The sequence below is a fragment of the Saccopteryx bilineata genome, chromosome 11 (genome assembly GCF_036850765.1).
Source record: "Saccopteryx bilineata isolate mSacBil1 chromosome 11, mSacBil1_pri_phased_curated, whole genome shotgun sequence".
Taxonomy (NCBI): Eukaryota; Metazoa; Chordata; class Mammalia; order Chiroptera; family Emballonuridae; genus Saccopteryx; species Saccopteryx bilineata.
Genome location: NC_089500.1, coordinates 51,445,356 through 51,507,865, shown reverse-complemented (window position 1 = coordinate 51,507,865; position 62,510 = coordinate 51,445,356). Strand labels below are relative to the sequence as shown.

Below are 62,510 nucleotides of genomic sequence, written 5' to 3'. Positions count from 1 at the left end.
CTGGCCAGGGCACATGTGAGAGTTGATACTTCCTGTTCCTTCCCCTTCCTCTCTCTTTCTCTCTCAATCCTCTCTAAAAATAAATAAATCAAATCTTAAATATATATATATATGATACAGATATATATATGATATATATATATATACATATATATACAGTGTCTTGACTGGCCTGAGAAACTTGGTACACTATTCTGAGAAAAGTCATTCTGACAGAACAGGGTCACCAAATAATCCCTATGAAAAAGAGAAAGTCCTCTGTGGCTGGCTCTTAGTCTTTAAATTTGTTTTTTAGATAATACATACAGAAGAGACAGGTCTATACATATGGTAGTTCATGCACATATGTGCATGCACACACATAAACACACACCATGATCCCTGTTGGCTTCAGCCCAAAGTGAAGTATTAAAATCCCAGCAGATTTCTGTCAGTGACTCCAGATCCATGAGCAGAGAGGATCCAGCTGGGAGAAAACCAAGACAAAGGAGAAAGTCCCTGCACATTCCAACAGAAACACCCTTGTGTCATTTTGATTGTAATATCCTAACTTGGGGTTAGGTAGGAGAGCATTGCCAAACTCTTACCAAGACATCTACAAATATTGTTAACATTTCTCTTAGAAACTGGGCTGACTCTGTCATCAGCCTCAAAACTGTGCCATGAATGGCCTGACCTTGTCTGCCCAGCAGGGTGGGAAAGAACTCAGGTTACAAAGCCAGACTGCCTGTGTTTGAATCTCAGCTTTACCATTTACCAGCTGTGTCTTTTTGGACAATTTACTTAACCATTCTGTACCTCAGCTTTCTTGTCTGTACAATGAGGATGAAAATAATATTTATAAAGTTGTTCTAAGAGTTTAATGAATATATATATTAACATTAAACATTATATATATAAATATATATATAAACTTCTTAATATAGTCAGTGCCTGACACATGATGAGCACTTAAGTAAATTTCAATGTCATCATCATTATCATTACTATTACATATTTACATTTACTAAGAAAGTATCTTGTGTCTTGGCTGCGCTATTTTATATGCATTCTGTAACCCTGTGAGACAGTCACTACAGGTAAGTAACCGAGAGATTAAGGAGCATCCCAAGGTCACTTGGTAAGTGACAGAGCTAATATTTGAATCCAATTTAACTCTAGATCCTTTATTCTTATGTGTGTGATTTGTGCAAGACAAAGCAATTTATGTCATTTTTTTCACCATTTAAAAAAACTTTAATTGAATTTATTGGGGTGACATTGATTAATAAAATCATACAGGATATTAACAATTTTTTAAATTTAGTAATAACTTTTATATCAGAACATTATCAGCGGTAGAGCGTCGGCCTGGCATGCGGGGGACCCGGGTTCGATTCCCGGCCAGGGCATATAGGAGAGGCGCCCATTTGCTTCTCCACCCCCCCCCCCTTCCTCTCTGTCTCTCTCTTCCCCTCCCGCAGCCAAGGCTCCATTGGAGCAAAGATGGCCCGGGCGCTGGGGATGACTCCTTGGCCGCTGCCCCAGGTGCTAGAGTGGCTCTGGTCGCCGCAGAGCGACGCCCCGGAGGGGCAGAACATCGCCCCCTGGTGGGCAGAGCATCGCCCCTGGTGGGCGTGCCGGGTGGATCCCGGTCGGGCGCATGCGGGAGTCTGTCTGACTGTTTCTCCCCGTTTCCAGCTTCAGAAAAATACAAAAAAAAAAAAAAAAAGAACATTATGACCCCCTGTTCTCTCTAGTGGCTCTATATCGTTCCATCTCATGGATGAACCATTACACACTATTTAGTTACCCTGTTGATGGACATTTAGACTACTAACTATCAAGCAGTGCTATGACAGAATCTGTAGTGAAAATCATTTTACAGTGTATTTTCAGCATATGGAATTAATCTATAGGTTATGTTTCTAGATAAATGGACACATACTTTTGTTTGCAAATACTGCCAATTGACTTTTCAAAGAGACTTCCTTGATTTTCACCTCACCAAACATGTATGAGTTTTAGCACTGACCTTTACAAAGGAAACAAGTCATTCATAAAGTAAATTCAGAGACACCTGCTTAAAAATACAACAACAAAAAATTCAGGCATCTTCTTAGTTGGCTTTCAACAAGGAAGGGGACAAAAGGTCTTTCGAAATGTGGTAGTGGTTTTAATGCAGTCTTTTATGTAAATCCCAGGAAAAAGATGCTAAAATTGAAGGAAGAAATAAGCATATGTCTAGGGTGTGAACTCATACGTAAATTGGATCTGTCATACACCTTAGAGGACAGCTTCCTGCAGCAGGTCCAGGCTCACCGGGAGGGTCCAACCCAGGACTGGGAACGGAGCCTAAGTGCTTTGATGTTTGTAGGTTTACATGACAGGACACTAATTCCTATGCTTCATAGTTCTTTTGCTTCTTACTAGTCTTTTGTTTTGTTTTGTTTTAGTAAAACTCCATTTCTTAAAAGTTTTTAAGACAATTTACAGAATTAAAACATAAAACACTGAACAGTTTTTAAATGAAAAAATAGAAAATTGGTGGATAAATAACTTCACCAACATCCCAGGCCCCCAGGATCCTAAGTTGTGGCAAATGAATTCTCACATTCTTCCTAGTCTTCCTGATAGCCAGGGAAAAGTGGTCAGCTTTTTTTTAAAAAAATTTTTATTTATTCATTTTAGAGAGGAGGGAGAGAGAGAGAGAAAGAGGGAGGAGCTGGAAGCATCAACTTCCATATGTGCCTTGACCAGGCAAGCCCAGGGTTTTGAACCGGTGACCTCAGCATTTCCAAGTCGACTCTTTATCCACTGCGCCACCACAGGTCAGGCCATGGTCAGCATTTTTTAGTTTGTCTTCATTTTGGTTTGGAGACACCAAAACTTTGAAAAACTCCTTCTATGTTCAAAGAACTACCAACATTGCAAACTTAATGTATGAGCTCACAGAACAGGACTGCCTTGCGAATCAGAGCACTGACAAATGACAGATAATAAAGTACGACTACTGTGTCTTTAAAATCAACCCGACCTTATTTAACTGGTTCAATTGATTTTTGGTTCTTGGCAAACAAATAAATGGTCTCAGATTAAGACAGAGTTAGTCTAACATCCTTGTTGAGTTCAACATCCTTTGGAGTTCAGTCCAAGAATGTGTCCTTCCTTCTAGGAAGTAAGCAATATTTCAGCGGGTTCGTTTTGATTTTTTATTTTTTATTTTCAAGCAGATGCCTTGACAAAGAAGTCCTCGTTTTCCTGTTCAGACAGACCCATATCAGAACCTGTGACTTTCTGGATGGATTCGTCTGTAAGCGGGAAAACTTCATTTGCCAATGCTACGCTAAAGGTTACAACTCTTTCCACCCAGCCGTCTCTTGCTGCTCCTGTAGGGGCTGGAAGACTGAAGACGCTGCTTTCCCTCAGGGCTGTCACCGCCTAGCATTGGTGTTTGTGTTATGACCTGGAGGGCAGTTCCAGATCATTAAGGCAAACTTCCCTGTGCCTTTTAACACACAGAAGGACAGAAGATTCTTCTTCAGTGTGGGAAAGCACACAGAGGATTTGCACAGAGCAGCTTTGGTTCTGAGGTGTCTGGTTAATATTTCATCCCCAGATCTGGAAAGACTACGCTTTGACATGGAATTTAAGCTACCATTTTTTTTCATTAATGTAAAACACTGGGCTGAGCTCTTCCAAAAAGCCACATTCCACGGTTTGACAGGTGGGGGAAAATGAAGAGAAAAGGACTGATATTGCAAATTCCCAAAAAGCAAACCAGATAAAAACTTGAAATTAGCCGAAAGATTCTGGCTTTTACAAAATAAAGTGATTAATTGGAGAGAGGAAGGCAAAGATTTATGGAAGGTGGGGTTTGAGTTGCAGGCTTTTGACAGCCCTGAGAACAATGGTTCACAAACTTTAGTGTTCCTAAGGATCACTTAGCTGTTCCCCAAGTCCCCCCACCCAGCAGATCCTGACTCAGTGAGTCTGGTCAAAGAGTCTGGTCTGAATTTCTAACAAATTTACCCCAGTGAGGTCAGAGTTCACGAGTTACCCTCTGAAAACTGCTGTCTGTCCAGCAGTGGTCTTCAATCTGGGAAGCTTTCAGAAATTAGCACAGCATATTAATGTCATTAAAATGTTTCAGTGCAGTGGAGGTTGAGCATCCCTCTCTGTAGAGGTACTTTTTAGCTGCACAACCATGGGCAAATCACTTACTGTCTTATAGTCCGTTTGGGTTGTTCTAACAAAAATATCAAAGACTGAGTGGCTTAAACTACATTTATTTCTCACAGTTCTGGAGGCTGACAAGTCCCAGATCAAGGCACCAGCAGAGCCGGTGTCTGGTGTGGACCTCGTCCTGGTTTGTAGTTGGCCATCTTTATACTGTATGTACCCTCACATGGCCTGGAGAGAGGCTTGGTCCCTTCCTCTTCTAATAAGAACATTAATTCCATCATGAGGGCTACACCCTCATGACCTCATCTAAAGCTAATTACTTTCCAGAGGCTTTACCTCCAAATATCATCACAATGAGGACTGGGGCTTCAACATATGAATGGGGTAGGGGGACACAAACAGTCCATATTCTATGGCCTATAACACAAATAGAATTAGTGGTAGCTTTATTATTAATATAGTGCTTAGCAAGAAACAATTTAAAAAGAACATTTTATACTTTTTAAAAGTGGGTATAACAGCTTTGCATCTTTTGCATAACCAAGTGGGGTGTACACCCCACAAAGTGTGTGTGTGTGTGTATGTGTGTGTGCATGCAATAATGCATATAACACTATTTTCCTTATTTCATGGTCTCACTACCTCCTTCTTGAAACAAAAATCCTATTTTCTTTTATTTATTTTTTATTTTTTTGTATTTTTCCGAAGCTGGAAATGGGGAGGCAGTTAGACAGACTCCTGCACGCACCCGACCGGGATCCACCTGGCACACACACCAGGGGGCGATGCTCTGCCCATCTGAGGCGTTGCTCTGTTGCAACCAGAGCCATTCTAGTGCCTGAGGCAGAGGCCATAGAGCCATCTCCAGTGCCCGGGCCAACTTTGCTCCATTGGAGCCTTGGCTGCTGGAGGGGAAGAGAGAGACGGAGAGGGGGAGGGGTGGAGAAGCAGATGGGCGCGTCTCCTGTGTGCCCTGGCCGGGAATCAAACCCAGGACTCTTGCACGCCAGGCCGACGCTCTACCACTGAGCCAACCGGCCAGGGCTGAAAATCCTATTTTCATTAAAAGTGAACATGGGCCTGACCTGTGGTGGTGCAGTGGATAAAACATCAACCTCAATCACTGAGGTCGCCAGTTTGAAACCTTGGGCTTGCCTGGTCAAAACACATATGGGAGTTGATACTTCCTGCTCCTTCCCCACTTCTTTCTATCTTTCTGTCTCTTTCATTCCTCTCTGTAAAATGAATAAATAAAATTTTTTTAAAAAGTGAACAGATAAATCCCTGATGTGAAAAATATTGATTTGGGAAAGTATTTATTTTTTTTTAGTTATAAAGTTTTCAATAAAACTTTTAAAACTCATTAACCAAAGCAATAAGTACTTTAAAATGTAATGCATAGACCTCAAACTGAAAGGAACTAAGATTTCTCAGAAAAACAGCAGATTTCCAAGGCTGCAGCAATAATGTATCAAATAAACCCAGATCATCTTACTCAGATAGCAGTAACATTATAGATGATTATGTCATTTTATCCTAACCACTAGACCACCAGGGAACGCCGATGATTATGTCATTTTAAAAGAACCAAGGAGCCTACTTGAAGAAGCTCTCCTGGCCAAAAATAGGACAATCAGAGCATCAGAGCACACAGGAGAAATGACCATCTGCCTCTCAACCCCTACCCTTCCTCCTCTATCTCTCTCTTCTCCTCCCGCAGCCATGGCTTCGTTGGAGCAAGTTGGCCCCAGGTACTGAGGATGGCTCCACTGCTTTACCTCAGGCACTAAAATAGCTCAGTTGCATAGCAATGGTCCCAGATGGGCAGAGCATCACCTGGTAAGGGGGTGTGCCAGTGAATCCCAGTCAGGGCACATGCGGGAGTCTGTCTCTCTATCTCCCTGCTTCTCACTTAAGAAAAAAAAAATAACTGTAAATCAAATATGTGGAATCCATAGGTTCATAATAATACTTTACATTTTATATTCTTCGCCCACCACTAACAGAACTTTCTGCAATGACAGAAGTATCTATGTCTACACTGCAGCATTCTACCCACAGATCATCCTTCCTCAGGTCTTCAGTTGAAAGTCTCCTTCTAAATGAGTCCTTGCCTATCACATCCTGTTTAAAATTGCATCACTTGACACACAGGTATTTCCTCTCCCCTCCCTCATTGTTTTTCTCCATACCTCTTACCGTTATCTAACCTATAATAGACAACCAGCCAGATGCATAAATAAATGTGTCTTCTTTCCTCTTCCAACTAGAACATAAACCCCTGGAGAGTAGGGATTCATTTTTTGTCTGTTTTATTCACTTCTATATTTCCAGAACCAGAACCATGTCTGGAATGTAGAAGGCACTCAATAAATATTAGTGGTTGACATTTGAAGTTATTTCTTGCACATTCTGTAATAATCGTCTAGTCTCATTTTTTCTGTAAAAAGTTTCTGCAGTTGTTAATGGTCTCCTGGTAGTTTAGATATAGAGGAATTAAATCAAAAAGGGCGTGGGATGACTCAGGATGAAGAAAGAACATTAAGTTTAGGAGGTGAGGTTGCAGTTAGGTAAAATCAGTAATTCAGAGTAAAAGATGCTAATGAGAATGTAAGCCTCTAGCTACCTTCTCCTGAAACTCTAAAAAACATTGGTGGTAGAGGGTGGTGGTGGTGGGGGGATGATACTAAAATCCTCCCATTTGATGAGATATGGGCTAGAGTACTTCTAGAAAGATTTTAAAAGAAAGGATGACTGAGCACAAGAAACAGGAAGACTTGGCATTTAAGGTTACTAAAAAGGGGAACACACTTCAGTAACTCAGAGCTGATGAACTGGGAATTCACAGGGTAATAGAAATAGTGTAAGCCAGGAAGCAAAATTTTCCACATATTTGAAAAGTTACTAAGTGTTCTATGGAGCAATTTGCCTAGAGTTGAATTTGAATGAACATTTTATAATCCAGGGAATGCCTGTATTGAGTTAAACTTGCTAATACTTTAGAAATGATAAAACATTTATTTCCCCATAGGTTCGTCTTATTTGATTCTTCCAATAAGATACATCACAGGTGTAGGTTTTATCATTGATCGACCTTACCCTGCCTTAGGAGCTGGAGAATTTGCTTCTACCCCACCGATGAGCCTGCCCTGCTTGGGGGTATTCACACAGATCATAGTTTGTTTGGGTCTTTATCCGCAAAGTAAGACATGAGCACTGTGCCAGCAGCTGAAGGAACAGCTTCCTGACACCTCAGTAGCACAGGAGGGTGACTCTCTCTAAAATGGAGCTTGCTGGTGAGGTGTGCACAGCACCTGGCAGGGGTTTGACGTGAAGGTTTCCATCTACCTTTCTCTTCCTCTTGAACCCCAGCACCCCTCATCACCAGCCCCCACCACCTTCAAGACCAAGAAGCCTCAGCTCCTTTCCCCTCCCTACTGCCGCCCTGGTGACTGTTACCTCATCGCCTCCTCTCACTTCCCCTCCTTGCTGAAGCTGGAAACGGGGAGAGACAGTCAGACAGACTCCCGCATGCGCCCGACCGGGATCCACCCCGCACGCCCACCAGGGGCGAAGCTCTGCCCACCAGGGAGCGATGCTCTGCCCCTCCCGGGCGTCGCTCTGCCGGGACCAGAGCCACTCTAGCGCCTGGGGCAAAGGCCAAAGAGCCATCCCCAGCGCCCGGGCCATCTTTGCTCCAATGGAGCCCTAACTGCGGGAGGGGAAGAGAGAGACAGAGAGGAAGGAGGGAGGGGGGTGGAGAAGCAAATGGGCGCTTCTCCTATGTGCCCTGGCCGGGAATCGAACCGGGGTCCCCCGCACGCCAGGCCGACACTCTACCGCTGAGCCAACCGGCCAGGGCCTGGGTCCTAGGCTTTGCTATTCCTTCCTCACTTTTGATTCTGAAAAGTGTACCTTCAGAATAAATCCAATGAACCAAAAGACTGTATCTTTCTCTTTGCATTGTTGCCATCAGTCTCCTCAAGGTACTCAAGGCCTGAGGTTGCCCCAGGCTAAACACCCAAGAGGCTGCCCAAAGTGTGAAGAAAGACAGCACAGAAAGTCCTATGCTTTCCCCACACAGGTAAGTTTTGTTGTCTCTATTTACATATGAAGAGACTGAGCTGCGGAATGATAAGTGACCTGTGCAAGATCACAGCCAAACCATTATACACAGCTGAACAAGGAGCAGGCCTCTCAACCTCCGTCAGTGTCTGCTCAGAGGCTTACCAGCTAATAAATTGTGTGTGTATAAACCTAACTTTCTTGTCAACTTTATGACAAAATATCAGTCAGAGTGAGGTAGCAACAGAGCAGAGTGAAATCCTGGGTAAGGGCTGTGTGGGAGACCACTCAGCCCAGAATTCAAATCCCGACTCTGTCAGTTACCAATTCCATCTTGGACGATCTTATTTATTCAGACTGCTGAGCCTCAGTTTCCTTGTCTGTCAAAGACAAGTACTAAGTCTATTGACTTACATCATAGATTGTTGTGAGGCTTCAACTGAATAACATATTTCTTAGAAAAATTTGGACAGGTCCTGCCATTTATTAAGCACTCAATAATTACTGCTTACAATTTTTTCAATAGCAGAAGTCTTGAACTTTTGCTTCTTAAGATGAAACCCTTTAGTTACATCTTAGATTAGCTATTAAATCTAACAGCTTTTAACCAGTTGAACAGGTTTACTTCATGGTGCTGTTCATTTTTTCCACATTAGTCATAAAGACTGAATGCCAAAACACTCATTTTTTCCCTACATTTTTAAATGTAAAATTTCAAACATATCGCCAAGTTAAAAAACTTTTAAGTGAGCAGCCTAATTTTTACCTACTTTACAGATCCTACTATTAAATTTCACTGAATTTGCCATATAACCTATCCATTATCTATCCCTCTGTCCAACCATCAATCTACCTTTTTTAACATCAACTTTTTAAAGAAAGTTGCAGACATTTCCCTCTGAATACTTCACTATATTTATCATAACTAGATTTAATATTTGTTTAATTTTTTAATCACTGAATTTTGAGTTGAGGTACATTGAAAATCATTCTGTCTCACTCCCTTCATTTCACAAATGTGGAAACTCAGCCAATATACTTTTTCTAGAACTGGCATTAGTTTTGAGAGTGATGATCCCAAGCAACAACATTCATAGCTATGTTTTTGTTTTGGGGTTTTTTTTTTTTTGTATTTTTCTGAAGCTGGAAACAGGGAGGCAGTCAGACAGACTCCCGCATGCGCCCGACAGGGATTCACCCGGCATGCCCACCAGGGGGCGATGCTCTGCCCATCTGGGGCATTGCTCTGTTGCAACCAGAGCCATTCTAGCGCCTGAGGCAGAAGCCACAGAGCCATCCTCAGCGCCCGGGGAAACTGCTCCAGTGGAGCCCTGGCTGCAGGAGGGGAAGAGAGAGACAGAGAGGAAGGAGAGGGGGAGGGGTGGAGAAGCAGGTGGGCGCTTCTCCTGTGTGCCCTGGCCACAGGACTCCTGCACTCCAGGCCGACGCTCTACCACTGAGCCAACCGGCCAGGGCCCATAGCTATGTTTTAAGATTTATTTTCCATTTAAATTTTTTATATTATTTTTTTCTTTTTCTTAAAGATTTTTTATTTTGCCCTGGCCAGTTGGCTCAGCAGTAGAGCATTAACCCGGCATGTGGAACTCCTGGTTCAATCCCCGATCAGGACACACAGGAGAACTGAGCGTCTGCTTCTCTACCCCTCCCTTCCTTTTCTCTCTCTCTCTTCCCCTCCCACAGCCCTGGCTTGATTTGTTCAAGTGCTTAGGCCCTGGGCACTGAGGATGGCTTTGTGGAGCCTCTGCCTTAGGTGCTAAAAATAGCTCTATTGTAAGCATGGCCCCAGATGGGCAGAGCATCAGCCCCAGGGAAGGTGTTGCCAGGTGGATGCTGGTCAGGGCACATGCAGGAGTCTGTCTTTCTGTCTCCCCTCCTCTCAAATAAATAAAAAGTTTTTTTTATTTTTTTAGAGCAGTTTTAGGTTTACAACAAAATTGAGAGTAAAGTGCAAACATTTCCCATATGCCTCTATTCCCACACATACATAACCTTTTCCATTATCAACATCATTCACCAGAATAGTACATTTTTCATCACTGATGAACTTACATTGACACTTTATAATCACCTAAACTCCATAATTTACCTTAGGGTTCACTTGGTGTGGTACATCTATGAGTTTGGAAAAATGTATAATAACATGTATCCATCATTATAGTATCACACAGAGTAGTTTCACTGCCCTAAAAATCCTCTGTGCTCTGCCTAATCCTCTCTCACCACTCCTGGCAACCACTGATACTTTTATTGTCTCCACAGTTTTGCCTTTTCTATGTCATGTAGCTGGAATCATATAGTATGCAGCCTTTTCAAATTGGCTTCTTCTAAAAGAAACATTTACGTTTCTTCCATATCTTTTCTTTATATGTATATATATGATTTTAAAGATTTTATTTATTCATTTTTTTAGAGAGTAGAAAGAGAGGGAGAAAGAGAGAGAGAGAGAGAGCAAGAAGCAGGAAGCATCAACTCCCATATGTGCCTTGACCAGACAAGCCCAGAGTTTCAAACAGGCAACCTCAGCGTTCCAGGTCAATGCTTTATCTATCCACTGAGCGACCACAGGTCAGGCTCTTCCATATTTTTCATGGTTTGATAGCTCTTTTAGTTTTTGTTTGTCTCTTTTAGTTTTATTTATTGATTTTAAAGAGAGAGGAAGGGGATGAAAGAGAAACAGAAACATTTATCTCTTTCCGTATGTGCCCTGACCAGGGATCAAACCAGCAACCTCTGAGTATGCAGATGATGCTTTAACCAACTGAGCTATCTGGCCAGGGCCATAGCTCATTTAGTTTTAGCACAGAATAATAGTTTACTTTCTAGATGTACAATAGTTTATTTTTCTATTCAGCTACTGAAGCACATCTTGGGTACTTCCAAGTTTAGGCAGTTATGAATAAAGATGCCATAAACATTCATGTGCAGGTTATGTGTGAATATAAGTTTCAACTCCTTGAGTCAATACCAAATTGCTGGATCATATAGTTAGAGTATGTGTAGTTTTGTAAGAAACCACCAAACTGTCTTTAAAGTGGCTGTACCATTTTGCATCCCCACCAGCAAGGTATGAACAGTTCTGTTGTTCCCATTCTTGGCAACACTTGGTGTTATCAGTGTTCCAGATTTTGGCCCTTCTAATATATGTGTAATGTTATCTCCTATTTGTTTTTATTTGTATAATTTGGTTTTTTGAAGTCCATCGTGGACTTCTAGATAGTGCTATGGACTGAATTGTGTCTCCCCAAAATGCATATGCTGATGGCTTATCCCTTATGTGACAGTGTTTGGAGATGGGGCCTTTGAGACATAATTAGGATTAGCTGAGATCATGAAGGGAGGGCCCTCAAGATCAGTGACCTTATGCTTGACCTGTGATGGTGCAGTGAATAAAGCATAGACCTGGAACACGGAGGTAGCTGGTTCGAAACCCTGGGCTTGCCTGGTCAAGACACATATGGGAGTTGATGCTTCTTGCTCCTGCCCCCTTCTCTCTCTCTCTCTCTTCTCTCTAAAATGAATAAATAATAAAAAAAAAGATCAATGTCTTTATAAGAAGGCCTACCAGAGATCATGTTTACTCTTTCTCTCCATGTGAGGACATAGCAAGAAGGGTCCTGTCTACAGGTCAGGAAGAGAGCTCTCACACAAGCCTGACCGTGCTCGCACTGTGGCTTTGGATTTTACAGCCTCTAGGACTGTAAAAAAAAAAATTTTTATTTAGGCCACTCAGTCTGTGTTATTTTGTTATGACAGCCTGAGCTAAGACAGTTGTAAATATATTGAAACTATTGGCTCATCTCATCCTAGACTGCGGATTAGTGCTTTGCAGAAAAGACTAATGCAATTTAAATTTTTTGGTTGAAAACAGGTTAGATAAAAATTATAAACAAAAAATGTCATGGTAGGAAAAATATTTGCAAATCATATAGCTGATAAGAGGTTAATATTCAGAATATATAAAGAATGTCTACAATTCAACAACAGCCAAAACCCCCAAATAACCTGCTTTAAAAAATAGGCATAAGTCTTGAATAGACATTCTCTAAAGAAAATATACAAATGGCCAATAAGCACATGAAAAAATGCTCAACATTACTAGTGATAAGGGAAATGAGAGTCAAAACAACAATGAGATACCACTTAATAAAAAAATAAAAACACCAGAAATTAACAACTGTTGGCAAGAATGTAGAGGAATTGGAAACTTGGTGCACTGCAGATGAAAATGTAAAATGATTTACATTTATAGCCACTTGAGAAAACAGTATGGTAGATCTGCAAAAAAATTTAAAATATCATTGCCCTAAGACCCAATTATTTTTTTCTGGGTATATACCCAAAAGAATGAAAAACAGGGTTTCAAAGAGATATTTGTACATCCATGTCCATAGATACATTATTCAGAATAGCCAGTAGGTCCAAGCAACCCAAGTGTCCATCAACAAATGAATGAATTTTTTAAATAAATGAATTTTTAAAATATAACGAAATATTATTCTGCTTTTAAAGAAAAAGAAATTTTGACAATACTGTATATAGGTGAACCTTGAAGACATTATGCTGAGTGAAATAAACCAATCACAAAAATACAAATACTGTATGGTTCCACTTACATGAGAGACATAGAGTAGTCAAACCCATAGAGATAGAGAGTGGTGGTTGTCAGGGGCTGGGGGCAGGGAAGTTATGCTTAATGAGTACAGAGCACCAGTTTTGCAGGATGAGTCCTTGAGATGTATGATGCTGATAGTTGTACAACAATATGAATATACTCAATGGTATAGAACTATATACTTAAAAATAGTTGACAGTAAATTTTATATTATGCATATTTTACCACAATTTTATTTTTTTATTTTTTAATTTTATGTATTCATTTTTAGAGAGGAGAGAGAGAGACAGAGAGGGAGAGAGACAGAGAGAGAGAAGGGGGAAGGAGCTGAAAGCATCAACTCCCATATGTGCCTTGACCAAGCAAGCCCAGTGTTTCGAACCGACGACCTCAGCATTTCCAGGTCGACGCTTTATCCACTGCGCCACCACAGGTCAGGCTACCACAATTTTAAAAAACTGTCAGGTAGTTACACATAGTTATTCTTTGATGAATGACTATCAGATCTTTAAAAAAAAATCTCTATCAATAATCCACTACGTTTGTACAATGTTTATGGCTTATGAAGACATTAGCATCCATGACCTCACCTATCCTTACAAAATCTCTGTGAGGCAAATAAAGTATATGTTATTTCCATTTTATTTATTCATAGATGAAGAAATCGAGGCCCCAAACATGGTCATGGAGCTAGAAAACTGAATTAGATACTGGTCTTCTGTATCTAAAAGTAAAGTCTAACTTTAAGGTAAAGTACAGATTAGCTTTGATTGCAAAATAAATTGAGAGCTTCCTTTGTACATGAGGTTTAGGACTGATCCAGTCAGGTTTTATTGTCAATAATAGAGGATGACTCATTCCCCGAGACCATGGTTCCCGATTTTGGAATCTGAGAGGTGAACCCCTGAACTCAGTCTGACTTCTGTCATGGTCCTTTGGCTTTCTAGGGCTGAAGGCAAAATTCAGGGTGGGGGGAATGATCTATTCTTCCCCAAAGCCACACTTGTGGGTCCACCTCTCTCCAACTCTCAGGATTACAAAATGTTACTGCTTGGTCAGTTTCTCCAGGGCTGACCTGCAGCTTAGTTGTGGTGAAGGCTTCAACTCACACCAACAATGGCTACACGAAGGAAAGGAAAAGAAAGGGAAGCCCAGAGTTCCTTTTCCTTTCTGTCTCTTCACCTAGACTTTTAGCAACACTAATGGGGTCTGGCTCTTCCTTACTTTCCCTAGCTTTGTCTTCATTTCAGGACCCTCTCTATAGAATCTGCATAGCTCACCAGTTAGAAGCAAAACCTGGGCTGGGAACTACTGAAGTGGAGCAAGGGCTGTTCATGGATGTGCACTATGCCCTGGCATGAGGCCCCATGCTCAGACGGACCCTGTACTTGTTTTAACGCTCTGTTGTAACCATCTTTCAATTCTTTTTCTTTTTTTTTTTTTGTATTTTTCCAAAGCTGGAAATGGGGAGGCAATCAGACAGACTCCCGCATGCGCCCGACCGGGATCCACCCGGCACGCCTACCAGGGGGCGATGCTCTGCCCATCTGGAGCATGACTCTGCTGCAACCAGAGCCATTCTAGTGCCTGAGGCAGAGGCCATGGAGCCATCCTTAGCGTCCGGGCCAACTTTGCTCCAATGGAGCCTTGGCTGCTGGAGGAGAAGAGAGAGACAGAGAGGAAGGAGAGGGGGAGGGGTGGAGAAGCAGATGGGCGCTTCTCCTGTGTGCCCTGGCCAGGAATTGAATCTGGGACTCCTGCATCCCAGGCTGATGCTCTACCACTGAGCCAACCGGCCAGGGCCCATCTTTCAATTCTTAGTAAGTGTATTTTTACTTACAGTCTGTAACTGAGAAAGTGGAAGTGCTAACAGCCCCAAGAAGCCATGCTTTCTATTAGAATCAGAAAGAAAGCAAGATCTTGTAAGAAACATGAACAAACAAGGAGCCTTGTCATATTCTTCCTTGCTCTTATTAATTTCCTATGTTAGCCAACCACTTACAGTGAAAATGATAACATAAAAGGAAAGGAAAAGAGTAACTCATAGTCCTTCCTTACTCAGTAAGTAGAGGGTAATGTTGCCAGGGTGTGAGCATATTAAGAAGTAAAAACAAACAACACATGAACAACAGTTTGTGCAGCATTTCTATTGTTCTAGTTAGAACAAAATATATGCACACATACAAGCTAAGAAATAGAAATTGTGTAATTTGGATGATTCCACGTGTGAATTACATGCACTTATATTTCCGCTTAAAACTGGCATTGCACAATATAAAGTGAAAGTAAAAATTAATTTCATGCTAATAGTTTAAAATTGTAGTTTTATTTTACTTAAAACAACATTAAATAGCAAATAGAAAACCCCATGATGAGTCGACAGAAAAGGAAAAGTTTTCAATTTTAGTACCTTTAATGGTACATTTTTCCTATTTCTTTTCTTTTTTTTTTTTTTTTAGATAGAGGGCAGAAAGAGAGAGAGAAAGAGGAGGAGAAACAGGAAACATCAACTCATAGTAGTTGCTTCCCATATGTGCCTTGACCAAGCAAGCCCAGGGTTTCGAACCAGCGACCTCAGCATTCCAGGTTGAGGCTTTATCCACTGTGCCACCACAGGTCAGGCTTTTTTGGTATTTTTCTGAAGCTGGAAACGGGGAGGCGGGGAGGCAGTCAGACTCCCGCATGCTCCCAACTGGGATCCACCCAGCACGCCCACCAGGGGGCGATGCTCTGCCCATCTGGGGCGTTGCTCTGTTTCAACCAGAGCCATTCTAGTGCCTGAGGCAGAGGCCATGGAGCCATCCTCAGCGCCGGGGGCCAACTTTGCTCCAGTGGAGCCTCGGCTGCGGGAGGGGAAGAGAGAGACAAAGAGGAGATTGGGAGAGGTGGAGAAGCAGATGGGCGCTTCTCCTGTGTGCCCTGGCCGGAAATCAAACCCGAGACTCCTGCACATCAGGCTGATGCTCTATCACTGAGCCAACCGGCCAGGGCCCCATTTTTCCTATTTCTTAAAGGTGTCCCACATGTGTATTTTGCACTGGGCCCTGCAATTATGGGGATGGCCCTGGCTGGAGCCTATTCACCTGTATCTTAGAAGCTTGGGCCAGGAAATTGTGGTGCGTAGCCAGAACATAGCCCTGGGCTCTATTCAACGGCTTCCCAGGGCTCTATAGTGTGTCCGTAAAGTCATGGTGCACTTTTGACCGGTCACAGGAAAGCAACAAAAGATGATAGAAATGTGAAATCTGCACCAAATAAAAGGAAAACTCTCCCAGTTTCATACCTATTCAGTGCAGTTCAATGTGGGCTCTACTTGTTGCCCTACACACATCGAAATGACAGTGAAGTTCTTGCCACACACGGTTAAAGACGTCTGGTGTAACAGAGTGAATAACGTCTGTGATTCTCTGTTTTAAGTGATTAATGTCGTGGCGCTTTGTTATAAACGCGCCGATATTCACGTTGCACTTTGGTCACAGATTGGAATTTAGCGAGCCACAGAACACACTGAACTTTCCTCTGTACTGTCCACATCTCGACTGGCGTGGCTGTGGGCTGCTCCACTGTATACACGGTGTTACGCCATCATCTGCGCATGTGCACATGCTGCACATCATCCTACAGAAACTGGGAGGGTTTTCCTCTTATTTGGTGCAGATTTCACATTTCTATAGTCTTTTGTTGCTTTCCTGTGACCAGTCAAAAGTGCACCGTGACTTTACGGACACACTGTATTTCCACCGTCTCTATTCTGCTCCACCACCTCCCACCGTCTACCCTGCCCGTCTCTACCTTTTTCCTAATGGAGTCCTGAACACAAAGTGCACAAAAGTTATCTGCCTTGCATAGCTGTAGCTATCTTTCTTAAGTAAGACAGTCTTCTTCAAACATCCTTAATTTTAAAGCACACAGTTGCCCAGCTACTCTGAAGGGACAACTCGATTTTTAAAAGCTCTGCATTCTGATTTCAGAATCTATACACTTTTATTCCTTGGAGTCATAAGGTCCTTTCCTATCTGATTCCAAAATGCACTTCTGACTTATTAAGTGTATGACTGTCATTTTCCTAATCAATTCCTAGGCAATTGCAGGTTTTCTTGAAGCTCCGTCCTCAGTAAATTCTCGAGGTCCTGACATCTTCCCGTCTTCTGTCTCCAGTGTAGAAAGGACATCATCACATGTGGTCTGGACGAGGCTGGCCTGGCACTCTCAAGCAACCAGGCCCCAGTGAACCCCCCTTTTCTGGCATCTTCTCAATAGCACCACCCCATTCTGTCCCCTGCCCCCAAATTCTGCACTCTGTCAGCTGCTTCCTCATCACAATTCTCATGAATTATACCTGAACCAAACAAACTCTCCAACTGAGTACTCTTTAACATAGACTGTCCTCTTCCCTGGACGAAAGAGTCATTCCTACAGTTTAGAATCACCCTTTTGAAAGTTTTGCCCAAAGAAAGGAATCATTTTATTATTGGGAGAATACTAAGTTTCATCATTTGGAGAATCAAAATTTTATGGAAATGTTATTGATTTCAAATAACCTACACTGCTATTGGATCTACATATATTGGATCTGCTATTGGGTCTACCGGAAAGTTCTGTCCGTTTCTATCACAACAAGTTTCGACACGTAAACACGTTTATTTGGCGCATGTATGCCTCTCTATTTTTATCACTTAATGTATACATACTGACGTAGCAAAATAACTAAAACAAAGTTGATTCACGTTAGTCTTATGTGTGAAGCGATAGTGTACCCATGGCTACTGATAAAGTTCATTTATGCCACTGTATTTTTACGAATTTCAACAAGGAAGAAATGCTACAGAAACATGTAGAAATTTATTGAAAGTGTTTGGTGAAGGTACAGTTTCTGATAGGACATGCTGAAGATGGTTCAAAAAATTCAAAACAGGTGATTTTGACCTTTCTGATAAGCCACGTTCTGGGCAACCATCTTTGATGGATGACGATGTTGTTAAGACCATGTTGGAGCAAGATCCTTTTCTGACAACATCAGAGATCGCAGAAAGGCTTAATTCAGCTCAGCAAACCATTTCGGACCATATTTGGAAGATAGGATTGGTGTGGAAATTAATAAAGTTTATTGACAGTAAGAAAAATTTGTATTTTGTTTTATTCCAAAAATGAACAGAACTTTCCAGTAGACCTTATATTATTATCTCAGTTCTTTCAGAGGCCAAGGAGATTGTCTAATGCAGCCCTTTGCTCTGGAGAAGTCAGTGGTGTGTTGCCTGGTATGAACACTTAGCTCCTCTGCAGCGAAGCTCAGCGCCCTTCCTTCTACACCAGGTCGCTGCTTCAGCTGTTTTTCAAAATCACAAAAGGTCAGAAGCTTCGGTTTGGTGAACGCATTCCCACTCAGGGAAGGTGGCACACTCCAGTTCCATGGGGACAGAAGTGCCTGCATTCAGGACCCTTCTGGATCTCACCCTCTGTACCTCTTCATCTGGCTGCTTATCTATATCTTTTATAAAATGTCCTTTATAGTAAACTGGCAAATGAATAAAAAAGGGATAAAGATAGAAAAAATGGAAAGCAAAGAGTGAAGAAAGGAGTTGAAAGAAAGAAATTTCCTTTGAGTAACTAGGAAATGAGGCAAAAGCATAAGCTCCAAGAATTGACAAATACAACTTTATTAAACCAGTCATGGTTTCTGGTACGAGACTGACTATGGTAAACCATAAATATTCTCTAAAGTATAAAACGAAGAGATGAGGCAACTGAGACTTGGAGAGGTCAAGTAACTTGAAAATGTTAAGAGACAAACCCAGTTTTCTCATCTCATTTAAATGATCCCTAAAAGTCTTTCTACCTAATATACCTGTTTCTGTTCCACTCTCATAATGAATTAGCATCCTTTACAAGAGCCGGGGGGAAATCACAAAAGGCAAACTGAGGTCTCTTTGGAGTGCTCCACTGAAGTGAGCCCAGAGGGAGAAGAAAGTAAAGCAGAAAGAGGCTCTGGATACTCAGCCCTTCAGTAACTGAGAACTGGTGTTATTTTGAAATTTGCAGAAATGATGCTGAAAACTCAAACAGCTTAGTCTGAGAGAGGTAATTACCTAGTCTTTGGCATAAGCGCCCCTGCTTTCTTCAGCCTAGCCTACAACCCATTTCTGAAGCCTGCACACCACTTTCTTGTATAACACTCTCGGGGAGAAGGAAGCGGAGACAACATTAAGGACAGGGGAGGGAATGGAACTGCTTTGGTAAGAAGCTGAAGAAAGGTAGGTGGAGGTGGAGTTGGGGGTTGGGAAGCACAGGCGGGGCCAGGGCCTGGAAGGACAAGATCAAATGCTGAAACTGGATTAGGAACATTCACCTGCCAGGTGGCAATACGGAAGCAGAACTGAACCTGGCCCAGGTAATGGTAGGTATATAGAGAGGTAGGTCCTTCTGAGATGCCATAACAAAGCATACTTGTAGGCCAATCTGCTTTGTCTAAAATTTTTAGTTTCTACTTTGTTACCTCATTCAATCCTCTCAACAACCTTGAAAACTTAAGGTATTTGTTCTTACCAAATTTAGAGATGAAGAAACCCAGGCTTAGAGATGTCAAATGACTTGCTCAAGGCTATACAAGTCCAGTTTTCTTACCTATGGCCCCTTATTGTTAAAATAATAAGGCATTTTTAGAAATCCAAATACAAATGTATACCATATTCCCCCATGTGTAAGATGCACATTTTAAAAAAAGTGTGTGTGTGTGGGGGGGGGGTCTAAAAACTGGGTGCCTCTTACACAGTGGTTGTAGATTTTACTTGCATTTCCCGCTTTTTCATGCTTATTTTTTGTGCTCATTGTTGTTGAAGACAGGGATTCATCGTCAGACACAGATGAGGACAAGAGCTAACGGATGGGAATTTTGACAGTGATGGGGAGTTGTATGAATTTTATGATGAATAAAACTTGAGTTCAATAACTTTATGTAATACTTTTTTTTTTCAAATTTCAAGCCCCAAAATTAAGGTGCGTCTTATACATGGGGAAATACGGTAATATCCTGTAGGCTAAAATTGTATGGCGTCTCCAAAGGGAGATAAAGCCCAAGGACAAGTATTGACTTGTAATTGAGTGAAAAAAGGCTGAGAAGCCAATTGATTGGAAAAAAAAAAAAAAGCCTGGATGTTATCTGATCTACCTAACACCCTTGAGTATGTCTTTGTAAGGAACATTGCCATCTGTTTATTAACTTAGAATTCCCAATCCGTTGCCAGTCCCAAATTATATCACCAGACCTGTTGTCTGAATGTCATCTTCAAGGAAAGAGTATGTTGCATTTAGTAGTAACTGCTTTACTGTTAACAAACTTCCCCTAAATTGGACTGTTTCTCCTCTTCCAGCACCAGGCCAGCAGGCATTAATTTACATACCTAGATAAATGCCAGTGCAAATGAGTCTAAGAGCCCTGATCCGTCATTTGCAGAGATTTGAATTACCAAAATTAATCCCCTCCCACCCCCTGCATGGATGCAGGCTTAAAATTGAAACACCCAGTACAATGGTTGAGAATGCCTTTCAAGGAAAACTTGCTGCTGTGTGAACCCAGTGGGCAGACGGAGAAACAGGAAGGCTGAGATTAGAGTTGGCCTTAGCAGTTCTTTTGATGTTTTCCGAGCCAACTAGGGAAACTGGTGCAGCTCAGAGAGCTGATCAAAGGTACCTCTGCAGGTTCAAATTAACAGGAGCTGGCGAATCAGGGCAGCGCCTGCCTGTGAATAGAAACACATTTCACCAAATAAAGTTAATCTTTTAGTCAAGCCTGGAAGTGGCAGTTCTTTTATAAAAGTTATATAGGCTGAATTTATTTCTGCTTTATCTTAGCTCTCCAAAGGGAAAATAACACTCTGCTTTATTTTGTTCACATAGCAGTGTGTATTTTTTTTTTTAAGCTGATCTTCACTCCATGGTGTGTATCACTTAAGATCCTTGGTCCTAATTGTCACACATTGTTTCAGAACAGGAGGATGGTTTAAGGTTGGAGGTAAAAAGAGTGGGAAAGCATTGTCATAGATCTTCACTTTGTTTTTAAAACTGCAAGTGTTGTTCAACTAAGCCAGTTGTCCCCTACCCCCTGGCCGCGGACCGATACGGGTCCGCAGAGAAGGAATAAATAACTTACATTGTTGTTTTTTTTTTATATTTAAGTCTGAAAGATGTTTTATTTATTTTAAAATGACCAGATTCCCTCTGTTACATCCGTCTAAGACTCACTCTTGACGCTTGTCTTGGTCACGAGATACATTTATCCGTCCCACCCTAAAGGCCAGTCCGTGAAAATATTTTGACATTAAACCAGTCCGTGGCCCAAAAAAGGTTGGGGACCACTGCTCTAAACTATCCCTTTGTCCTAACGCAGCTCCTAATCTCTATGTGGTGAAATATAGCTAAGACATTTTTGCACAGAAGTTGAAAGGAGCAGCACAGAGCAACTATAGATACTGAGGTAAGTCTAATGATTCTCACAGTCAAAATAAAAAACAGAAACATGCTAAATATGGTAGAGGTCCAAGATCATGGTCTCAAAAGGCCAATACTTAGAAAGGGAAATGAAATACACTGGATAGATGAAGTGTTAAGACTTACACAGAGAAGCTACAAAACAGATTTCTTGGCATTGGAGAGTTCATTATATCAGGCCCTGGCTAACTATAAGGTTCAGGAAACCAGGAGGATGTGTCAGATCCTGAGTCTCTCTGGGAAGGAAAGGTGGCCAAAGGGAAATGAAATGTGCGAGGGGAGGGAGGTTGATCGACAGCAGAATAGTAAACTGAGATACCTGGAAGACCAAATTTGTTTATGATCATCTGCCAAAGCAACTACCAAACCTTTACTTTAGAATGTGATAAAAACGGGATGGTTCCAAGTTGTTTCATTTCAGGCATAGTGTGTGAAAAGTGGAAGCTTGTGGAATCACCCAATGGATGTGGCCTGTAATTATAGCTGGTAACCACAGACCAGGTGAACTTCTGTGAGTCTGTTTTCTTAGATACACAATGGCAGTACCATCTCATAGGGTTGAGGACTAAATGAGATAGGCACATCAATATAATAGTATAATAATATAAAATACTTAATACATTTATCTTGTCCTTTCCAAATTAATCTGACATTTTCATTTCAATACTGGATTTACAGATGATACCAAATAACATTACAATGGGAAAGACTGTTGATTAGATCATTTAAAATAAATGATGTTCCAGAGTGTGGAAATTTACTGTATATAAAGGCTGGAAAAAAAATATTAACTAGTGTCATACACATTGGCTTTTCCCAGATTCTTTTCAGCAAATCAAATTTCAAAACAAAAATCATTGGTAAGAATTTTAAAGCAACAGAATTATAACATTCTCCTCTTAATTAGCCCAAGGATAGTTAAAACTAGATAGATCTCTGAGCATTGCTTTTTACTCTCAGTTTCCAGAGATAAATTTTATTTTTTGGTTTGACACAAATGCATGTTTACCTCTCTGTAATGTTAGGTCTACTTGTTAGTGGCGGCTTGGCTTACTGTATGGACTATATGTATACTAAAGGAGTTCAGTGCCAAATTCTAAATTTATGTCAAACTCGAAATGGTAAGTTAACTTGGGTGATATTTTACAGTAAATTACATTTCTTCTGCAAAGACTGCCTAATGCCCCAACTAAAAGACTGCAAAAACAAAAAAGTTTTTTGTCTGGAAAAAGATTCCTAATGTTTTACTTATGAAGAGAAACAAAGTCTAATTTAAAGAATTATTTAGGGCAGTGGTTCCCAAACTTGCCTTATTCATTAGCATCACCAAGGGAGCCTTTGAAACGCACTCCCTAAGTTTTGGGTATTTTTTTTTTCAAGCTTTCCAGGTGATTCCAATGTGCAGATAAATAAATTAATACAAATTATCCAATCAGGAGAGAGAACAAAGATTGAGGCTAAACAGAGCCTCAGAGACATGCAGGACAATCTCAAGGGATCTAATATAAATCTACTGAAATTCTAGGAGAAAGCGGAAACAGAATGAAGAAATGGCCATAACTTCCCAAAAGTCAACTTACTGATCCCAGCAGCTCAACAAACCCCAAGCACAATACAAAGAAAACTATACACCTAGACAGGTCCTAGTCAAACTACTAAAATACAATGATAAAAAAGCCAGAGAATAATACATTACATACAAAAGAAAAATGATAGAAAAAACAAAAAATGAATGTTCCTCAAAAACAATGGAAGCCACAGCCTGTCAGGATCACTTGGTTGGTCAGAGAGTGTCCCACAAAGGTTGTGGGTTCGATCCTCAGTCAGGGCACATACAGGAACTTACTGATGTTTCTATCTCACTCACTCTCTCTTCCTCTATGTCTTAAAAAAAAAAAGGAAGACAGAAAAAATGCCTTTATAATAATAAAAAAAAGATTATCATGTAATTCTCTTTAGTAAACTATCCTTCAAAGATAAAAGTAAAATAAATTATCTTCAATGAACAAAAACAAATGATTTGTCACCACCAGGCCTGGACAATTCTCAAGAAATTCCTTTAAGCTGAAGAGAAATGACGTCATTTGGACAGACACAAATGTAGACTTAAAAATGGTAAATATTTAGCAAATACAAAAGACTGTATATATTCTCTTTTCTTAATTTTTTCATAAGACACAAATCCAAACATATCAGTAATTGCATTACATGTAAATCAACCAAACATACCTTATTATCAGGCTAGATAAAAAAAAGACCCAACTATATGCTATCTCAAAGGCATGAACTTTAGCCTGACCAGGCAGTGGCGCAATGGGTTAGAGCTGAGGATCCAGGTTAGAAACCCTGAGGTTGCTGGCTTGAGCACGGGGGATCACAGACATGACCCTGTGGTCACTGGCTTGAACAAGGGGTCACAGACTCAGCTGGAGCTCTCAGCCCCCACCGGTGAAGGCACATGACAAAGCAATCCGAGTTGATGCTTATCAACTTCCTGTCTATCCCTCCCGCTCTCTCAAATAAGAGAGGGATAAATTTTAAATACAAATAGGTTAAAAATAAGCAAATGAAAAGAAAAACCATGCAAATACTAAGCATAAAAATCACTTGTTTGGCTTAATTTTTTATATTTACCCTTCCAATTACATTTATTATACACATTTTTATCACTCAGGATCTTTACCAACTTCAAAAGGTAAAAAGTAAAACAAGCATTTTGCGGAGATTTTTTTTCTTAAACCTTTGGGTTTCATTTGACCACTGACATTTTCTTTAACGACTCATATGGCTTCTTCTCTCCCCTTTCTGGTATGATTCACAAAACATCTTAACTAGAGAAGCCTTTTAGGATTTGCTGGTCTCCCTTATCTGTACTTGAAGACTTCCAGCCTTTGATCTAGCTGTTAGAGCAAGTAATGATTCTTACTCACCTTTATCTCATCTTTTGCTTATTTTGTTCCTTTTATATACTTCATTTCATTTTTGGTTTTATCTATTTGTGACCCTGAGGTGGGACCAGCCTACTCCAGGCTGATGTGCCCTTCAAAGCTGTGCCCCTAACAGGTGACAACACTACACCTTTTCCTCACTTTTCTTATAATTCCTAGTTGTTTTACTGTTTCGTTTACAAAAAGTCTGAGTTTAGCTTTTCCTACAGTAAGGATTTTCTAAATAGTTTCAAAATTAAGACAATCTTAAATGGAGAAGTTTTTCTACCTTCTTTAAACACTGCTGACGCTGATGCTCCTTCAAACTTAAAGACAATTCACAGCTGGGTCAGGGCTGGAAGGAATGACTGTCATAACAAAGAAACCTCATACTGAGCATGACTACAAAGAATGGTTTTGTGGCATGTGACACACCTGCTTAGCCATAAGTGAAAGGAACACCACCAATTAATTCCCTTCTGGCCGTCCTGGCTTCAAAGTAACCGTCTATCCCAACAAAGTCCATTTGTGTGTAACATCATTTTCTGGCCAACCATGACCTTCTAAAATAAACCTAATAAATTAATAACCTCGCAGAAAGAAGGCAGAACCCCACTGTTTCAATCACTCCAGAAAAAGGTTTAAAAGGTGATTTCTGTACAAATTAACGCTAAATTTGAACGTCAAGTCCTTAACTAACTGTATCACTGAATAAAGTTAAAAGGTAACATGAAAGAGGGGCAGTGCTGAGACTGCTTAGGTTGTTGTTTACTTCTGAAAACTTAAGCCATAATCAGGTGCTTTGAGACCTTTTAACACTGTGCTGCATGTCTTAAAATATGCAGCACAGATTACCAAGGGATTTAGTGGTTTGCCAAACACTGAAGGAATGATTTATTTCAATTTGCCATGCAGTTTTAAGAAAAGCTTTACACCTCCTATCAAGAGTAAATATCACACATCCTGTTTATACATACTGGCTTGTTGTCCACAGTTCTTCAAAGAATGGCTGACACCCCCCCTTAACTCACACTCCACCCAACCCCCAACTTCCTCTCATTGGTGTGATAGATTCCTACTTGATTTTAAGAAGCACCTCCCTCAAAGAAATACTCTGTGTTACAGTAAATTTAAAAGAAAATACTTTATTATGTCATGAACAAAGGACATCAATCAACTAGATTCATACTTGTTTGAAAAAAAAAATGTAAAATTTATTAGCCAGTATATGGGCATCCCGTTCCACATGGAGAAGATGCTATAGGTACTAAGTATTGCACAGTCTGAAAAACACCAACAAAACAAAACAAAAAAAAACCAAAAAAAAAAAAAAACCCAAAAAAGGGAAGGGGAGAAAAAAAAATCACATGATCATGGGAACCATCTCACATTATGAATAATCTACCAAGAAACATTAAAAAAAAAAAAAAACCCTTTGTTTCTACAGTAGCTTTGAGTTTATAGTTGTTGGAATGACTGTATTCCACTGAAGACATCTCAGTAACAGGAAGCTTCATTTTAGCAATCCCATGTGCAAATATTAATAAAAAAATATATAAAATAATGCAATTCATCTCTTGCCATCACCGCGGCAATCATAACATTTGTGAGAACTGTTTTGATGAGAAGGGTTAAGCTGTAAGTTTTGCCTGAAGCTCCATCTCTGCAGCCCGTTTGAGTGCAACATCCACTAGAAGCTGAAATCCACTAAAATCCTGGTTGAGGTCCGGTGGAGTAGGGGGAGGAGTGTTGAAAAGACCGCTTTGTGTATTTGTACTTGGTCCAGATTTACATGTGTCCTCAGGGTACATGAGGGAGGTGTCTGTAAAGTTGCTGGCTGCAATCTGCTGTATATCTGTGTTTTGTCCCACACCAACTGGCTGACACAGAGAGAAAGGCACATCTTTCAATGCAGTCACAGTGGTATGACAGATCACTGACGGACGAGCCAGAACTGATCCTGGAGACGGTGGCTTCGGGGACAGTGGCCTCCCGAGGGCTGGGTTTGGTCCAGCTGTACAGGAATGAAATGGGCTCTCCTCTAGAGTTGGAATGAAGTTTTTGATGCCCATTGCTGACTCCACAGAGCTCGCTTCAGAAATCTTGGCCCCACGGCGGGAAATTGTGAACTGATTTGGATCTTTGCCATCCTTTCTCAGCATGTCAGGGAGGAGCCTGCGGCGGGCGTTGATGAACCAGTTACAGACCTGAAATCACATGAGGATTCTTTAACGCTCAGCATACATGCTCTTAGAGCCTTCCATAGATACCTAATTAATTTCTTTTTGCTTATTTAAGAGAGCATGAAAAGGCTTATCAGAACTTACAAAGTTATTCCAACGTATTTGAGCCCAGCCAAGAAAGAAAACTGCTTCCTGTCATAAACCTGCTCCTCTTCTAATACAAATTCCCCCTTTTTTTGGGTCTCATGATCCTTAAACCTTTTTAGGAGGAAGAAAAAGATATAAATTCTCAGTCTTAAAAATGATTCTAGGGAGGGAGGTTTACTTTTTGACTCTTCCCCATATTAACCGATTACCTACTGCCCCAGCATTTAAGTTAATCAACTACAGGAAAATCTTTCCTGTGTGAAAGGGCCACACCCCCCAGATACTGATTTTTCCCAGTTCAAATCACTGTGTCAACAGACATTAATTACCTCACTGAGGTCTGTCCTTGTTTAAATATCAAACCAGTTTCCTGGGTAATAGACTAAGATTTAACCTCCTTTTCATGTTTGTTACATAAAGGAAGGCTCTTTTAGGCATTAAAGGAAATGTTATTTGACAGATGACAGTCAAGTGTTTCTGTTTTTCTATACAGCCAGTTATTAGCTATCAGCGCTAGAAAGTTTATAAGATATTCCTTTTTGAGTCAGGAGGCACTTAATGACTTGATGTATAGGAATGCTATAAAATGACTTTAGAGCCCTGGCCAAATAACTTGGTTGGCTTGAACATCATCCTAATAACCAAAGGTTGCCAGTTTCAATGCCTGGTGAGGGCACATACAGAAACAAAAACAGATCTATGTTCCTGTCTCTCTCTAGAATCAATAAACAAATTTTAAGAATTAATAAAAATGACTGCAGGAAAAAAAGAGAAAAAAAAGAAACCTGTGTGCATATACCTTGTGTTCGTGTTCCTTTTCCTTACCTGTAGTGTAGAGAGGTGTGTTTGTTGGGACAGTAACGCTTTCTCTTGTTCTGACGGGTAGGCATTGTATCGATGCTCATATAGCCAATCGCGAAGAATCTGCACAGATTCCTTGGGCAGGTTGCCCCTTCGCCTTCTCTTGCCCGAGCCAGCAGAAGAGGAAAGGTCCAGGGGGATGTCCATGCTGTCATCATCCTCAGTCTCGCTGCCAGACACTGCAACAACACCTAGGGGAAAGGACAAAGGCCGTCCGTCAACTGCTTTTATCAGCAGAGCACCTACTGCAAAACTCCTCTCTTGACCATTTAGTGTAAACATGTTTTCTCAACTACTGAGAACCAGGGGAAGAACAGGGAGTGATTTCTACCTGAAATCTCAGAGCACATGCAGCAAAATATTAGGAGTAATTTGACTAAAAGCACATTCTAGGTTCTCAACCAGTTGTCAGATGCCTTGCCCTACCCACTTTCCTGTAGGATCTAACTTTTCACATTCCTTTGGAAGGACACTCAGAAAAGTCTTCCATGTAATCCAACAGGAGACAGCTCCACCCAATGCGAAGAACAGCTTGCCACCTGTGCGTAGGAAAGGTGCTGCAGCAGATGGAATGTGCCTAACGACCTGCTCTTTGAGGTTATTGCTATCTAGGATAAATCTAACGAATATATCCTATTGTACATTTTAAATGCTTTTCTTCCTCCTTCTTACACTGCATGTTTGAAATAAAAGGGAAGATATATATGTTTTTTCACTAATACAAGGAAGAAAAATGACACACTCAACCCAGTTAGTGTGTAATTTTCCCCCTAAAGTGAGAAGCGGGAAGACAGAGAGACAGACTCCTGCATGCACCCCAACCAGGGATCCATCTGGCAAGCCCCCTACGGGGGATGCTCTGTGCCTATCTGGGGCCTTTGCTCTATTGCTTGACAACTGATGTATTTTAGCGCACCTGAGGTGAGGCCATGGAGCCATCCTCAGCCCAGGACCAACTTATTCCATCCTAGCCATGGCTGCAGGAGGGGAAGAGAGAGAGAGAAAAGGGGGAGGGGTGGAGAAGCAGATGGCCGTTTCTCCTGTGTGCCCCTGAACAAGAATTGAACCTGGGGCACATCCACATTCTGGGCCAACACTCTACTACTGAGCCAAACAGCCAGAGCCCCAGTCAGTATTCTAAAGATAAAATGTATGTCAAACTTTTGCCAATTTCATGGTCATTTCTTTTTCATAGTTATTTACATTTATTCAAAACTAGACACCTTGCTGTTGTGTTTTTTAAACAAGACACCTACTTTCAACAGCCAGTACTAATCACTTTTTTACTAAATACCAACAACCAATGAAGTTTTCAGTGTTGTTACATAAAAATATTTTTCTATTATCACTTTAGTAAGAGGTCAAAGATGCATAAACTGAATAAAACTTTAAACTTCAACTGCCAGATTAGTCTGAACCTAGAACACTACATATCAATAAGCAGAGTCATCTTAAATTACACGACACAGAAAACTGAATATGCAAACCCAAAGGAAACTCTCTTTTGGCTGTTAAGTACTTTAATCCTACCAGAAATTTTAACAATTCACAAACTACAAAGAATATGCAAATCACACATAGACTGAATTCCACAAAAATTTGGCCCTGTAGACATTTAAACATAATTTAGAACTTTCAAAGGGTATGGGTAGGCCTAACCTGTGGTGGTGACCTGGAAAGCTGAGGTCACCAGCTTGAAACCCCAGGCTTGCCTGGTCAAGGCACACACAGGAACTTCTCCCTCTTCCCCACTACCTTTCTCTCTCTCTCTCTCTCTCTCTCTCTCTCTCTCCTCTCTCTAAAATTAATAAAATGTCAAAAAGAAAGACATGAGCAACTCAGTGACTAAAGAAATACATCCTTTTTTTAAACAATCTAAAATTTAAATATAAATTATCACATGCTTGAACATAGCAGTATTTCTACATAAATAAAATCAATTACAAATAACTATGTATTCTTTGTTAACACAAACCTAATTGAGTGGTTTACCTGTACAGAGAATACACAGAACATTCCTCACAGTTACAAACCACCCAACATCCTTCTGAGGATTAAAAAAAAAAAAAATCCTTTTAAAGCCTTTTAACACAAAGAAAACTCAAAAAGCTACACATTCAAAGATTTGTTGATGAGATACCTCCCCCCAGTTAATTGAGTCTGATTACTTGATGACACATGGTTAGTTCCAGACGGCAGGGGGCAGAAGGTACTGGAGGAAGTGCCCACAGAAAAGGCAAAACCTTCTCAAGACAAAGTAAAACCAAGTTCTAACAAACAGCAGGATGATCTTGCAAATGCACTTTATTTAGCTCAGGGCTTAAGAAACAGGCCATCAGTCAACTGCACAAGAATCCTACATTTTAACGTTTCCTTTCCTAGGAGCTTTCATTAAACCGCTTAAAATAAATAAATAAATAAATAAATAAATAAATAAATAAATAAATATTGGGTAAGAGGTAGCTATTCATAAAAAAAAAAATCCTTCATAAATTATGAATGAGTTCACTTTACATTTGCAAAAAACAATCTAGCTTTTTAAATCCAACTTTTTAATTGAATGACCAGAGCAAATTTGTTCAAACTCAACATTTGAAAAGCCACACATTCTTCTCAAGGCTGTTATCCTCCATCCCTTATATAATTTTTTAGAAGTGTGAAAATCTGCTCATTAAGCAGTGAATTCTCAACTGTAAGTTGATAATAACAAAGAGTTTTAAACAAAACCCTCAAGTCTGCACTTTGATCTGCTTACTTAAGTTTGACAAGAAGCCTGATGTTTCAGAATAGGTTAGTGACACAGAAAAGCAGGTTTCAGTTAAGCAACACCAAACTGCAGTGCGACTTTACTCTGTTCTCAGTTCATTTAAGTAAATGAATGCCAGGCCTCTGGACCCCTTAACAAATATTTCCAATATGTGCACAAAAGCTGAAGTAACAGGAAGTTAAGACTGCAGTTTCTTGGCTACACCAGCTGATATTTCACTGCAGCAAACCACGTTTACTGCTGTCAGGACTATTTTCATTAAAAGTCTCCCTCTGGATTGTGGCTCAACTTGGAAAAACAAAGACTTTTCCACGTTACTCATTTCCTATTGTAACAGAGCTTTTGAAAAGTTTCCCGGTTACGACTTGTTTCCAAACGTCCTTTCTGCTTACACTTTAAAAAATGTGGTTGGGGGAGGGGTGTGGGTAATCACAAGCCTCTCTCTTACTCCATCCACAGACAAGGAAATGTTGTTTAGATAGAAAACCAAAAAGATGGCCTATGGCTCTCACAGCTCTGAAAAACAATCTTTCCTTTTCTGAATAGAAACTGGAGGTGCGAGGGAGACCCAGAGAGACAGTGGTTGAAATCTAGAAGAGGCTAGAAAATTACTTAGAAATAATAATCGAAGAAGTTTAAATATACAACTCAGAAAACTCAAACCTAACCTAACAAACTTCCTGATCAGAACATCTCAGAAGTGAGAGGAATCGTAATAAACTAAACCTAAGGTTACGGTGTGCTTGGTTGGTAGCAGCAACAGAACAATTTTAAAGCAAGAATTCCACATTATCTCAGAAACGATGAGCAGAAACTTCGGGGATTTTCCTCAACGAACCTTCTTTCTGCTTGGCTTAAAGCCATTTAGAGAGATCTTTTTTGGCATCCTCAGTTTTCTAACATTATTATCACAAACCAGTCTTCCCAAATACTAGGCTCTGCGATTGAGTTTAAAATGTGTTTGTTTTCCAGAAAACTTGAAAAGATGTTGAGACTTGTATAAAATAGACAAACAATAGTCAACCCCACCAGCCAGGCGGGACAGATTCCTTCCAGAGTCCTTGCTGAGCGACTCTGAACGCCGGCTCCCACAAAGGTAGTTGGGGTGGGGGTGGAGAATCCTGGAGGCCGCAGGAAGGAGGGGCCCAGAAGGGAGGACGACTCGCCAGCTTTTGTTCTGGCGAGTTACTTAACCTCCAGCCTCCACTCAATCGGCCCCTCCAACTGTACGAGTTAGCACAACCAGGACCTCAAGAGTTTCAGATTACAAGAAACTAGACACGTTGCCGCGAATCCCTACATTCTGAGGGGGCCTGCCCACCCCCGTAAGATTTACCAAAAAAACCTAAGAAGAGAAAGAAACCCGGCAACCTCGGCTCTCTCCGCTCTAACGGCTGTTCCGAATCAGTTGCAAAGTTTCCCCTCCACCACCGCACCTTTCATTGTTTCCATGAGTCGGCGCTCAGTAGCAGGACCCGGCGCGCCCCAGGCTACTGACCCCGGATTCCCATCCGGAGTCCGGCAGGTCCCAGCCTCATTCCTCTGGTGGAGAGTGGGGGAGGACGCAGGGAAAAGGGGGCGGCTGGAGGGGGGGTGATGCCCGAGTGTCCGGGGGTGGCGATGCTACTGAGTGCTGGAAGGGGATTGGGACAATGGGATTGGGGAGGGGGGCGTAGGTGGCCTAAGGTGCCGGGGGATTGGCGAGCGCAGACGGGGTCCCTGAGTGTGTTGGGAGCACCTGGGCGGGCCCGGGAAAGGCGAAGGGCGCACAGGGAAGGTACTCAACAGTCTAGCGCAGGTGGAGGGGAGTAAGGACCCCGGAATGCTTTGGGGCGGGGGGAGGGGGTCCGTCGAGGCTAACCAGCTCTTCCCTCACCAGATTCCAAACAATGGAGGGGGGGGGGACCCCGGCGGAAACCCAGCCTCGCGTTCGGCTTACAATTACCACTTCAAAAACACCCCCACCCCAGTTTATCCCAGGGAGTCCCAGCGCCAGCGAGCAAACGCCTCCAGTCGGGATCTAGACCTGTCAGTCCTTCAGCAGCAGACACGGCCTTCCAGGGCCCCCCTGGGTGCCCAGAGCCAAACCTCTACGCCCGGCGTACTCATCATTCTGTCCGTTGGGGAGGGGTCGGCAGGAAATCCTACTATCAACCACTACGAAAGCCCCGGGTTTTGACGTTTAATTTTACTCCCACTGCGAAAACATGAGGTGAGGCGTGTTTCAAAGTCACCAGCCCAAAATAAAAAGAACGGCACCGCAGGGTAGAACGGGGCTTGAGCAACCGATTCGGGTTTGGGGCTGCCCCACTCTAGTTTGACTGTTTTAACTGTATCCGCGGGACAAGTCTGAAAGAATGTGCAGTTACAGAAACTATGGGGCGCTCTTGCGCGTGCGCAGCAGCGCGCCCCCTCCCCCGCGCTGGCTTCCCTGAGTGATTAACTTCTGTTTTGAAACACTTCACATAAATCACAACAGAAAAGCCAACTGTGGCCCACGACGGAACATCGGGGTACCTTCCCGTCAGGGACTCAACAGTTCACTTCAAGAGGGAGCTAACATTCTTTGACCTTTCCTGGTGGCAGTTTTTTTTTTTCCCTGTGTATTTTGTTTTGAAACCAGATTGACGGCAACTTTTAGTTGTAAGGCTTCCAGAACGCATCGTGGAAACAATGACAGACTCCTGTGCTTACAACCAAGCCTCCTTGTCATACTTGGGACTCATTCTGACTGCACGCCGTTTTAAGCTGCTTGCCCCTCAATCCTAACTCTTCATCTTGCCCGAAATTCTCTGTGGGAAAAGTTTGAGAGACGAGACCGGGAATTTTTTAAGCCTAACTTTCCGAAGTTCCTTATTACCGAGGGCGATTTGGGGGCCAGAGTCGCATTCCTTTGATTGTGAAAACACTCCATCCGCAGAGAAGAGAGTGCTCGGGCCTAGCTCGGGGGGAGTAGGGTCCCCGAGTCCGAGCCTAACTTTCAGACAAAGGCGCTCCCGGCCGCCGCCAGTCGCGTCGGGCAGAGGGGAGGGGGAACACCCCAAGCCGGGCCCAATCCTCCCCCCCACTCCGCCCTGAGAACGAGCGAGAAGCCACGCGGTCTCTCGGCAGAGCGTGGGGTGTCGGCTGAGACAATGAAACTTGGAGCCGCATAAACAAGGTGGCGAACGTGTTTCTTGACAACGTGCCAGCAGCGTGGAGCGGCCCGTCTCCCCACAACAGCCCCTCGTGTTTTGTCTAGAGGGAAAACGGTAAGCCATTTCAGACGCAGCCTCAACAAAGAGTACGGCCGCGCAGAGCGCTGCGGCTGGAAAGTCCACCAAGTCACTCTCGCCCCGAGCCCTGTGCGGCCCGGCGAACACGTTTCCTCGGGACTCGCGCCCACGGGGCAACAGCTCACGGAGCCTTACCTTTCTTGCTTTTCATTCTGGAACTCCCCGTCCAGCGCGAGGCACTGCTAGGATTGGGGTGGGGGGCAGGAGCGGGGGCGCTGGGGCCAAGCGGTTGTCCTCCTTCCCCGCGGACTCTCCCGTAACTTGTAGGACGCGCTTCAGTAGTTATTGCTAAACAAGGCGCTTGGATCCCAGACGCCCGCTTCTTGGGTGGAATTCAAGTGACACTTAGGCTTCCTCTTGCCGGGATCTTCTGGCAGCTGGCCGGGGGCTCTCCCTCACGCAACTCGCTCCCCTCCCCACGCCGCTCCTTTGTTCCCCGCTCCTGCTCGGCGCACCTCGGCGCTGTCAGAGTGAGAGAGGCGCGGAGGGAAGGTACAGGAGGTCCTGCCTCCGCCCCCAGCCGCCCGCCCCGTCCCCCGCCCGCCCAGCCGCTTCTCCGCCCCTCCCCCGCACCTTCCAGCCTGGGAGGATTGCACGAGGCCCGCGGCCGCGCTGCCTCACTCTGCGCCCCTCACGGCCGCTGTCACCGTCCCTCGTGGGGGCAGCGGAGTCCAGAAACCCGAGACTTTCTCCCCGCTGCGCGCACGCCTCCCGCATCCCTCTTTTGGCCATAGCCGTACCAGCCTTGAGCCCCGGGTTTCTCCTTTGGACCTTTCTTCTCAGAGCTGATGAGGGTCCGTTTGGTTAGGAAATTGCAACAGATGGCTATCAGGCCGCCCCCTCTTTCCCCTCCTCCACCACAGAGGAAAAAAGGCCCCCCCCCCTTCCGTTTCTGACAGCTGGCCCACACTCCACAGTCCCGGCTCTAGCCACGGGAGAAGACAGCCGCTTCTGATTCAAGGGGCGGGGCACCGTAGGAAAAGTATTCAGGACAAGAACCAACTTCTTCCAGAATGCGCGGCTGCCATTGACTCGCGGGCGAGTCGCGTCGCACCGCACCCTACACCTCCCGGGGCTCTGCCTCCAACAGCAACAGTGCGGGGAGGGTGTGGGGGAGGATGAGACACAGACACCCTAGCGAATGACTGTTCCCTCGGGCTAAAAGCTGCGAGTTCCGGACTGGATTGCAAGGCGGTTTCGAAATCTAACACTGCGACGGACACTTGTCATGCTCACATGCTCTTTAAAAGTCTGTCTGGGGACGGGCGTGTGTCCGTTCCGCTGCCACTAGGCCTGACAACCCCCACCCTCGGACCAGCAGCCTTTATGAAAAGGGGGTGGCCATACCGGGGCTGCTCATCTGTTTTGGTAAAGAGTCTACTTTTAAGACTTAAACCTTGTTAGGAGACCCCTTCTCTCATCGGGTATTTTAAACAAACTAGTCATTGAGTAAACACATGTTCCTGTTGGTTTATTTTGGTTGAGAGGAAGACTCCAGTAGGAGTTCCTTGATGAAAATACTCTTAACCAAACGTTTGGTTGATTTCAAGAAAAGCAGGTCTGCTCCCCCCCCCCCCTCTTCTCTGGCTCTAGTTTTCGTGTGTGTGTGTGTGTGTGTGTGTGTGTGTCCTGTTGCTTTGAAGTAAACGAACTGTCACATGGCACAGTTAAGACTTTCCCCATCACTTAAAAGAAAGAAAAAAAACCCCAAAACGTAAATAAATGAGAGACGTCAGCGCCTGAATTGGGCCTCCAGTTTCGGCTCTGTGCTGCTTTTGTTTTGTAACGTCAATGGAGAACCCGGCAGGAGTAGCTCCATGGAAAGAAGGTTAAACCCGAGGACTAAGTCAGCCAAACGATGACTAACTATAAACTTTGGAGCCTGTTTTAGGATTACACTGGAAATTAAAGCCAGCCTCCCACCCACTCACCCTCCCAAAAAAGGAACCCCCGCCGGGAGAGTGAATTAAAGCCAGAGTTTACAAAGCTTGGGAGGTTTTTCCAATTACAGGACTTAAAATTAGTAAACAAAGAAAAAAGCGTCACTCTAAGAAGGCAGCAACCTTACTTTTTTTTTAACTTCTGTGGTTTGCCGGCTTCTCGGCATCTAAGAGAACACACATCTAAAATGACAAAGCAGGGAAACTGAGTCCTGGGTAAACCAACAGCCTGGAAGCTACCCTGCAACTTGCTGGAGCGCACTTCCTTTCCCGGACCTGGCTGGAGATGAATCAGCTGCGGCGCCCGAGTGCGGGACAGATGTGGGGCGGGGCCGCCCGTTAGAGAGCCGCTCAGTTCTAGCATTTAAAGGCTTGTTTGTTGCTGGGATTGGTGGCTCACATCCGTTGGGAAAGGAGAAAGGAGGGAGAAGAGCCGTAGGGAGGAGGAGCCTGGGGCAAGCCACGCCAGTACTTCGTGGTTTGAGTGGCAGGAGGCTAGTCTGGGACCCGGCGGTTACTGGGGAGACGCTTTGTTTGCTAACTTCGAAAGTGGCTTTCGCTGCCTCTGCCGCTTTCGAAGCCTCTGGGGTCGGCTAATTTTCCTTCTGTCCGCTTTCAGCAGCTCGTGACAAAAGTGTTTCCTCCTTCCGCGTGGTTATCCATGGCCACGTGGTGGCTCTCATTATGTACACAAAGGTATCTTTTTCTTCGTCGAAGTGAACTGGGCTAATTACTGCCATTCTCAGGCAACTGAGATGGAAACCGAGAGTTGAAGCGAGTTTATAGCTAGGAAACAAACTTTAAAGGGAAAAGGGGAGGGGCACACAAAATTAAAAGCCTCTTTCAAATTGCTAAAAGGAAAAAGTCGAACTTTATATTCTCTTGCTGGAGGTCCGGCTTGATCGGCCAATGCTCACCTTGTGCTGGAGCGAATCATAAGGAAACAGTTACTACAGCTGGCGAGATGTTCCAAAGAGGAACACGGGCACCTTTCTGTGTGATGCCTTCCTAGGTAGAGGTCCTGCATTCCCAGGGTTCCTTCTGAAACTTGTTTGGAGCTTTGTTGGTGCGTTCTGAGAAGTGTCTGTAGTCTGCATAACACAGGCAAGAAAACCCAGCTGTTGGCTTAGGATATTTTTTATTAGCTTTTCCCAGGTGGAAAAGTAAATTTTAGTAGTAGCTCTGTCAATTCCTTAGTGTCCCAGGCAGGGCCTCTCTGTAAAACTGAACCAATTACTTAAGATTCTTTCCAGTGTTAAAAAAAATGTTTTTGAATTTAAAAAAATTATATGGATGCACATTCGCTACATATTATTTGTTGGGTTCATGAACATTATTAATTAATTGGAAAATTGTGTGAGCAAAATTGAGATGATGCTTGGTGCTCTAGAAGGCTACTGATAAACGTTTTTTCCCTCCAGGCACATACACAGTTCCATTAGGTGTCTTCTCAAGCTGTCTCAAGGCCCAGAAAAGCAAGTTAAGTTACTTTTCACAGCCTGTGAACCCTTCAAAGGCACATAAGCCAGAAAAATGTATCAGTACTTCTAGTTATTTTGATGCCAGGTCCATGAAGTGTTTGGAGAATGTATTTCATTTATCTATTCAACAACCATTAAGCATGAATTCTATCTGGCTCTGTCTTAGGTGGAGGAATGATGACTCACTAAGTCACTGGATCCCTTTGCTTCTAGTATCTAGGGCAGGGGTCTCAAACTCAACTCAGCATGTGGGCTGCAGAGCAAGATCACAGCCGGCCGCACTAGGTGTACAAAAGGCAACTGTTACGCAACACTTTTCTCACTGCAGTTGAAAACAAAAAAAAAATCAGTACAACAAGCACGATCGTACATGCAGTTTACTCAGTGTCACAAAACGACCAGAAACTGTAGTTCGCATCACAACTGCTGTTAACTAAGCTAATATCTAGCTAGGATGCTAGAGAAATGAAAAATACAAGTAGGCCCCTAGGCTTACTTAATTTTATCCAAAATATTTTGAACTTCGTGGATTAGTCTGCGGGCCGCACAAAATTGTTCGGTGGGCCGCATGCGGCCCGTGGGCCGCGAGTTCGAGACCCCTGATCTAGGGTATAGATATTTAAAAAAAATATGTGTGACTCCTGGGTTCTAAACAATGCACAAGATTCTATAATCATCTCTTCACATCTTAGGTGGACGGCAGGGGCTGCTTTAAAAAAAGTTGACCATTGTCTGAGTCTGGGCCTGGGCTACAACCATCTTGCAATTTTTACAGACTCCATCAGGATTATTTCAAACTCTCAATTACAAGAATAATGTCACTTGTGCTACTACTTTAGTTTGTAATCACTTTTCTCCTAGGCTGCACTTCCCTTCCCATCTCTTTTCCTCTGTAACCCTCTCATTTTTCTTTGCTAGAGTTTTGGACACAAGGGGACAGAGTAATTTGTTGAGCATGGCCTTTACCCTCTTTTGGCCTCATCATATAGCTGAAATGTGCTTTACAGTTTATGAAACACTTAAGTGATGTTATTGAATAGTATAGTAAAGTAGGTTATTATTTTTTCCTTAAGTCAAGAAAAAAATTTTTTTTTTTTGTATTTTTCCGAATTTAGAAGCGGGGAGGCAGTCAAACTCCTGCATGCACCAGACCAGGATCCACCTGGCATGCCCACCAGGGAGCGATGCTGGGCCTATCTGGGGTGTTGCTTCCTTGCAGGCAAAACCATTCTAACCCTGAGGCGAAGGCCATGGAACTATCCTCAGCACTCAGCCCAACTTTGCTCCAGTGGAGCCTTAGGCTGTGGGAGAGGAAAAGAGAGATAGAGAGGAAGGAGAGGGAGAAGGGTGGAGAAGCAGATGGGCGCTTCTCCTATGTGCCCTGACTGGGAGTCGAACCCGAGACTTCCACACGTCCAGCCGACACTCTACCGCTGAGCCAACCAACCGGCCAGGGCCTAAAGTCAAGATAACTTAACACATCCAAAACATAACAAAGTCAGAAGGTATAAAACCACGTATTGGGCATAAATTATCTGGGTTTAAACCAGGTTCTCTGTCATTTGTTGTTGGAAGATCCAATGGAAATGAAAGACAGTATATAGCAGTGGTCCTCAACCTTTTTTGGGCCATGGACTGGTTTAATGTCAGAAAATATTTTCACGGACCGGCCTGTAGGGTGGGACGGATAAATGTATCACGTGACTGAGACAAGCATCAAGATTGAGTCTTAGACGGATGTAACAGAGGGAATCTGATCTTTTTTTTTTTTTCCGAAGTTGGAAACGGGGAGGCAGTCAGACAGACTCCCCCATGCGCCCGACCGGGATCCACCCGGCATGCCCACCAGGGGGCGTTGCTCTGCCCATTTGGGCATTGCTCTGTTGCAACCAGAGCCATTCTAGCGCCTCAGGCAGAGGCCATGGAGCCATCCTCAGTGCCCAGGCCAACTTTGCTCCAATGGAGCCTTGGCTGCAGGAGGGAAAGAGAGAGACAGAGAAGAAGGAGAGGGGAAGGGGTGGAGAAGCAGATGGGCGCTTCTGTGTGCCCTGGCCGGGAATCGAACCAGGGACTCCACGCCAGGCCAACACTCTACCACTGAGCCAACCGGCCAGAGCCCATTTTTAAAAAATAAAACATCATTTAGACTTAAATATAAATAAAATGGAAAAAATGTAAGTTATTTATTCTTTCTATGCGGACCAGTACCAAATGGCCCATGGACCGGTACTGGTATGTGGCCCGGGGGTTGGGACCACTGGTCTATAGGGTAGATAGTAAGCACAGATGATGGTACAAGGGCCTCCTGAATGGGTGAGGGTTCTTGGAAAATTGCTTCTGAAATTTACCAGTAGTTTTACAAAAGGCTCTCTTCCAACCTGCCAGCTTTTTGTGCTTTTTTTTCTTTTCTCCTTTTTTTAACTGCAAAAAAAGAAAAAGAAAATATAAAAGGCTGTTCTCAAAGAGTCAAGCAAGAAACAGATACACAAATTGAAATACAAAAGACCTCTTAATTCCTCCCTTCACTATCCAAATGCATATGTGTATACTACACACAAATGCAAGGGTGTTTTTTTTATTGGTATTATCATGGGTTGTTTTTAAGTTCCCTCAGCCTGGGATGGTCTGATACCACTTGCTGCATGTCTGGCTCTTTCTCACCAGTCAAAATTTGGCCTAAATGTCACATTTTCTTAGATGAGTTTCTTATATCCTGACCCAAATTTAGGCATCCCCCCTTCTACCATCTCCCTCAGCATTTCTCAACCACCTCCCTATTAGTGTTTGGGGCTGGACAGTTCTTTGTTGTGTACTGCAGGATGTTTAGCAGCATTCCTGGGCCACTAACCAATACTTTTCCGTAACACCCATCCCCCAAGTTGTGACAAACAAAACACATCTCTGGACATTGCCAGATGTCCTCCAGAAGGGCTGAAATAGGCCGTGGTGGGGGTTGGGGTGGGTGGGGGAGGATCACCTCTGGCTGAGAACCACAGATATACTCCAATAAAGGGTTCTTTATTTCTTCAATAACATCACACTTTCGATTATTTTGATTATTTGACTATTAGCTTGTTTATTTTCCTTTGACTGCCACTAAAATAAGACTTCAAGAATACTATACCAGATTTTAGCTTACTCCCTTTCTCCTATTTCCATGAAAGTAGTTAATCCAGTCACATGTTTCCATTTATCTTCCCAAAGCTGTAGAGGATGCATTTATAAGAGCAATAAAATGAAGTCCATAGGAAGAAAATTAACAAGAAGTACTTGCAAGTTTTATGAAGAAAACTTTAAAATTCTACTGAGGGACATGAAGGAAGACTTGAGTAAAATAAAAAGTATACTATTGTTTCTAGCAAGATTCAATAGTAAAAGCAGAAAGATGTTCATTTTCCCCAAGTTAGTCTTTAAATTCAAAGCAATTTCCATTAAAATACCAACAAAATTGTTTTTAATTGTTGCAGTTTATAAAAAGTAAAGATCTCAGGGAAATTCTAAAAGTGAAAGTGGGAATGGAAGAAGACAAGAGAAGCCTTTCCAAATATTAAGGTGTGTTTTGAAGTTGATAATTATTAAAATGTAAAAATTTTATATTGAGAAGAAATAAAGAGGAAACAGAACAATGAGGCATAATAGAGAAATTTCAATTTTGACAAAGGTGGTTTTTTAGATCAGGGATAAATTGAATTGGGACAATTGGCTACTTTTAGTTGAGAATAACAAAAATAAAATTCATTGATTTAAAGATTGGACTATTAAAGTAATATACACCAAATATGTTCCAGAGCAGTGATTCTCCAGATTGGCGGGGGTGGTGGCAATTTGTCATTGTTTGGAGACATTTGATCATCACAACTAGAGGAGGAAAAGCTACTGGCATCTAGTGGATTGAGGCCAGGGATGCTGCTACACACTCTACCACACACAAAAGTACCCTTTCCCAAAGGTCAGTAGTGTAGGCATCAATACGATCTTCGAATGGTGAAGACTTTTCTAATCAGGACACAAAATTGAGAAATAATAAAAAATATAACTTTATAAGCTTTTTAAAAAAATCTACTCCGTATATTTCCCCATGTATAAGATGCTCACATGTATAAGATTCATCTTAGTTTTGAGGCCTGAAATTTGAAATAAAAAAGTTTTACATAAAGTTATTGAACTCAAGTTTTATTCATCATAAAATTCACACAACTTCTCATTACTGTCAAAATTCCCATCCATTAGCTTGTCCTCATCTGTGTCTGATAACGAATCACTGTCTTCATATATTACCTCGTCCTCAGTTCCATCTATGGCATTGAAATGCCGCAACCACTGTATAAGAAGCACCCAGTTTTTAGACCCCAAATTTTTCAGGAAAAGGTGCGTCTTATACATGGGGAGATACAGGATGTTTCAGTGTGACCTGTGGTGGCCCAGTGGACAGAGTATCGACCCAGAACACTGAGATTGCAGGTTCAAAACCCTGGGCTTGCCCAGTCAAGGCACATGTTTGAGAAAAAATTCCATAAAAAATTTAAAAGCAAAGAAACTGGGAAAGAGTATTTGCAGCACATGTCAGCCATCATCAGACAAATTTACCTAATATGTGAAGAGCTCATAAAAATTATAGAAAAGAAGAATTCTGTTTCTAAAAAGTTGGCCAAAGTAGATAGACAGTTCACCAAAAAAGAAATCAAACAAACAAAAATACCTTTTTAAAATACCATAAAAACATTTATTACAGCCTTGGCTGGGTAACTCAGAGCATTGTCCCCATACACCAAGGTTGCAGGTTCTATCCCGGGTCAGGGCACTTACAGGAATCAAGCAATGAAGGCAGAAATAAGTGGAACAACAAATTGATGTTTCTCTCTCTTAAATCACTAAATAAATTTTAAAAAATTAAGCATTAAAAAAGTTATTACAATAAAGTAAATTGGATTGAACTGATGTGGAAAGATTAATGATGATATATGGTGATTAAGGTTTTTTTTAAAGCAAGGTACAGAATACTACAGTATTATCTCGTGTTTAAAACTTTTATGCTTATGTTTTTTTAGAATGACATTCAAGTTAATATATATTAACAGCTATCTTTGGAGGAAGAGAAGAAGGAAGGGATTGGGATGTATAATAAAAAAGCTGATTTTTTCATCTTCTACTTTTTTGTACAAGCCTGAAATAAGAGATAGAGAGAGAGAGAGAGGGAGGTGAGGTGAAGTTGGAGAAAGCAAGTGCCCAAGTATAGGCTGGTGCAACGGGCCTACACCATCTTTTTTTTTTTACACAGAGACAGAGACAGAGAGAGTCAGAGAGAGGGATAGATAGGGACAGACAGACAGAAATGGAGAGAGATGAGAAGCGTCAATCATCAGTTTTTCATTGCGACACTTTAGTTGTTCATTGATTGCTTTCTCATACGTGCCTTGACCACGGGCCTTCAGCAGACTGAGTAACCCCTTGCTCGAGCCAGTGACCTTGAGTCCAAGCTGGTGAGCTTTGCTCAAACCAGATGAGCCCACGCTCAAGCTGGCGACCTCAGGGTCTTGAACCTGGGTCTTCTGCATCCCAGTCCGACGCTCTATCCACTGCGCCACCGCCTGGTCAGGCTACACCATCATTTTATTTTACCTTTGCTTATTTCTTCTGTGCTCTTCCTTTCTTTATGTCGATCTGAGTTTCTGGCTTATCTTATTTTCCTCTCTCTAAAAAAACCTAACATTTCTTGCAAAGCAGGTCTACTGTCATTTTTAATAACTAAATATAGTCGATTGTAACTATGGATGTAATTTATATACCAATCCCCAATTATCGTACATTTAAGCTTTGGTCTGGTTTGAGTTAGGGGGTATGTTTGTAAATCCTATATACCCCCTCCTCTTAGCTGGGATCTAAAATAGGACGAAGTTGTATTTGGGGCCTTTAAAACTGGCTCTGCAGTTTAGGAGCCATGGGTAGTTTATCATTAGCAAGTGTGAATAATCCCTAATGACACCCTGGGAGCTCATTATTCATTGTCTTTTACAAGAAATAATAACAAAGCCTGTCAAACCGTTTACATCGTTGAATTAGATGACCAAATCTGCAAAATTGGAAAGGTTAATTCTGATGCAGGTAATTTTTACAGAAAATTTGCCCAAGCATTACAACATATAATAATAGGACAAGATGCTTTTTCCCCAAAATGAATTAATAAATGCTACCAATATATGGATGGAGTCAGCATATCCCTTGAAAGGCATGGAACATTTAAGTAAAGGCTTTCTCTTCTATGGGTATATTTTTAAAAAGGAACAATCTGTTATCTCCCAGTGTTTTCATCAGGCCTCCACAGGATCTCATGCAAAAGCCAAAACAGTTCTTCCGTATTACCTTAAAAGGGAGGAAAGCATACTTACTTCCAAGCTAGTTGGATGTACTTTATTTTTAAAACTTAGATACACTTTATTTTTCCCACCCATTTTGGAAGCTTTCCTCAGCAATGCATTGACAGAGTGGATGATCAGGACTCCTTGTCAGGGGCAAAATAGAGATCTTCATCAGTCCAGATCTTTCTCTACCCTGTTGTTTGTGATTGGCAACAACTCACATACATGTTTACTAGTTCTAAATCAATTTTACTTTTAAAAAGCCTTAAAAATGGCCAGGTGACCTCAGATATAAGGGCTTTGTCGTGCCCAGAATGCCTGTGTTTTGCTTTTTCACCTTTTTTTTATTATGGAATAATTTAAATATACCTAATAGTGGAGATTCCAGTATAATGAATCCCCATATACTAATCACCCAGCTTCAGCTTGCCTAGTCAGTAGTAACTCCTTACTCCCTAGTATAAATGATTTGTTTACTGATGGGACTAAGAAGTCCCAGAATTGTGCCCTGTCGGTTTCCTTTCTATCTATTTCTGTTCCTGTGGTTAAACATTTTCTTCATGCCAGAGAGAACAATTACATTTTATCTTTAGAAGGCACTTTAAGGCTATTACTTCTACTAGCCACTTTTAGACTAATAATTGAGGTAAATTTTCTCTTTTGGACAGCCTACCCTCAAATACTTATTTCCATTTTCTCCTACTTGAGCTTATCAGACTATTTTGCCTTGAATTTTTTGGTTTAGGAAATATGTTCACCAAATCAATATCTCACTTTGAGGTCTCCAGAAATATTGTTTTACTTTACTAACTATAAAAAGAATACTTTAAAATATTAATGGCTACAAAACACTATAAAGCCAATTATTTTCTTCTTATATGAGTGAAACAGAAATGAGATGAAAGAATAAAGTTTTGAAAGATCTGATACATTCAATAAGGAGCTGTTTTCAGCCAGAACTGCCAGATGGTAATAAAAACACAAACAAGCCTTACTACAAAGTTTTAAAACATAATATTCTGACCATTAGGTTTGAAAAAGTAGAATTGTCAGATAAGCTCATCTGAATGCTTTCCCTTCCTCCTCTTCTCTCCCTTTTATTTCTTTCCTCTCTCCCTCCCTTCCTCCCTCTCTTCTTCCTTCCTTCCTTTCTCCCTCTCTCCTCTCTCTCCCTCCCTCCCTCTTCCTTCCTTCCTTCCTTCCTTCCTTCCTTCCTTCCTTCCTTCCTTCCTTCCTTCCTTCCTTCCTTCCTTCCTTCCTTCCTTCCCTTCCTTCCTTCCTTCCTTCCCTTCCTCCCTCCCTCCTTCTTCGCCTCCTTCTCCTCTTCCCCTCCTCCCTTCTTCTTTCCCCCTTCCTCTCCATCCCTCTCCCCCACAACTGCCCTCCCCTTCCCCCTCCTCCCCCTTCGTCTCTCTCTCTTTGTAATTCTTGGATACATTATCCCTTATTGAAAATCACAAATCTGTGATTTGTCCTAAAGATTTTGTACTTTATAAAAATTCCATTTAGTTTAAAAACCTAAACAAAACAATTGTTTGAAAAATGGAGTCTAGAGTTCTTGAATTAGGTTCACTTTGCTTTTGTCTTTATTAGACAGAATATTAGCATTAATATTTTATTAATATGTTCATCCTACCAACTTCTTTATGGGATAGAATATAGTAAAAGTCGACACAAACTTCTACTTGATTAGTCATTTGTCACTTCTTATTTGTCTGATCAAAAAGTAGATTTTCCAAAAACACTAATGATTCTGTAGCCACAGTGTTTTTGCCTGTGTCATCATTTTGTTGAGCTCGAAGAATTCTTGAGATGTCCCCAGTCTGAAATACAAGGCCTTTAGTGTAACTTTGAAATCCAATTCACGAAATAACTTCCATGCTTTTTCATACTAACAGTGTTGTTTAAAAAATGGTTCCTCTCTAAAGTAGCATAAACAGCCTGACCTGTGGTAGATAAAGCATCGACCTGGAATGCTGAGGTCATTGGTTTAAAATCCTGGGCTTGCCTGGTCAAGGCACATATGGGAGTTGATGCTTCCTGCTCTTCCCCCCTTCTCTCTCTCTTTTATTCTTCCTCTCTCCCTCTAAAGTGAATAAATAAAATATTTTAAGAAAATTAAAATAACTTAAACATACACTGTTCTTCCTAGTTCTACCTCACTCCCCTCTAAAATACATTTTGAAAACTGTAATGAAACCATTTCTGTATAAAAAATGCAAAATAAACTTCGTCCAGGAAAAAAAATTAATTTTGTTTCCTCATCTTCAAGTTGTGTAAAGAAGACTTAACTAAGTTACTGGTAAGGAATCCTTATCTTCTAATAGGTGGTCTAAGCTAGAAAACAATAACACAAAATACTGGAATAGGAAATTTATATTCCTTCTTCATTGATTTAACTATAGGATTAGAATGCCTCACCTCTATCCTGGCCATTCCTACTCACACAGAGTAGTCAGTCCCAGTTATTGATTGTTCTTGAGAAATAAAGCTGAAAAGTAGCCCTGGCCGGTTGGCTCAGCGGTAGAGCGTCGGCCTAGCGTGCGGAGGACGCGGGTTCGATTCCCGGCCAGGGCACACAGGAGAAGCGCCCATTTGCTTCTCCACCCCTCCGCCGCGCTTTCCTCTCGCTTTCCTCTCTGTCTCTCTCTTCCCGTCCCACAGCCAAGGCTCCATTAGAGCAAGGATGGCCCGGGCGCTGGGGATGGCTCTGTGGCCTCTGCCTCAGGCGCTAGAGTGGCTCTGGTCGCAACATGGCGACGCCCAGGATGGGCAGAGCATCGCCCCCTGGTGGGCAGAGCGTGGCCCCTGGTGGGCGTGCCGGGTGGATCCCGGTCGGGCGCATGCGGGAGTCTGTCTGACTGTCTCTCCCTGTTTCCAGCTTCAGAAAAATGAAAAAAAAAAAAAAGCTGAAAAGTTTTGGAGACATGTGGAAAGAGTTTGTACTCTTTCTTTCAGGTTAATGAAATTGAAGTTGTATTTTCTTTTTACCTGAGGGCCTCTATACCCACCCTGTAACCTACATTTACTCCAGACATTATTTGTATGTCCAAAGAAACAAAACAAAACAAAACAAAATCGTGTACTTCTAGGATTCAGCTTCATCTGCTGCATCAAGATTGCCTATTTGTTGTCCTAAATGTAAATAATGCCCATACCTGAGTGGGTGGATTATGGCTCCTCACTCTTTTACAAGTTTTCTGCAATGAGCTCGGATTCTTTTACTTTTATCATTGTAAAAAGCAATGTGTTATAAAAGAAAAAGCTGTACAATTACAGGTTCTACACATGAACTAGAATAGTGACATTATTCACCTGACAGATATTGGCAAATATTCTTGAATGAGTACTATATGCAAAATTGTAAGCTGGTTTGTGTGAAAATAAAATAAATAAGCAAAGTAAGAGTTCAGAAGAGGAAGAGAGACATGTAGTTCAGTGAATTTCAAAATCTGAAGGAAGTCGAGTTGACAAGAATTTGGGGAAAAGGAGGTCTTTTGTTTAAAGCTGGTGAGAGCTACTCAACAAAGTAGCTCTAAAGTTTTGAGTGCAGTCTTTGATCTCAATTACACTTTTTGGGGATTTATTCAAAGGCTTGGTGGTCTAATTAGACAGGTACAGAAAGAAAGAGTCATAGGAGGCAAACCTCACAAGTTATATAAAGGTCAAATTACTAGACAGAGGTGGGGTCAGGGCCTTATTATGTAGGAAACAATAACAACTTGACAATACTTGAAGAAGATGAAGTTTGCAGTTTTCTCCAGAATGAATTAGAGGCAGAGTCTGGTTAATAGGGTTTTAAAAAATTTAAGACCTGAAATTTCACTGTGGCTATGAAAATGGAAGTGAGCTTTTACTTGATACTTTACATATCTAAAAATAAGACAAGATTTACTGTGCCTTGATATTTGACACTGTACAGGCAATCACCACAAACACTGAAAGTATAGAAAACACTTTTACCATTGTTTATACTGTAAAAAAAATAACGAGTCATCTAGATGAGAACATGAACCTACTTCAGGTCAGGCTGGTGCCAGAACTTAGACTGCATAAATCAGCTATTTCCCTTTGCTTTATTTTATTTCTTTTGTTCATACTGTAACAGTCACGGGGTACAAAAGGGAAAGGCTTGCAAAATGCTTCATTCCTCAGTGTCACCAGCATCCTTGGGAAGTATTTCCCTGCAAACAGGCTTTTGTCCAATTACTGTAATGATTAAAATTACCTGTGGAGACAGTTTATCACTATTATTAAAATAGGTTGTTTCTCACTTTGATTGGCAAGATGTTACAGGATCTCTGGTGGGGAAGGAAGTTGTTCCTTAAATGTTGTATAATGAAACTGTAATTGTTATCAGTTTGGGGGAAGTAGGGTTGATATTAAAGTATAAATCTGGGCTGTCAACCCTCACTCTTTTTGTATGTGTGGCAAAATATATATGTGTAAAGAATACCATTATTAGCCCTGGCCGGTTGGCTCAGCAGTAGAGCGTCGGCCTGGCGTGCCGGGGACCCGGGCTCGATTCCCGGCCAGGGCACATAGGAGAAGCGCCCATTTGCTTCTCCATCCCCCCCCCCCCTCCTTCCACTCTGTCTCTCTCTTCCCCTCCCGCAGCCAAGGCTCCATTGGAGCAAAGATGGCCCGGGCGCTGGGGATGGCTCCTTGGCCTCTGCCCCAGGCGCTAGAGTGGCTCTGGTCTCGGCAGAGCGATGCCCCGGAGGGGCAGAGCATCGCCCTCTGGTGGGCAGAGCATCGCCCCTGGTGGGCGCAAGGGATACCATTATTATTATTATTTCTTTTAAGTTGAACATTTTTTATTGATTGATTTTAAAGAGGCAGAAAGACAGAAAAGAGCATTCATTTGTTGTTCCACTTAGTTGTGCATTTGTTAGTTGCTTCCGTATGTGCCTCCACCGAGGATTGAACCTGCGACTCTGGTATTTCATGGATGATACTCTCACCAACTGAGCTAACTGGCAGGGGCCCATTTTGATTATTTTTAAGTGTACAATGCAGTAGCATTGAGTACATTCATATTGTTGTGCAACCACCAACTACCACCAGCTCCAGAAGTTTTTTCATCATGCCATGCTGAAATTCTGCACCCATTAAACAATAACTCCCCATTCCTCCCCCCCCCACCCAGTTCCTGGCAACCTCTATTCTACTTTCTGTTTGTAAGAACTTGACATTTCTAGGTCCCTCATATAAGTTGAATCATACCCTGTTTGTCCTTTTAAGTCTGGCTTATTTCACTTATGTCTCCAAGGTTGATCCATGTTATTGCACATGTGAGAATTTCTTTATTTCCTCATTTATTTTGTAATTTTTAATTTTTTTTAAAAAGCATTTGATTTAAAAATTTTTTTTTTTTAATTTATTCATTTTAGAGGAGAGAGAGAGAGAGAGAGAGAGAGAGAAAGAAGGGGGGAGGAGCAGGAAGCTTCAGCTCCCATATGTGCCTTGACCAGGCAAGCCCAGGGTTTTGAACCGGCAAACTCAGCATTCCAGGCCAACGCTTTATCCACTGTGCCACCACAGGTCAGGCTGTAATTTTTAATTTTAATATAATTTCAGCCTTACAGAAAAAGTAGTCAAAATAGTACAAGAACTCCCATATACTCTTCACCACCCAAGTCCCCCAGATTTGGTTCATTATACACACACACACACACACACACACACACACACACACACAACATATACATATTCATTTTCCACATATATGTCTTTTTTTCTGAATCATTTGAGAATAGTTGCAGATATGTTACTCCTTGAGCCCCAAATGTTTCATTTCAGTGTGTATTTTGTAAGAACAAGGACATACATCCTCTTACATAATACAATTATCAAAATTAGGAAACTAACATTGATATAACGCTATTACTCAATATATGGACCAGCTTCATAATTTGCATAATAGTTGTCAGATAATGTCCTTCAGATGAAAGGAAAAACTTCTAGACCAAGAGGCAATCTAGGATCACATGTGATGTTAGTTAGCCTATCTATTTAACCTCCTTTAAGCTGGAACAGTCTGTCTTTGTCATTCATGACCTTGGCATTTTTTAAGAGTAAGATCCTGTTATTTTACAGAATGACCCTCACTTTGGCATTGTCTCATGTTTCCACAAAGTTAGATTGAGGCTGTGTATTTTTTTTAATTTTTCCAAAGTTAGAAGCCAGGAGGCAGTCACACAGACTCCCACATGAGCCCAACTGGAATCCACCTGGCATGTCCACGAGGGGACAATGTTCTGCCCATCTGGGATGATTCTCCATTGCAGCCGGAGCCATTCTAGCGCCTGAGGCGGAAGCCATGGAGCCATTGGACATGGAGCCATCCTCAGTGCCTTGGCCAACTTTGTTCCAGTGGAGCCCTGGCTGCAGGAGGGGAAGAGAAAGACAGAGAGGAAGGAGAGGGAGAAGGGTGGAGAAGCAGACGGGCACTTCTCCTACGTGACCTGACCAGGAATCGAACCTGTGACTTCCACATGCCGGGTGACGCTCTACCGCTGAGCCAACCTGCCAGGGTCGAGAGGCTGTGTATTTTTGATAGCTGTATCACAATTGTGATATTATGTCCTCAGTGCATCATATTAGGTAGCAGATAATTTCATATTGACTTATCCCCTTATGTAGCGATTTTCAACCTTTTTCATTTCATGGCACACATGAACTGATTACTAAAATTCTGTGGCACACAAAAATATATTTTTGCCCATCTGACAAAAAGGTATAATTTTGATTAATTTACAAAAAAATAATATTAACAGTAATTACCTGTCCTTTTTGCTCCAACATGACTTTCTAAAAAACTCAGGTGCCTATACTTGTATACAAGGACATCGGTACCAAGAATTAATCAATCAGATGCAATATTATTATTATGCAATGTGACCAAGAAGATGCAACTCAATTATATGACCTGTATATTTATGGTTCCAGAGACGACATTCGCACCAGATGGCTATTGTTGTGTTGGCTGTTGTCATTTTTTAATTTGATACTTAAGGGAAAAGGGGTCAGTGCCCTTGACTAAATAGTCAAGTATTGCGTGTTTTAAAAATTCTTGCTTCAGAGCAGTTGAAAATCACTGCCTTACTGGGTAATGTTAACTTTAATTACTTGTTAAGATGGTGTCTAATTCATTATGATTTGAGTTTGAACCAAATATTGCCATCATATTTGTCAATTGGTGATTTCTAACACACATCATTTATTTTATATTTATTTGTTGGCATTCTACTATGCAGAAAAGCTTCTGTTTCCCCATTTACATGTTTATTTCTTTCTCTATGGATAGGTGGAGTCCTTTTATTCAGTGGATTATAACTAATTACTATTATTCTTTATGTAGGTGCTCAGATTATCTCACATTTGACCAATGGGAGCTCCTCAAACTGACCCCCTTACCCTTTTAACTTGACTCCATCATTCTTTGAGGATTTTTTTATTTTCTGGAATGACAAAATGTTCCAGGCAAATTAATGATTTTCCCTACCCCAGCCCTGGAACCAATCATTTCTCCAAAAGCCCTAGTTATTTTCAGTAGAGAATGGTATTTGGAAATGAAGACATAGGCTCTACATACATAGAGCTTATTACTACTGGAATGTCATTCCTTCTAGGTCTTCTAAGTGTACAGAGATAGGATCTACACACACTCACACTCTCTGGATTCATATATTGAAAAGTACGCATTAGACCAGGGGTCTCAAACTCAACTCAGCATGTGGGCCGCAGAGCAAGATCACAGCCGTTCGGCGGGCGGCACTAGGTCTACAAAAGGCAATTGTTATGCAACACTTTTCTCACTGCAGTTGAAAACAAAAAAAAAATCAGTACAACAAGTACAATCGTACATGCAGTTTACTCAGTGTCACAAAACGACCAGAAACTAGTTCGCATCACAACTGCTGTTAACTAAGCTAATATCTAGCTAGGATGCTAGAGAAATGAAAAATACAAGTAGGCCCCTAGGCTTACTTAATTTTATCCAAAATATTTTGAACTTCGTGGATTAGTCTGCGGGCCGCACAAAATTGTTCGGCGGGCCGCGAGTTTGAGACCCCTGCATTGGACTTATACATTTCAATCCAACACCACAGAACTTGTTTGAATTTTCCCATAGTCATAGTTGTAATTCTCTTCTCTGACAGTGAGAAACCTGTTTCTCTTTACTCTCAAGATAATTATTACTTGTTCAATCTTAGAATATACCAGACATGTCTCTGCAAAGAACAGACCTAGTATTATAATTTATTATTCATATATATATGTATATATATTTAGTCTGAGGGTATAAGGTCAAAATATTATGTTTAAAAGTTATTTGCATTAGTTCTTCTTCTACTCCTTTCAATGTCACTGATTCTTTTAAAATACATTTTAGTTTATTTGTTTATTTATTTATTTATTTATTTATAGTGAGAGAGATAGAGAAAGGAACAGATAGGGACAGACAGACAGGAAAGGAGAGAGATGAGAAGAATCAATTCTTTGTTGTGGCACCTTAGTTGTTCATTGATTACTTTCTTATATGTGCCTTGACCAGGAAGCTTCAGCTGATCCCGTTACCCCTTGCTCAAGCCAGCGACCTTGGGCTCAAGCCAGCAACCATGGGGTCATGTCTATGATCCCATGCTCAAGCCAGTGACCCCATCTTCAAGCTGGTGAGCCTGCGCTCAAGCCAGCGACCTCAGGGTTTCTAACCTGGGTCCTCTGCATCCCAGGTTGATACTCTATCCACTGTGCCACCACTTGGTTATGCACATTTCATTTTATTTTTAAAATTTAGATTCCATTTTGTAGTTCCCCTCATTCTTCTGATTTTATCGTTTTTCTTTCTTTCCTTTTCTCTTTTTTTATGCAAGTGAGAGACAGAGAGAGAAAGATATGAAGCATTATTTGTTGTTGTGGCACTTTAGTTGTTCATCAATTGCTTCTTATACATGCCTTGAGTAGGGAAGCTCCAGCTGAGCCCTTGCTCAAGCCAGCGACCTTGGGCTCAAGCCAGTGACCATGGGCTTCAAGCCAGAGACCATGGGACCATGTCGATGAGCCCAGTCAAGCAAGCACTCTTGCACTCAAGCTGGTGAGCTTGTGTTCAACCCAGATGAGCCCACACTCAAGCTGGTAACTTCAGGGTTTCGAACCTGAGACCTCAGCATCTTCGATTGATGCTCTATCTATTGCACCACCCCTGATCAGGCTGATTTTTATCATTATTATTTGGTATTTAAAAGATTAATGTGGTTCCAAAATCAATATTAATTGGAATATTTATGTAGAGAAGTGTTAGTCCTACAGATTTCTCTCACCATGTAGGTCATAAAAATAATTGGTTTCTGTTTTCTTTAAAAAAAGAAGAAGAGGAAGAAGAAGTAGGAGGAGGAAGAAGAAGAAGGGGAGGATAAAGAAGAAGAAGAAGAAGAAGAAGAAGGGGGAGGAGGGGGAGAGGAGGGAGGAGGAGGGGAAGGAGGAGGAGGGGAGGGAAGAGGAAGAGGAAGAAGAAGAAGATGAGGAAGAAAGAAGATAAAAGAAGAAGGAGGAGGAGAAGGAGGAGAAGGAGAAGGAGAAGGAGAAGAAAGAAGAAAGAAGAAAGAAGGAAGAAGAAGAAGAAGAAGAAAAGGCCCTGGCTAGTTGGCTCAGTGGATACAGTGTCAGCCCAGCACACAGATCACAGATGTCCTGGGTTCAAGCCCTGGTCAGGGAATACATGACAAGCAACCATATACTTCTCTCCCCCTTCTCTCTCTCTTCTCAGTGGCTCGGTTGGTTTGAGCTTCAACCCCAGATGAGGACTGCCAGGTGGATCCCAGTGGGGATGCATGTGGGAGACTGTCTCACTACCTTTCCTCTTCTCACTTAAAAACAACAACAACAACAACAACAGATATATGTATATTTTTTATTATATAATAGGTAGTACAGTATGGATCAGCAATTCTCAAACTTTAAAGTCTCAGGGCCTCTTCGACTACTAAAAGTTATTGACGAGACAAAAAGTTTTTGTTTATGTGGGTTATATCTATTATATTTAATACATTAGAAATTAGAACTGAGAATTTATAAAAATATTTATTAGTTCAATTAAAATGAACACTAATAAACTCCTGAAATGTGAACATATTTTTCTGAAAAATAACTGCAAGCAAGATTACCAAGAATAATTTGGAGGTTGCTTGCCGAGGACTTGTTTCAAAGTATATTCAATTCTGACCGAGAACTCTGACATTTAGTAAAAAATAAGATGTGCATATTTAGAATAATGTTTTTTTTTAAAAAAATAGCTGCTTTATCTCAAACAAAAAATAAAAAAAGAATGAAATTGCTTTACATTTTCAAAAATCTCTTGAATGTCTAACTTAATAGAATAAAGCTGGATTCCCAATTGGCTTCTTCAAGTAATTTCTTGCTGCATATTATTTTGGTATAAGTATATAAAGAAAATATGATGTTTAACAGATATGTAGTTGGAAAAGGGAAGATTATTTTGGCAGTCTTTTCAGAGAATTGTGTATATTCTTAGATACTACCCTAAAACTCAATAACATTAGTTTCTTAAATGTTAGTAGCCATGTGGAATTTGAAACCATGTCAATGAACTTTTATAAACTTTTTAAAAAATATTTTTGTTTATTTTATTGATTTTTAGAGGGAGAAAGCAGGAGAGAGAAAGGAACATCTGTTCCTGTATGTTTCCGACCATGGACCGAACCAGCAATCTCTGCACTTCAAGACAATGCTCTAATCAACCAATCTATCCAGCCAGGGCTATAAATTCTGTTACAATAAAATCCACTGATATATCTTATATTTTGTTTTATCTTTTAGCCAAGCCTGATTTTGTAACATGTTTTTAGTCATTTGAAAAAGAATGGTTCACTGAAGTTTGTAGATATTCCAAATGTTGGCACATTTCATTATACAGTCAAAAATTACTTGAATTGACATCATCTCTGACTTCATCAGAGAAGTCTTTAAGTATTAGAAAGCTGAAAAGTTCATGGTAGTAGATGGTACTTTTTCAAAATTCTAATTTTTACTTGAAAGTTTGAATTTTATCATTAGCAATATATATTTATACTATAATTTTGCTTGAAGCAATAGGCTCATTTCACTCATAATTGAGGAATAAACTGCCAAACACCCATCTTTGAGTAACAATAGTTTGTCTATCAGTTTTTATTTCAAGTAAGAATGTTGTTTCATGAAAAAGTGCTTAGTTCAGCTTGTCATTCAAACAATAGCAGAAATACTTTTCTTTGAGATAAGAAAAGTTGATACGTCTGCCTACTCCATCGCCATCTTCTGTGTATCAGAAGTTCTTCATGTGTATTTGCCATGTAAACATACAGACTATCAAAAAAAACATGTATTTAGGATCAAGATTTGATAAATTATTAATTTTTACTGCTTCATCAAAGACATTCTTAAGTGAATTCTTTTAATCAACAGTGTATGACAGTAAAGACTATTTACCATATTTTTGATTTGTGGTGGCCCCAGTAGTTTTACCCCCATTGTTTTTGTACCATCAGTGCAATGAAATAAGGTGAATAATGGCTTAGTATTATTAGCAAAATAGTTTTGATGTCATGGACCATCTGAAAGTGTCTCAGGGTCTCCCCAGGTATGTGTGAACTACATTTTGAGTACTGTTGCCATAGATTTTTTTGTACTTTTCTTTTACTTAAGAATATATTCTAGAAATCACTTCATATCAGTTTATAGATATCATCTTTATTTTTTTATATAGTTTTATATACCCATTGTATGGATATACCATACTGCAATTATCTTCTTGCCTGACCAGGCAGTGGCACAGTGGATAGAGTATCGGACTGGGATGCAGAGGGCCCAGGCTCGAGACCCCGAGGACACCGGCTTGAGCACGAGCTCAGTTGGTTTGAGCAAAGCTCACCAGCTTGGACCCAAGGTCGCTGGCTAGAGTAAGGGGTTTCTTGGTCTGCTGAAGGCCCGCGGTCAAGGCACATATGAGAAAGCAATCAATGAACAACTAAGGTGTTGCAACGAAAAACTAATGATTGATGCTTCTCATCTTTTCCGTTCCTGTCTGTCCCTATTATCCCTCTCTCTGTTTCTGAAAAAAAAAAAAAATTTCTTCTTGTGTTTGGTCATCCAGACTGCAATTATAAATAATGTTGTAATGAACAATCTCATGCACTTGTATTTTTATATTATTGAAGGTGTATCCTGGGACAACTTCCTAGAAGTCCAATTGTATCAAAAATAAACACATGGAGGGTGGCAAGATGGCAATGGAGTAGGCAGACGTATCAACTTCCACCTCCCAGAACCAAAGTGGATTACAACTTAATTTTAAGAACAATCATCTGGAAAAACCAACTTTGGACTCAACTAAGGGGACTCTTTAACCTAGGATCACTGAAGAAGCCACGCTGAGACTGGTAGGAAAAGCGGAAAGGCGAGAGGGCTGCCCAGCTCCCTGGAGCAAACAGCAGCCTGGAGAGACTTGTGTGGCAGGAAGTGAGTTTAGTGGAGAGGGAAAGGTACTGGGCCCCAGGATTGAAGCCCCAGCCTGCAGGCTCAGAGCCTAGAAGAGGCGTATGGACAGTATTTAGCTGCAAAACAAGCCAGGATACTATTTGCAAGAAAGACACAGATTTCTTAGACCCAGGATTCATATTAAAGGGTCTGCACAGAAAAATGTTTTTCACAACCAGTCACCAAGGGCTCTGAGAGACGGGGAGAGATGAGAGGACTGGAGTAGCAGGAAGAGTGTATAATCTTCCAGTATAGAAAGCACAGAGAGGAACACTTTGAGGGACAGCTACCCTAACCCCTGGGCTAAGTCACTCCCCAAATCTAAAGTGAATATTTTTCCTGGAACCAGAAATATCAGCAAAGGAAGCAAGTCACCAGCCAAACAGAAGCTCTCCTGCTGCAGTCAGAGCAGAGTTGCTTAGAAGCAAAGAGCCATCAGGGATACAGTATTGAGTGCTAAGGTCTCAGCTGCATGGCCACCCCCACACTGCTGAGTGTTTGCTGGAGGGTGGATGGCGGTGGGACATGGAAGCACAGTCCTGTGGGCAGGGGCGGAAGCTGGGGGCTAGCTGCAGCTGTGGCTCAGGTGTGAGTGAACTCTTGCCCGCCCGTGCATGGCTGGGTGGGGGGGGTGGGGGGTGATGCTGGGGCCAGCCACAACTGAGGCCCCGCAGGGCGGAGACTAAGGGCAGCCGCAATGGCAAAAGGTCGCACAAAGCAGTCCGACCAGTGGCTGCGGCCTGAGCACAAGTGAAGCCCTGCCCACGGGGGCGGAAGCCGGGCAGCCAAAACTGAGAGGCACAGTGCGAGCGCAGTCCCACATGGAGGGGGTGGAGGCTGAATGCCTCCGTGGTAGCGCAAGGGGCGCATGAAAGCGATCCAACATGCGGCTGCGGGCCGGGTGAGCGAGAGCAGTCCCTCCTGCAGTCTCACCCACAGAGATAAGGCGAAAGCCGGGGAACTGGCTGAGACCTGCAGCTGAGTGCAAGTGTGCAGCCCTGCCCATGAGGCTGAGGCTTGTGGCCCCAGCACGTGCAAGTGCAGTCCCACCTGTAGAGGCGAGAAGGAAACTGCAGTGACTGCTGCAGCGGGCCAGTGCCCCCACGCCTGTACCAGAATACCCAAGGCAACAGCGGAGAGGGTGGAGGGCCTGCAGACAGACCACACCTAGGAACACAGAAGCCACACCAATTGGACTTCTGTGGCCACACCCTTCTTATACACAGACAAAATGGAAAGTCAGAGAAATGAAACCCAAATGAATCAAGAGAAATCCCCAGAAAAGTCTTGAATGAGTCAGCAATAATGAAATTACCAGATGTAGAGTTTAAAATAATGATTGTTAGGATTGTTAGGATTGTCAAAGATCTTAGAGCAACAATGGATGGACATAACAAGCACATAAATAAAGAGATAGCAAGTATAAAAAAATGACATTGAAATAAAAAGAAATCAGTCTGAAATGACAAATTCAATATTAGAGATGAAGACCACACTGGAAGGAATTAAAAGCAGGATGGATGAAGCTGAGGATCGAATCAGCGAGTTAGAGGACAAGATAAATGAAACCATGGAAGCAGAGCAGCAAAAAAGAAAAGCGGCTCAAAAAGTCTGAGGAAACTCTAAGAGAGCTCTGATAACATGAAGAGAAATAGCATCCGCATCATAGGGGTCCCTGAAGGAGAAAAGAAAGAACAAGGGATAGAGAACCTATATGAAAAAAAATCATAGCTGAAAACTTTTCTAATTGGTGAAAGAAAAAGTCATACAAGTTCAAGAAGCACAGAGAGTTTCATTAAGGATGAACCCAAAAAGGCCAACACCAAGACACATCATAATTAAAATACAAAAACTAAGAGATAAAGAATACTAAAAGCTGTAAGAGAAAAGCAGTCTATTACCTACAGAGGAGCCCCCATAAGGATGACATCTGACTTCTCAACAGAAATATTAAAGGCCATAAGGGAATAGCAAGAAATATTCAAAGTACTGCAAAACAAGAGCCTACAACCAAGACTTCTCTATCCAGCAAGGCTATCATTTAAGATTGAAGGAGAAATAAATTCTTCCCAAACAAAAAAACCCAAAAAAACTCAACAAATTCATTACAACCAAACCAATGTTACAAGAAATGTTAAGGGGCCTGCTATAAACAGAACAAAGGAGGGAAATCTAGTAAAAAAGGAAGGTAGATTAAAAGAATAAAATGGCAATAAACAACTACATATCAATAATAACCTTAACTGTAAATGGATTAAATGCTCTAATCAAAAGGCATAGGATAGCTGTGTGGATAAGAAAACAGGACTCACCATACATAGGCTGTCTACAAGAAACACACCTCAAAACAAAAGAGACACATAGACTGAAAGTAAAGAGATGGAAAAAAATATTTCATGCAAATGGAATGAAGAAAAAGCTGTGGAAACAATACTTATATCAGACAAAATTGACTTTAAAACAAAGGCTACAGTAAGGGACAAAGAAGGTCACTACATAATGATAAAGGGAGCAAACCAACAGGAAGATATAACCATTATAAACAATTATGCACCTAATATAGGAGCACCTAAATACAAAAAGCAGATTTTGATAGGCATAAAGGGCAAGATCAAAAGCAATACTATAATAGTAGGGAATTTTAATACCCCACTAACATCACTGGATAGATCCTCAGGAAAGAAAATTACAAAGAAACAGTTGACTTAAAAGGTCACACTAGATCTACTGGATTTAATAGATATCTTCAGAACCTTTCACCCTAAAGCAGCAGAATATACATTCTTAAGTGCTCATGGTACATTCTTTAGGATAGACCACATGCTAGGACACAAAAAAAGTCTCAACAAATTTAAGAAGATTGAAATCATGTCAAGCATCTTCTCAGATAACAATGGCAAGAAACTAGAAATGAACTACAATAGTAAAATTGAAAAACACTCAAACAGGCCTGACCTGTGGTGGCGCAGTGGATAAAGCGTCGACCTGGAAATGCTGAGGTCGCCGGTTCGAAACCCTGGGCTTGCCTGGTAAAGGCACAAATGGGAGTTGATGCTTCCAGCTCCTCCCCCTTTCTCTCTCTCTATCTCTCCTCTGTCTCTCCCTCTCCTCTCTAAAATGAATAAGTAAAAAAAAATAGTTAAAAAAAAAAAAAGGAAAAACACTCAACACTTGGAAACTAAATAGCATGTTATTAAATAACAAATAGGGTAACAATGAGATTAAGGAAGAAATAAAAAATTTCCTTGAAACAAATGAAAATGAACATACAACAACTCCAAATTTATGGGACACAGCAAAAACAGTCCTGAGAGGGAAATTCATAACACTATAGGCATACCTTAAGAAGCTAGAAAAATCTCAAATAAACAATTTAACCCTGCATCGAAAAGAACTAGAAAACATACAGCAAGTAAAACCCAGAGGAAGTAAAAGGAAGGAAATAATAAAGATCAGAAAGGAAATAAATGACATAGAGGCTATAAGAACAATACAGAGGATCAATGAAACCAAGAGCTGGTTCTTTGAAAAGGTAAACAAGATAGATGAATCTTTAACCAGACTCACCAAGAATAAAAGAGAGGACTCAAATAAATAAAATTAGAAATGAGAGAGGAGAAGTAACAATGGACACAGCAGAAATACAAAGGATTGTTAGAAAATACTATGAAGAACTGTATGCCATAAAATTAGACAACCTAGGTGAAATGGTCAAATTCCTCGAAACATAATTTTTCAAAAATCAATATAGAAGAATCAGAAAACCTAAACAGACCGATTTCATCAAATGAGACTAAAACAGTTATTACAAAACTCCCAACAAACAAAAATCCTGGGCCAGATGGATTTTTACCAAACATTCAAAGAAGAACTAACTCCTATCCTTCTCAAGCTACTTCAAAAAATTCAGGAGGAGGGAATACTTCCAAGCTCCTTTTATGAGGCAAGTATAATACTGATTCCTAAACCAGGCAAAGACATTACAGAGAAAGAAAACTATAGACCAATATCCCTAATGAATTTAGATGCTAAAATTCTCAACAAAATATTAGCAAACCGGATCCAGCAATACATAAAAAAAAAATCACACATTATGACCAGGTGGGATTTATTTTAGGGAGACAAGGCTGGTACAATGTCCACAAATCAGTCAATGTGATTCAGCACATAAACAAAAGATAGGATAAAAATCACATGATAATATGCAGAAAAAGATGCAGAAAAAGAATTTTATGAAATCCAGCACTCATTTATGATCAAAACTCACAGCACAGTGGGAATACAGGGATTATACCTTGACATGATAAAGGCTATTTATGACAAACCCACAGCCAACATCATAATCAATGGGCAAAAATTAAAAGCAATCCCCTTAAGATCAGGAACAAGGCAGGGGTGCTCCCTTTCACCACTCTTATTCAACATATCAATAGTTCTGGAAGTCCTAGCCATAGCAATCAGACAAGAAGAAGGGATAAAAGGCATCCAAATTGGAAAAGAAGAAGTAAAACTATCATTATTTGCTGATGATATGATACTGTACATAGAAAACCCTAAAGTCTCAGTCAAAAAACTATTGGACCTGATAAATGAATTCAGCAAGGTGGTAGAATTTAAAATCAATATCCAGAAATCAATGACATTTTTATACACCAACAATGAACTGTCTGAAAGAGAAATTAAGAAAACAATCCCCTTCACCATTGCAACAACAACAACAAAAAATACCTAGGAGTAAATTTATCCAGAGTTTAAAGACTTGTACGCGAAAAATTATAAAACATCGTTAAAGGAAATCAAGGAAGATATAAATAAATGGAAGCATATACCGTGTTCATGGATAGAAAGAATAAACATCATTAAAATGTCTATATTATCCAAAGCAATCTATAAATTCAATATAGCTCCTATTAAAATATCAATGACATACTTCAAAGATATAGAAAAAATATTCCAAAAATTTATTGTATATGGAACCATAAAAGAACACAAATACCCTCAGCAATCCTGAAAAAGAAGAATAAAGTCGGGTGTATCACATTTGCTGATATCAAGTTATACTACAAGGCCATCATACTCAAAACAGCTTGGTACTGGCACAAGAACAGGCATACAGATCAATGGAACAGAATAGACAACCCAGAAATAAACCCACACTTTTATGAACAACTGATATTTGACAAAGGAGGTAAGAGCATACAATGGAATAAAGACAGTCTCTTTAACAAATTGTGTTGGGAAAACTGGACAGGTACTTGCAAAAAAATTAAACTGGATGACCAACTTAGAACATTCACAAAAGTAAACTCAAAATGGGTAAAAGACTTAAATCTAATTCGTGAAACCATAAACATCTTGGAAGAAAACATAGGCAGTAAACTCTCCGATATCTCTTGTAGCAATATTTTTGTTGATTTATCTCCATGGGCAAGTGAAATAAAGGACAGGATGAACAAATGGGACTATATCAAACTAAAAAGCTTTTGCACAGCAAAAGACACTATGAACAAAATAAAAAGACAACCCACACAATGGGAGAATATATTTGCTAATACATCTGATAAGGGGTTAATAACCAAAATTTATAAAGAACTTGTTAAACTCAACACCAGGAACATAAACAATTCAATCAAAAAATGGACAAATAGACACTTCTCCAAAGAGGACATACAGATGGCCAATAGGCAGATGAAAAAATGCTAATCACTAATCATTAGAGAAATGCAAATTAAAACCAAAATGAGATACCACCTCACATGTGTCAGAATGGTGCTTATTAACAAAACAACACATAATAAATGCTGGAGAGGGTGCAGAGAAAAGGGAATCCTCTTGCACTGCTGGTGAGAATGCAGACTGGTGCAGCCACTTTGGAAAACAGTAATTTCAAAAAATTAAAAATGGAACTGCCCTTTGATCCAGCTATCCCACTTCTAGGAATATATCCTAAGAGTACCAAATCACTGATTCAAAAGGAGAAATGCACCCTCATGTATATTGCAGCATTATTTACAATAGCCAAGATCTGGAAACAGCCTAAGTGTCCGTCAGTGGACGAGTAGATTAGAAAGCAGTGGTACATATACACAATGGCATACTATGCGGCCATGAGGAAGAAGGAAATCTTACCTTTCGCGACAACATGTATGGACCTGGAAACTATTGTGCTAAGTGAAATAAGCCAGGCAGAGAAAGAAAAATATCATATGACCTCACTCATTTGAGGAATCCAATGAAAATGTGAACTGAGGAGTGGAATAGAGGCAGAGGCAGATCAAAGAGACCGGAGGGAAAGCAGTCAGAGGGAAAGTAGAAGAGAAGATGGGATCAGAGAAGGGAAAGAGATTAATGAAATTATATGTACATAACACAGCATTATAGAGAACAGGACAGCAAATCCTGGAGGGAAGGGGGGAAGGCATTGGGGGAGGGGGCATGGGGGGACTGAGGGGGGAAAAAGGGAGTGGGGGAAATATATTCGGTGGGACACTTGAATATATGTAAACAAATTAAAATCATAAATAAAAATTTAAAATAAAATAAAATAAACACGTGTGTGATTTGTTAGCTATTGCCAAATTTCGCTTCACAATGGTTGTACCAATTTGCATTTCCACCAGCAGTGACTAAGGGTTTCTGTTACTCCAGAGCTTTAGCATCAAAGCATAATAGAGAAAAGAGACGTGTAAA

The 62,510-nt window shown here is 41.3% G+C and overlaps 1 protein-coding gene and 1 long non-coding RNA gene across 2 annotated transcripts; one reads left to right on the top strand and one right to left on the bottom strand.

Moving 5' to 3' along the window:
• Window positions 1-25,462: 25,462 nt before the first annotated feature.
• On the bottom strand, window positions 25,463-34,399 carry TGIF1 (TGFB induced factor homeobox 1). Its single transcript, XM_066247231.1, has 4 exons — window positions 34,247-34,399; window positions 33,642-33,968; window positions 27,429-27,655; window positions 25,463-26,480 (listed from the first exon to the last, which is right to left on the bottom strand). The coding sequence occupies exons 2-4, from the start codon at window positions 33,655-33,657 to the stop codon at window positions 25,905-25,907; spliced, it is 819 nt and encodes a 272-aa protein (XP_066103328.1). The 5' UTR covers window positions 33,658-33,968; window positions 34,247-34,399; the 3' UTR covers window positions 25,463-25,904.
• LOC136315542 (uncharacterized) lies at window positions 32,709-54,105 on the top strand. The gene is made up of 2 exons (XR_010727521.1): window positions 32,709-33,482; window positions 53,947-54,105. It is a non-coding gene; the product is annotated as an uncharacterized lncRNA (long non-coding RNA).
• The last annotated feature ends 8,405 nt before the right edge of the window (window positions 54,106-62,510 follow it).

Coding starts and splice junctions, on each gene's coding strand:
- TGIF1 (XM_066247231.1), bottom strand. Junction 26,481..27,428: donor CACACCTCTCTACACTACAG/GTAAGGAAAAGG, acceptor ATGTGATTTCAG/GTCTGTAACTGGTTCATCAA.